Raw genomic sequence first — 62,217 nt, 5'->3', positions numbered from 1 at the left:
TTTTTTTTTACTACCAGTTCTGTGAGTGTGGCTGCTTGGTGGGCGTGGCAGGGGAAGGATACTGTAAAATCTCCATTCCCCCCCCACTCCAGGGGAAGGTTACTGCAAAATCCCCATTTCCTCCAGATCAGCTGGGACTCGGGAGGCAAAGAATAGATGGGGGCAGGGCCACTCAGAGGTGGTATTTACCAGTTCTCCGAACTACTCAAAATTTCCACTACCGGCTCTCCAGAACTGATCAGAACCTGTTGAATACCACCTCTGATCCTGTCATTAAATGGTTTAATTTCCACTGAAATCTTATCCAGTCTTTAAAAAAAGACTTTCAAAGTCTTAAACTAAACTTCTAAAGATTGTGCTAATGTTGTACCCAAGAGATCAAATAATCATATCCTTATGGGACAGTGGAAGCTGCTGCTCATCTCTAAACCTTGATCTTGATACCCCTTTGTGGAGACATGGTCTATATCGTACACTGCTGGCAAAATATTTATTAACAGACTTTAATTCAAAGGAGGCTGTCCTTGTTCATAAATCCAGCCAAATGATAGGAAGAACAAGCAGAGGAATTTGATGCTCCAAGCTGAAAAACATAGATTCATCAAATAATACTCTTTCAAAAATAAAAAAAAATCAACTTAATTCTGTTTAGATGCTCTGAGTCTCTTTCGTTTCCAAGTTTTGGCAACTCAGACAAATATAAGAAAAAATTATTAACACTTCAGTATAAATATAGCTCCAGAAACAAAGTCTCTAAACAGAAGTATTCATTTGTTCCAAAGAAAGTTTCTCTTTAACTACAAAGATGAATCCATCAAAAAAGTGTTTTAGAAATGAATTAGGTCAGTTCTAGGGTTCATTAAGTTGGCTACATCGCAGCTGTGAATTTTATGGAAACCCTTGCACTTGGGGAGGGAGGGAGGGAGGGAGGGAGGGAGAGAGAGAGGGAGGGAGGGAGGGAGGGAGAGAGAGAGAGAGAGAGAGAGAGAGAGAGAGAGAGAGAGAGAGAGAGAGAGAGAGAGAGAGAGAGAGAGAGCGCCCTGACACTCATCTCAAAATTTTGTTTATACAATCTACTTGCAAGGAATGACAGTCAAGGCTTCAAATGTGTCAATTCCATTTTTTTCTTTAAATCCAAAGGAAGAGACGGGGCACCCTTGCTGTGCAGGGAGCAAAACAAGCTGTCTCATCATCTCCAAGATTAGAACACTGGAGAGATCTAAGCTGCCATTTTCATCACCGGAAGCTGTTTGTTTAGACATTTTCCCCTAGACAACGGAACCAACTAACATCCCATTCATTAGCATCAATGGGTCTGCCATAAGAAGACTCTTTCCAGCCATAGTGTGAGTCGGAACCTCAAAAATAAGGTGTCACAAGAACTGGAACCCTTTGCATAAGGCACCCATGAAATACACATTTTTCTCCACCACAAGACTGAAACACTATGCTATTGTCGCATTCCCTATTATCTACAATGTGGTGGCACACATCCCTGATACAAGGAAGCAAGTGTGGGCGGAATCTATCCCTTTCTACCACCAAGGTATATCCTCACTTCCCCTAAATAACTTCCCTTTTGTTATCCATTTTATGACAGTCATAACACTCATAGAGTAGTACATAAACCATCTAACAGAAAATGATAGATAGTTTTTAAAGCATAACACATATGGGGCTCGAGTAAAAATAGGTAATATTGAAAGCTACTTTGTACAGGGTCAAAGCTATTTGCAACTCAGAGACAGCCAGATTATCTCGATGGCTTGCTGTTAAACTAAAGCAGATATTTTGGAGGTGATCTGGCTGAATATTGTGACGAACATTCCAAAAAGCAACACTTTGCCACTCACCAATATCTAAACTTCATTCTTGGAAGTCACCAGTAATTTTACTTTAGCTGGAATGTCAAAATTGGAGGGCTTCTTTTATACTAGACAAAATGTGGGAAGACACTCAGCACCTGCAATCATTAACGTAACTCAAAGTGTGAATTCTAATTTATTCCTTGCAATGGACAGACTTGACCCACTCTACTGGAGAAACAAGCATGGCAAGTCCTACCATAGGGAAGAGCAGAAGCAACCTCCAAAACTCAGCTGCTCAGCAGAGTGAGATGGCAGAGAACTTGACTTTGAAGCGAGAAATTGGCTTAACCAGCGCCATCTCACTCGTAGCTGGAACTATGATCGGATCAGGTATTTTTATGTCACCAGAATGGGTACTGCATAACATTGGGAGCCCTGGTGGTAGCCTCATTATCTGGGCAGCCTGTGGTGTGGTGGTCATCTTTGGAGCTCTGTCCTATGCTGAGTTGGGAATTTTAATCAAAGAATCTGGGGGTGACTACATTTACATCCTGAGGACTTTTGGGTCCCTTCCAGCTTTCCTTTTTGCATTCACCTCAATCATTGTGGTAAGGCCTGCTGGCGTGGCAGCAGTCTCACTGAGCTTTGCAGAGTACGTTCTGGTGCCATTTTATTCTGGCTGCCCACCTCCGCAGGTCATAATCAAATGCACTGCTATAAGCTGCATCCTCTTCCTGACATTGGTCAACTGCCTCAGTGTCAGGCTAGCGACGTCCATGATGAACATATTTACGGCTGCCAAGTTCTTGGCACTATTGGTCATCGCAGTGGGAGGACTAGTGCTGCTTGCCCAGGGACAAACCCACAGTTTCCAAGATGCCTTTCAAAACACCAATATGGAGGCTGGAGCTATTGGAATTGCATTTTATCAAGGTCTCTGGTCTTTTGATGGATGGAACGTCTTGAACTCGGTGACTGAAGAAATTAAAAAACCTGACGTGAGTGATGACTGCTTTTAATTTTTTTAAATAGATTAATACATTAACTTATGGATGATACCCGAATTGTGATTTTATTTTGACATTTTATAGATAGTTGGTTTAGATCTGCAGATTTGACACTCAGGGTGAACATATGATCCCAATTTTCTGGAAATTGTATGTACAGGTCATTTCTGCCTGTTTGGCTTAGGTTCCCAGCTTTCATTAAAGAAACTAAAAAGTAGAAGTTACTGACTAGTAGAACTAGTGGCATGATATTGTTCTGATAAGGCTTGACAGACATGTACTGTATAGGTAGGAAAACAAGAGACTTAACAATGTCACTATCTTAAATCAGAATTCCTAGGCTTCTTTCTGTTAAGAGATTTGTGTCCAGCAGGAATGCTTGTTAGAAAATATGCTCCTGAGCATACCATATTTCCCTGAAAATAAGACAGGATCTTATTTTCTTTTGACTCTCAAAATAATCACTTGAGCTTATTTTTGGGGCAGTCTTATTATTTTTTAGGTACAGGAAGCGGCGAGCGTGGTCACCTCATGGCTGCTGTTATGTTGCAATATTTTCAGGAAGGGCTTATTTTAGCACATGCGCTCAAAAGCTCGATTGGGCTTATTATCCAGGTAGGTCTTATTTTCAGGGAAACAGGGGGGGATATAGAATGGTAAAAGAATGCTAAGTAATTAGGTGGTATCAGGTTTCATTTAAAAGGAAATACTTTTAATATAGTTGTCTTGGATGCAAAGAGTAGTCTTTATCTAGATCAGTGTTTCTCAACCTTGGCAACTTGAAGATGTCCAGACTTCAACTCCCAGAATTCCCCAGCCAGCGAATGCTGGCTGGGGAATTCTGGGAGTTGAAGTCCGGACATCTTCAAGTTGCTAAGGTTGAGAAACACTGATCTAGATATTACTGTAGCTCTATAAATCAACATTTCTAAATTAATGGAAGTTCCATGGGTAACCCTGTTCTCTGCATCCAATAAATGTTGCCTTGATGAATTGATCAAAGTATCACATTTGCATCATATTAGAACACATGGAATACAATGCATGTAACATTAGGTCACCCAGCCTTATGGAACTGACATGTGGTAATCCTGTTTCCTCTTCTACGTTAGCACAATGAAATGCTGGAAAATGCTGCAATTTCAAAAGAGGCTTTCCTAGGCTAATAACTAGAATTGGGGGGGGGGGCGATGTATCTCTGTTTTTAGGGCGCAGCAAAAATTCAAGCATGGCGTTCTTTCAAAAGCTCATCCATTTTTAGGCTTGCTTGAGATTTAAAAAAAAAGACAGGACTGCTTTATAGCAATAGCAATAGCAGTAGACTTATATACCGCTTCATAGGGCTTTCAGCCCTCTCTAAGCGGTTTACAGAGTCAGCATATTGCCCCCAACAACAATCCGGGTCCTCATTTTACCCACCTCGGAAGGATGGAAGGCTGAGTCAACCCTGAGCCGGTGAGATTTGAACCGCTGAACTGCTGATCTAGCAGTAGCCTGCAGTGCTGCATTTAACCACTGCGCCACCTCGGCTCTTTAATGAATTAAATGCCACTTGTTAAAGTTGAAGCCACCAAACGGCCGACAGCTTAAACTTTGTGATACATAGAAAAATGGCTGCAGTTATGTTGCACACAGTTGCCTTTTAATTTTCTTTTGCAGTTATATAAATGTAATTAGTGTAAAGTTCTGTTCAGATTAATAAGACATCCAACAGCATCCATGGGGAGATTAAAAAAAAGCCTCAAGTTGGCAGTTACAGCATGTAATTATAAAAGAGCAGTTGGAACTGGGGACAGAGTTAAACATGTCATAAGCTTAGAGTACATATGTTGCCACAAGCGATCGAAGTCCAAGTCCCCTTGAATTTCTTTGACCATTTTCTAATGCCAATTTAATGCTGGCCATTAATTGACTAGATACTTGTGTATAAGCTTGAAGAAATTTCCTGTGCTTCAGCTTAACATATTTTTGGAAACCTTTGTATCTGACAGCAATTGAAGCCTATTTGTAAATATGTGACACTGCTGTAAATCGGATAACTTTTTCACAGCCTTTAGACATGAAAGACGTCGACTCTACAATTTTGCATATACAATTGTCAATTATATGATTTTCCTTGCAAGAAGGAGTGATGTCAGCCTTTTGGCTAAACCAAACCTAGAAACACACTCTAATGAAGTATAATGAATGAGACTTCATTAAGATAAGCTTTAATGAGGAAATCTTGCAAGGCTGATTGTGAGTTACTTTCTTATCTCTTATATCCTGTCTAAGTGGTGGCCCTTGCAGGGCCTCTGCAGGTACCTGATTATAATTTGAGTACTTGGCAACCAGCCCACATTTAAAACTGCATGGATGCTTCGACTCTCATCCCCCCATACACAACTGCCTTCCCTCCTTCCTCCCAATCTCTGCCCTTTTAGCTACTCTGCATTCCACTGTTGCTCTGCTGCACTTGCTGTCCTGCTCCCCCCCCCCCCCGCTATCATACCACTCCTGCTACACCCAACCTGTCATCCAAGGGTGGGTTGCTAATCCCGTTCCAACCGGTTCGGTTGGAATGGGGCCGGCGGCATCCTCATGCACGTGCGCAGTTAACGCATGTGTCTTAGCGCCTGCGTGATGCTCCAGCTGCTTGCGGAGACTCGCATAGGCGCTGTATGTGCCATCCAGCTGCTCGCGGAGAATCGCGCAGGCGCTGTACGTGCCATGCGCCTGCGTGGAAGCGCAGAAGCCTTCAAAGACCGGTAAGGAGCACGGGCGGACGGGTGGGCCCTTCGCCGTTCCCAGAAGTTACTTACTTCCGGGTTCGCCAACCAACCGGTTCGCAGGGACCGCTGCGAACCGGTTGAAACCCACCCCTGCTGTCATCCCTCATCAGTAGCAGGAGAAAGAAGATGGCAAAAATCATCTGGGGCAGCATGCTATAGCCGATTGACAAAGTACAGGAAGGTGAGGAGGCAGGGCAGAGTGAGGCCAGTGGGGATAATAGGGGTGATGGAAGGCACAAGAGCAGTGAATTGCAGGAGAGACAAAACAGCAGAGATAGGAGAGACAGGTTTGACACCCCTGTTCTATAGTAGGAAGTATTGTCTTGGCAACTCACTGCAACAGAAAGCAAGATTGTCCCAGAGTTTTCTTTAACAGAATTTATTGAAAGGCAATGGAAAATTTTATAATTGGTTTTAGTTTGGTTTATCTCAGAGATTGCTAAGATACAGATAGTCCTTCGGTTCCGACGATTCATTAAATGACTGCTCAGTTAAGCAATTTAGGACTGGTCTGAGAAGCAGCCATTGCAGCATTCCCATGTTCATGTTATCATGATTCAGCCACTTGGACACCAGCTCACAATTATGACAGTTGCACTATTCCCATAGTTGATATCTGTGACTTTCTCTGATGGCTTCCCACAAGAAAAGTCAATGGGAAAGTTAGTAGGAAGTTGCAAGTCACTCCTGCTGCTTTATTGCCTGTCCATCCCTGTGCTCTTTAGTGTCTGGCCCTAGCACCCATCCACCTGCCCATGTGCCATAGTGCCTATCTATGACACCCATCCATAGCTCTGCCTATTTCTCTGGGACTCTACCACAGTGGCGCAGTGGTTAGAGTGCAGTACTACAGGCTACTTGTGTTGACTGCCGGCTGCCTGCAATTTGGAAGTTCAAATCTCACCAGGCTCAAGGTTGACTCAGCTTTCCATCCATTCGAGGTTGGTAAAATGAGGATTCAGATTTGGGGGGGAAATATGCTATCTCTGTAAACCGCTTAGAGAGGGCTGTAAAGCACTGTGAAGCATTATATAAGTCTAAGTGCTATTGCTATTGCTACCTCATCCCATATTACTCCTCACTTAACAACCCACAAAGTTGTCCAAGTCTGGAATGCTCTACCTGATTCATTGTCTCAGCTACAAATTTTCACTGTTTTGGTCATAAATTAACTTCCGTGGACCTCACTTCATAGTTAAGAGGTGGGTAAAGGGGGCGTGCACAAGTGCACTCACGGGCCTCTCACCCCTGCCATTGTATTATTATATTATGTCTATTTTCATTTCTGTTTGTCAAATTACAATAAATAAAAAAATAATATATATCCCACCGGTTGCCCACCCCTGGACAGGTGGTCCTAAAACCTACAACTGTTCCTTTAGTAACCTTTCAAAGTTACAACATCACTGAAAAAAGTGACTCATGACCATTTTTCACACTTACAATTCTTTTTTTTATATTTTTTTATTTTTATTACATAGACAACACATACACACAACAATAAACAAAACAAAACACCCCCCCCCCAAAAAAAACATCATCACATACAGCATGTCGTTTGGTTACAGGTGTTTTAACATCCATATTCTCGAATAATATTTACCATCTCAGATTTTTCATCTAGTATAACTAAATACCTCACTTTCATTGTACAGTATATGTTCAGTTACAATTAGTATTATTTTTTCCAGGAAATCATGATTCCCTTACATTCTTGTTTATCTATTTGATAACAGTATACCTTTATATAATCCCAAATAATAGAAAAGAAGTTTTTTTTTTTACCAACCATTTATATTTGTATATCACTGTTTTCAATTATGCATAATTCCACCAATCGACTATCTGGTATGCTTATGTTCATTATTATCCTTGTACATCATACATTCAAACAAAAATCTTATTCCTTCATTTTTCAACAAAATGTTCTAAATAGTCGCTACATATATATACCAATTTTCAATTATTCCCTTATTAAAATTATTTATCAACAACAAGCTATCATTGTAGTACGTTCTTAACGTTATACATTATATCACCAGTCCTCTATCAAGTATACATAAAATCATTATTATCCTTATCCTTTTTAAAGCAAAAAGTTCTAAAGTATTCAATTCATAGATATATTAGTTTTTCATTGTATCATTGTTAATTTATTTCAGAGCATGAACTTACAATTCTTGTAGCCATCCCCATGGTCACGTGATTTACATTTGGATGCTTAACAACTGACTCACATATATGACAGTTGCAGTCCCAAGGAGTCACGTGATCACCTTTCACAAGCTTCTGACAAGCCGTCAATGGGGAAATCAGATTCACTTAACAAGCCATGTTATTAATTTAACAACTGCAGTGATTCACTTAACAAATGTAGCAAGAAAAGTCATAAAATGGGGCAAAACTCACTTAACAAATTTCTTATTTAGCAATATAAATTTTGGGTTCAGTTGTGATCATAAGTTGAGGACTACCTGTAGTAACCTAGCAAGGAGAAATGGCTTTAGTATGGATCATCCCAAAGAGTTCCAAATACCTCCAAGTTGTTACTTTGTGAGTTCAAAATGCTAATCAACAAATAACTTCCTGTGTTTTCCCGAAAATAAGTCAGGGTCTTATATTAAGTTTTGCTCCAAAAGATGCATTAAGGCTTGTTTTCTGGTTAGGTCTAATTTTCAGGGAAATATGGTGTCCATCTGGCTGACGATCTTAACTGGGGCTTATTGGGGGGTAGGGCTTATATTACGGTATTCAAGATTAAGAAAAAATGTTTTTGAAAGAAAGTTAATAATCAATTTAAATACTATGTCTACTGAAAATAGCAAAAAGGTCTGAGAATTAAATAATTGCCACACGGATGCAAAAATGAGTGGTTTGTTGTTTCTTAATTGTTTTTCCCTGGGATTATTTGAGTTATAAATATTTTTTCTTTGCTTTATTGCTATAAGATAACTGTTCTGACCACCCTCGTCCCACACCAACACACTCCAAGCCAAAGATAAGTTACGGCATTTAATTAACAGACAGACAGGTCCTTGGCAGCAAACCGGCACAGACAATCTTGGGCAGCAATCCAGCACAGATAAGCCATGGCAGCAATCCAGCCTGCCAGGCTCACATTAATGTTCTCCAACATTAGTTCCTGCGTTGACTTCTGCAAGAGGGGCGTGTGCACAAGCAGTCCTTTTATAGTCTGGAGAGGAGCCTAATGACCACCAGCTGAGTGCAATTACCTCCTGTAACTGCGCAACTGTTCCTGATGCCTATTAGCTCTTCGGGGCCGGGCATCCAGGAACAACTCACTGCTGGCGTCCGGATCACTCTCCCTTGTCTCCTCCCCACTGGTCCAAGGCTCAGGTGCCTCCTGGTGGCCAACCAGCCTCTCTGCGCCCTGCTCGGAGTCGGAACCCTGTCCAGGGTCCTCCACATCCTCCAGAGCCGACTCAGAGGGCCCCTCGCTGTCGGAGTCTGGTGGCAGCTCCAACGGCTCCTGCTGGGCCACAACAGATAACTAAATAATTGAGGGTCCTTAGTGCTGTCTGAACTTGGTTGTTTTCTTGCAGACCTAGGTAATATCATCAGTTGTAGTCCTAGATAATTGGGTAATGAAATGTCTGCAAGAAAACAACCAAGCTGAGAGACAACCACGGACCCCACATTTCAACCCTGAGCTATTTAAATTCCCCTTTATTTGGTACTAAATAATTCCACATGGAAACAAATTCGAAAAGAGCTAATCAATCTGTGCTGAAAGATTTAATCAAATGCAGAGTAGGAGCAATGTTCCAAGTTCTAATCTGATAACTTCCCTTAACGTGAGGCTTTCTGATGGTACATTTAAAAAAATAATTCTATATTGATATTCAAAGAAAATGAAAAAGTGCCGTACTTGTGGCTCATATAATGTTCCATATATCTATATTATTTTAATGCTACTAATTACTACCACCTAGCTCAAATATGGAATAAATCATGATCTCTAAGTAGTAATATGTAAAATCTTGGATTTCTAAATGCATTAGCTTGTTAAGAGGAAGCACATATTTTTAAAGAAATAAACCAGTTCCCATGTCTAATGAATTATTCCATTTACAATTGTTTGACGACTTCAGAAACTCTTGACTTCATTCTGAGATTGAGGTTTGTTATTCAGTGGACTTTCTCCCCATTTTTTGTCTGCATTCTTTAGCTACTGTTTCATTAGATATTAACAAATTGTTGCATAATTTACTGTTTAGAAACAGCAAGAGTAGGTCCATGCCAAAAACAGAAGTATGTTTGCTGCAGGTCATGGAAGCAGAATATATAATAGAGTTCATACATTGATCTGCTTTCTACATAATCGTCATAAATGTTACTGTCAGTTCTGGCACTGGTTTCCTTGTGGCTAATTCTTAGAGCAATCATCCATTTTAAATAGGACAACCTAACAGCAAGGCTGTTATCATTGTGCAGTCTTCAGGCACCCATTTATAATATATTAATGATGTTCTTTCTTTCTTTCTTTCTTTCTTTCTTTCTTTCTTTCTTTTTTTTCTTGGTTGAATTACAAAGGTCTCTGGAGAGAAGGCTGGAATGGCAGGGGAGCTGCTCCCCTCCCTCCTCCTCTTGCTCTCCAGAGAACTGTCAAGATAGAAGTTGACTCCACACCTTCAGGCACAGCTGTGTTGCCTTTTGCCTCTTGCTTTCCCTGGCCAGCTCCCCCCCCACCCCAGTGCCTCTCCCTTACCAGTGCCACCCCTTCCTTCGCTCCCAAGATCTGTCAAGACAGATGTTGGACTCAGAGGAAACTGCTTCCTGCAACCTTTTTCCTCCATGCTTCTATGCGCAGCAGTGTTGCCTTCCACTTCCTGCTTTGCTGGGGGGAGAGCGGGCACCGGATAGTGAAACACCAACACTTGGATGTCTAGAATTGGGAGAAGAACATCTATTTTGATGTGCTGCATTTACACACTTACACACACCATTCCAAGTTTGGAGACTTTAATCCACATCTGGGCTGCTAAGATGCCAATCATGCCTGGGCTTGGGGAGAAGAAACTCTCCTTCCTCTGTGGATAAAGGTCCCCAAATTCAGAATGATGTGTGTGTGTGTTTGTGTGCGCGTACGCACTTGGCTGCAGGCAGTTTGGGGAGGCAAGAAGCTTGTGGGGCACCAAATTGTCCCCATGTCAACTTAGACAATGCGACTTGCTCCATGCCGAGCCGGCTGCACCAGTGGTGGGATGCCACCGGTTTAACAACCGGTTCAGTGAGTGCATGCTTCATGTGCACATGCATGCTTTGCATGCACACAGGCCTAATGTGCACTTTGTGTGTGCACACAGTGTTTAAAAGCTACCCATTTTAAGCTTAAAACTTACTTCTATGTCAGCACTGGTAAAACAGCTGACGTAATCCGCTGTGCTGCGTGAATTAGAGCTGAGCTAAAAATCAGGGAAATATAGGACAGGCAAGAGTGGGTGGGCTGGGCCAACTGCTCACGGGCACTACCAGTTCCAGCCGAGGTGGTGCAGTGGTTAGGGTGCAGTACTGCAGGCCACTTCAGCTGACTGTTATCTGCAGTTCAGCAGTTCAGCGGTTCAAATCTCACTGGCTCAAGGTTGACTCAGCCTTCCATCCTTCCGAGGTGGGTGAAATGAGGACCCAGACTGTGGGGGCGATATGCTGACTCTGTAAACCGCTTAGAGAGGGCTGAAAGCCCTATGAAGCGGTATATAAGTCTAACTGCTATTGCTATTGCTAGAACTAGTGCGAACCGGTAGAATACCACCACTGGGCTGCATGCCACCTAATCACCCCTACCCAGGCACACCCATCTGGCCACTGTGAGTCGCGATAGATCTCTCTGAAGCCATGTTGAGAGATCGACTTTATTTGCTGAACTACTAGAAAAGGGCCAATAAAATTTGAGACCAAGTTGCAGCAAAGTTAGGCAGAAGGCAACATTTTTGTTGAAAGCCACATCAAATCCTCTTTGGCAATTTTGGCTCCCTCTTGTCTGTGGGTGTCTGCAGCTTGTGTGAGGGTTTTGCCAGATCTAGTTCATGCCGGTTCCTGTCAAAAACAGCGGGCAGCTTGCCTGTCTTGCAGGAAGTCCGAGATATGAGGAACTGCAGATTCAAGAGCTCTGGAGGGCAATGTACAGGCATAGAAGCCATAATTCGCATGAAAAGGAGACATGCCAATGTAGGAATGTATTGAGTTTTGTGGGCAAATTCTACAAGTGACGTAATCTAAATTTATTTGTGTTGCTGATAAGAGACACAGCATCTCGCTCTTAGAATATAATATTTGGTTCAATCTCTCAGCTTCTCTACATGATTCCAGATGGTGAGAAGATGACAAATGGCTGTTAATGTCTAATAAAAGACTTGGAGGTAAACTGAGACCTGCAGTTTGAGATTACATACTTGTGTAGGAAAATTTGGTCTAAAAAAGCGGCACCATTTCCTGAGCTGAGGCCCTTGCAGGCAATGAAATGAATCATCTTTGTAAACAAATTGTAAATAAATCTACCATTGCAAGAATGACATTAGCACTTAGTCTTATATTCTTCATACACCAAAGCACGCCGAGACAAAGATACTTTAAGGATTTATTAACACACAGACTAGACCTTGGCAGCAATCCAGCCTGCCAAGATAGCCACGATAGCTTCTCCAGCTCTAGTAAATACGTTGATTCCTACGACGAATTTGTGGAAAGCCATTCCTTTTATAGTCTTGAGAGGAGCCTAAATACCACCAGCTTGTGGAAAGCCATTCCTTTTATAGTCTTGAGAGGAACCTAATTACCACCAGCTGAGTTCAATTATCTCCTGTAACTGCGTAACTGTTCTTTATGCCTATTACCCCTCCGTTGCCGGGCATCCAGGACCAACTCCCTTGTCTCCTCCCCACTGCTCCAATGCATGAAGTCAGGATCACACTCCCTTGTCTCCTCCCCACTGCTCCAAGGCTTGACTTCTGAAGCATGTTCCCTTGGCTCTAAACGCTGCTCCACACCTCAGGCACTTCCTGGTGGCCAACCAGCCTCTCTGCGCCCTGCTCGGAGTCGGAACCCTGTCCAGGGTCCTCCACATCTTCCAGAGCCAACTCATAGGGCCCCTCGCTGTCGGAGTCTGGTGGCAGCTCCAACGGCTCCTGCTGGGCCACAACATATATTACGCTGTACAGTGCTTTACAGCCCTCTCTAAGTGGTTTACAGAATCAGCATGTTGCCCCCAACAATTTTGGGTCCTCATTTTACCCACCTGGGAAGGATGGGAGGCTGAGTCAACCTTGAGCCTGGTGAGATTTGAACTGCCAAATTGCAGGCAGCCGGCATTCAGCAGAAGTAGCCTGCAGTACTGCATTCTAACCACTGCACCACCGTGGCTCAGAATTCATTTATTTCCTTAAATTTATATAGCTACCCAAAGTGCTTGCAAGATTTTGAGTGGCTTTCAAGTTAAAACCGCGAAAAAATATTGTGTAAATAAAAGCTACAACAATTAAAACACTACATCAAAAACATGCTGCTGACCCATGGAGATCAGTAATACAATCTATTGATAATGTGTCACAAAGGTGAATTTGGTTTGCTGCAATCCGCTGGCTTTCGATTGACAGATTTTACCTGTCATCCCATGACCGGAGGAAACATGATCTCCAATATCTGCCCTTATTCTTAAGCACCCAAAGTCTCTAAGCGCCTAACGCTGGATTTTAAACAGTCTCCCAGCCGTTTATTGTCCTGACACAGTCATAACAATTATTCCCTTTAAGGAAGGGGAAAATATAAACAACCATTGTGAAACAGTTACCCTTCTTCAGACATGAAAGTTGATAGCTCATCCTGTGGGGCTTCCTGTAGGTCATTCATATGAGTCCCAGAATAAACAGTGTATTGTTCCTGCTCTTTAATTTGAGCTAGCAAATTAGCAGTTTTGTGTCCCTGCCCTCAGCCTTTGTAACTGGCCTAACCTTGATGGAGAGATGAAGTTACTTAACTGCAGAATTGTGACATTGGGAGCAGTATAAAGAAGCCATGGGCAGGGCATCTGGAAACTTGTTCTGGGAGCTTGATATGCCATATTTTCCAGAGTATAAGATGCTCCAGAGTATAAGATGCACCTTAGTTTTTTTGGGGGGAGGGGGGACAAGAAAAAAAATTCTGCCTCTGCCTGCCAGCATCCATTGGTATTCATCTGGCTAGTGTCACCAATCGCCATCAATTGCTGTCAGGTTGCATTAATGTGCTTCAACACATTAATGCAACCTGATTCAGCATGAGCAGCTGATTGGCGGGTGGATCAGCCTCCCGGAATACCTCTAATCAGCTGTTCCAGATTGCAGGGATTGCCACAGACCATCGCCACCTCCGTGCCTCGTGTTTTTGGCCTCTGTGCCTCGCATTTTCAGCCTCCAAACACTTTGTTTCAGATCTGTTCAAGGCTGTGGGAATCGCCACAATACATCGATGCCGATTGCTGTCTCTGCGCATCGCATTTTCAGCCTCTGCATGCCCCATATTTAGCCTCTCATGTCGCATTTTCGGGCAGTTCCAGGCGGCAGGGATCACTTCTGCCATGGATTCCCGCTGCCTGGAACCACCCAAAAATGTGACACACAGGGCTGAAAATGCGACATTCGGAGGCGGCAATTGATGGCGATTGGCAGCAATGGAGCGTTCAGAGGTTGAAAACATGATACATGGAGCAGAGATGGGTTCCTACCAGTTCGGACTGGTTTGGCCGAGTAGATAGTAACTTGGCATGGCACAACCCTAAACTGGTTCTCTGCAGTGTCACCATCTTGTTTTTTGCTTCTGTGCATGCACAGAAACAATTTTTTGTACTGTGTATGCGCACATAGCATGCATTAAGTGTGTACACACAAAGTGTGCATGCGGGGTGCATCCCTGAGCGAACCAGCAGTAGCAGCAGCCAGAACCTACCCCTAGTGTGGAGGCTATAAACGCGACACACAGAGACCAAAAATATGGTCTGTGGCAATCCCTGCAGTCTGGAACAAGTCTAAAATGTGACATGCCAAAAATGGCAAAATGATGGGAGCTGGCTAGATTAAGTAGCAATAGCAATAGCAATAGCAGTTAGACTTATATACCACTTCATAGGGCTTTCAGCCCTCTCTAAGCGGTTTACAGAGTCAGCATATTGCCCCCAACAACAATCCGAGTCCTCATTTTACCCACCTCGGAAGGATGGAAGGCTGAGTCAACCTTGAGCCGGAGAGATTTGAACTGCCGAACTGCAGATAGCAATCAGCTGAAGTGGCCTGCAGTACTGCACTCTAACCACTGCACCACCTTGGCTCTTATAAGTGTATAAGATGTACCCAAATTTTCACCCTCTTTTTTTTAGGGGGGGTGTGAGTGCATCTTATACTCCGAAAAATATAGTCTATAGGAGAAATATAAAAGTTAAAATGGGTGAAAAACTTCTCATCTGACCTGCCAAGGCAAGAGAGTCTGTGCTTTCTGCCGAGTTTCTGTGAGCAATTTGGTCCTGGAACAGCTGGGATGTCTCTCCTAAAGGGTGTCTTGTTGTGTAGGAAGCCCCACCCCATCCTAGAAAAATGAAATGTTTTGGGAAATATTAAAAGGCAGGATAGAGTGTTTCCCCTAAATGAGAAATGGGAAAAATCTTAAGGGAGGCAGAAACCAGCCCCTGTTTCCCTGCCCCAAGCAGAAACTGAGGAGGCCAGCTTTTAGAAATGCAGATTTGGTAATCCATTCAGAAAGACTGGGTCAAAACAGAAACTCAGATAAGCAAAGAACAAAAGGTTCACAAAATTAGCTCAGACATACACCTAGGATTTGCATTTCCCCTTTTGCCTATAGAGCCAGCCATGACCCCTACATTTCATTCATTCATTTTCATTTCATTTATTTCATTTGTATGCTGCCCTTTTCCCCGAGGGGGACTCAGGGCGGCTCACAAGTTGAGCAAGGGAAAGGGGATACAGACAGTTTGACACCAACACAAAACAATACATAATTTAAAAGCGCAACAATCATACCATTCGAGATAGGGGCAACGGTTGTTTAGCCCCAGGCCTGTCGGAACAGCCAGGTTTTAAGGGCTTTGCAGAAGGCCTGGAGGGTGGTGAGGGTGCGAATCTCCATGGGGAGTTCGTTCCAGAGGGTCGGAGCAGCCACAGAGAAGGCCCTCCTCCGGGTAGTCGCCAGTCGACACTGGCCGGCGGATGGAATTCGGAGGAGGCCTACTCTGTGGGATCTAATCGGTCTGGTGGAGGTAATTGGCACATATCCCCATAGGAATCCAGAAGGTATAAAAACACACCCACTCTAAACTCCATTTTGTCAACTGCCCCAGAATCACATGTGGTTTTGCTTCATCAATCATCTTTCCAACCAGTCTCTAGCCTCCATTTAATTTCTAGCTCCTTATCCCAGCTTGGAACTGGACCTGGAATTTTTCTTCCAACAGTTAGAAAGCCAACTTTACTATAAATAACTCTATGAAAATGCCATAATTTCCTTTGGCTGGATCAAGCAACCTAGAATAAAATACATAAGGAGAGAAATCCATATACCCCACCGACAGCCTGGCAGCCATATGATCCAACCACCACATTGGATGCATTGGTTAGTACCACCAATCGGTGGGCAGTCTAAGGTCCTTGAGAAGTGCCTGGGAAGAGAAACAATGTTTAAACTCCTAAAATGCTGCTTGTGGTTGAGCAGTGAATTTTCATCCTTTGTGAATTTTTATCCTTTCTTTAAAAGTTCAGTTAGTGGCTATATGTAGTCTTCCAAATTAGGGATGAACTTCTGCTAGAAATTAGTAAATTCCCAGAAAACTCTTGTACTCTGGTCTCATCTATGAAATTGTTTGTCATCCCCAAGTCTGCAAGAGAAGAGAGTTGTATTTTCTGGCTTGAGTCAAAACAAAGAGTAAGAGGAATCAACAGGAAAATGTCCTTGCCTGCCTTTGGCAATCTGAATGTTCCTTTATGGTCTGAGGGTCTGCAAAGTCTCCCAAAACCAAGACCTTGGAGCAATTCAGGCAGATGTTTATTACATGGTCAAGTTTATTTTCAAAATATTATTTTAATTTTGTTTTATAGCCTTCCTCTATTGCTTCTAGTAACAGCATTTCATTTAACCCTTCATCTGAAAGATTGAATGATCTTTCAGATGAATGATTGAATGATTGAATGATTGAATGATTGAATGATTGAATGATTGAATGATTGAATGATTGAATGATTGAATGATTGAATGATTGAATGATTGAATGATTGAATGATTGAATGATTGAATGATTGAATGATTGAATGATTGAATGATTGAATGATTGAATGATTGAATGATTGAATGATTGAATGATTGAATGATTGAATGATTGAATGATTGATTGAATGATTGATTGAATGATTGAATGATTGATTGAATGAAGATTTAAAAACCTTTAAAAACCAAACACATTGGATTATGATCTGAAAAGGGTTTTGGTAGTCAAATTAGTAGGCAGATTCTTCGAAATCCAGATCATGAGTATTTTCAAAAAAAGGTTTATGTTTTCCAGAGAAATAAGTATATTCTCTTGAATTGTCATTTTATATCTCCATGCACAGGGGTGGGTTGCAGCGGGTTTTACTACCGGTACGCAACCCATCTGCGCCTGACGCACGCTGCATGCGCGTGCACTGTTCAATGTAAATTGTTCTCCACGCATGCGCAGAACAATTTACAGCAAACTGTGCACACGCAGTCACTGAAATCTAAAATGGTGGCGGTCCAGTGGCGGTGAGGGAACTGGTTCGGGGGCGTGGCAAGCCTGGGTTGCTGCCAATTCTGCGACCCAGGCCTGACTTCCACTACTGGTTCAGCTGAACCAGGCCAAACTGGCAGCAACCCACTTCTGTCCATACATCAACAAGCTGTAATTTGTACATCAAATTTTAAAAAAAAAACGTTTCGCAATTTATCTGTTTTACTTTTAATATTTTTTTCAGAAATTGTCTCTAGTTGAAGGGAGATCATTCCATTTCTATCTCCAATTAGGCACTAATTTTCACAAGAGAAGCTCATTGGTCTGTCCATAAGTTCTTTCTAGGACATTGCTTTATCTTCATTTGGGATATAAATTCCCAATTTTGAAGTCTTAACGCCATGTGAGTTAACTTCCATCCCAACATAGTTACCATGCTCATTAGTTAATATGAGTTACAAGTTTAGCTGAGGGTTTATATACAAAGCAACTCCTTTTTTTATTTGTTCCTGCTGTGATAAATTCTCACCTTTGTAAGTAAATTATATCTTATTTTGTTTTTTCCAAATAATGATTTACTTTTTCTCCACTGAGGTGCACGTACTCCATTTATATTCCAGTGATGCAATTATAATTCATACTCAGGCCAAATATTTAGAATAATCAATGCCTGCAATACCTAATTATTTTTGGATAGTATCTATCTATCTATCTATCTATCTATCTATCTATCTATCTATCTATCTATCTATCTATCTATCTATCTATCATCTATCTATCTATCAATCATCTATCATCTATCATCTATCATCTATCATCTATCATCTATCATCTATCATCTATCATCTATCTATCTATCTATCTATCTATCTATCTATCTATCTATCTATCTATCTATCTATCTATCACCTATCTATCATCTATCATCTATCATCTATCATCTATCATCTATCATCTATCATCTATCAATCTATCTATCTATCTATCTATCTATCTATCTATCTATCTATCTATCTATCTATCTATCTATCATCTATCATCTATCATCTATCATCTATCATCTATCATCTATCATCCATCATCTATCTATCTATCTATCTATCTATCTATCTATCTATCTATCTATCTATCATCTATCTATCATCTATCTATCATCTATCTATCATCTATCTATCATCTATCATCTATCTATCTATCATCTATCTATCTATCTATCTATCTATCTATCTATCTATCTATCTATCTATCTATCTATCTATCTATCTATCTATCTATCTATCTATCTTATATATCTATCCATCTATCTTGTGTCCAGTTCTTTGATTTTTTTCTAGAAATTTCAGCACAGAACACAATCAAAATCTCTACGATTTGAAAATAAAAATTATTCCTACCAGCTTGTCCTATTGAAATGGAATCCTTTTTTGTTTAAGTCATTTAGAAAGTACATTTTTCTCTTATACAATATTCTGATTGGAGTTACTTTGAGCACCATTACATTTGTATTATCAATCTTTAATCTTGTGTTAAAATGCTGCAGAACTTGATCTCCTGTTTTCTTCCTGACAAAGTTTCCTAGGATTAATTTATTTATTCAATTTTTATGTGATCTATCTGCAACTCGGGCGGGGGTGGGATGTCCTTGGAACTTTTGCAAATCTTGTATTTATTCTATAAACTTCGTCAATTTCTGCACCTGTATGTTCTTCATTCTATTCTAAAAAAATTGATAAAAGCTTTATTTTTTTCTCTAACGTCTTCACTAGAATCCCCTGAATCTCAGAGGATTTGCTCTAAATCTCAAAATTCATTTTCTCTCAGGATTATGTTATCAGGCATCTCACCTGACAACGTACTACCACTTTGTCCTGAGATCTTCAATGAGTTCAGTATGTTTAGAACTGCAAGAGGGGTGGGTTTAAAAAAAATTTAGAACCTATTTTGTAGGTGTGGCCTGTTGTGTGGGAGTGGCTTGGCGATCATGTGACCAGGGTGGGAGTGGCTCGATGATCATGTGACTGGGTGAGAGTGGCCAACTTGATGTCACTCACCAGGGGATGTCATGGATTGAGTAAAATGTGGTGAAGCTCACTTAACAACACTCTTGCTTAGCAACCAAAATTTTGGGTTCAATTGTAGTCATAAGTCAAGGACTATCTCTGCTTTCCTCTGCATGGCAGCCTTGTCCTAGTAAACTCCTTCTCCTTTCTGTCAATTTTCCTCTCTGTTAGAGGGACCAAAATAATCCATACAGTGTAAGGTTTCCTGCTGCAGCAGGGGGTTGGAGTAGATGACCTCTGAGTAGCCTTCTAGCTTGCTGTGCTGTTTTTCTTTCTTTCTGCTAACAAAGAAACCTCACTGAGGCTCATTCCACATTCCTGCCAGATAGAGATAATGAGATAATGACCCTAAATAAAGTTTGGCTCCATTCACAAGCAGGGAATCATCCAAATCCTTTTAGAAACACAAAGCCCATATTGCCCAAATCCCAAAACTTCAAAAACATAAAACCATATAACATATAACCATATAACCAATTTGTTGTTCCCAACACCTTTTCAATTTAAAACTTCAATTTAAAGTTATAAGCATTAAGACTTGTGGACTTCAACTCCCACAATTCCACAGCCAGCCATGCTCAGTTCCGATTTAAAGCGGCAGCATTTGTTTTTCTCCTTTGTGAAAGAAGTTTCCTTCTTTCTTTTTCTTTTTCTTTCTCTCTTCCCCTCCTTCCTCCCTCTCTCCCTCCCTCCCCCTCTCTCACTCTCTCAAACACACACATACAGAAGTTGAATTGGATATCTATCTCCTACCCCCTTCCCTCCCTCCTTCCCTCCCTCCCCACCCCCTCCCTCTCTCTCTCTCTCTCTAACACATGCACACACACACAGAAGTTGAATTGGATATCTCTCCCAATGGCTTGAAAGCAGATCCTCTACCACCCCATCCCTCATTTCCCCTGCTGCCTTCCCCAAACACTTCCATCATTGCAAATGCAGTATGCTGTCCGGGTGGGAAATGCCTGGAATGCAATAAAGCCACCGACTCACCTCCTGCTGGCAGGCTGGGTTGAGAGGAGAGGCAGAGAAGCCGGAGGGGAGCCAATCAGACCCTTCTGAAAGAACAGGGCTGGGGGAAAGTGTGTGAGCTACAGTATGCCCCTTTGCCTGGCTTCCCTCCTCCCGTGGTCTCCTCAGTGAGCTTCTCAGTATAAATTGTATTTATATATTTAGAACTCAGTTATCAAAAAGTTATTCAGTGCCACACCTGTTGTGACTCAGCAGATGTCTTCTGTGAGTCTTTTCGGGATCCAAGTTTCCCAATGCAGCTGGGGCTCGTTAGTGGGTATTCCGGTGATAAAAGGACAGATGGTGCCACGCCCTGGTTGCAGGAGTCAACGTTCATTCATGCATTCAGTCATTCATCGGTCATGGTTTGTTTGTGATTTGCTTTCTGTAACCCTGATTCAAGGAGACACTTGGAGAAGTGCATTGCGTTGTAAGAGTTTTGTTTTGTATTCTGTTATCTGGTCAGAGACGTTATTTATGTTTATTTTGGGCTCGCAGCCAGTTTGAGCCGAGGACTGATAAAGAGAGTTCCCTTTCAGTTTGTTTGCCTGTCATCTGTTAACAAGCGAAGGAGGGGGGAACAGAACACACACCTATATGTCTACATAGCTCATCACTGTGCATCTTATTTTCTTCTCTCTCCAGGTGACTCTGCCAAGGGCGTTGATGATTGCTATTCCTCTGGTGACCTGCTTTTATTTGCTAGTAAACGTCAGCTATTTTGCAGCCATGACTTCTGTTGACTTCCTGACTTCGGGTGCTGTTGGTATTACCTGGGGGTGAGCAATGCTAAACACTAAAGCCTTACCAGCTTATTCAACATAGGTGGCTACATTTTCTCTAGCATTCATGCACCTGCCCTATAAAACACTTTCCATCTCCAACATGTGTCAAAAGCTTCAGCCTTGCAAAACATTTAAAACCAATAGCATTTATGTACAACCCTTTGGCGAGAGGGAAAGGAAAGGAATTACTGAAGCATTGAAGTAACAATGGTTGCTTCAGTCATATTGTCTGAACGAGACAAGGAGAAAAATCTTTAGTATTATCATTTCCTCCTCTCCCTTTATGACCTAATCTCATTCTAAGTGGCACTGTTTTGCAATTATGTTAGTTTGCTGTCCTGGTTTAGTGATTGATTTATCTTATGGTCCTCTGTGTGCATTGTGTTCCACTAATGCAGAGTGGGGAACAATGGTCCCTTTATGACTTGTGGACTTCAACTCCCAGAATTTCTAAGCCAGTATAGTTCCCCACCCAGCACTAATGCATCAATGATGGTATTCAGCAGGTTCTGACCAGTTCTGAAGAACCGGTACCAGAAATTATGAGTAGGTCGGAGAACCAGTAAATACCACCATTAACTGCCTCTGCCCCCACCTATTCTCTGCCTCTTGAGCCCCAGCTGATCGGGAGGGAAGGGGATTTTGCAGTAACCTTTCCCTGGAGTGGGGTGGGAATAGAGCAGTGGTGGGTTTCAATGTATTTTACTACTGGTTCGCTTATGTGCCCGCACGCGACGCTTCTGCGCATGCACAAAAGTGTTCAGGTGGGTGGGTGGAGCCTCCCGCCACCGCCACTACTGGTTCGCCCGATTCAGGGTGAACCAACAGAAGCCCACCTCTGGAATGGAGATTTCACAGTATCCTTCCCCTGGAGTGGGGTGGGAATGGAGATTTTTATAGTATCCTTCCCCTGCCACGCCCACCAAGCCATGCCATACCCACCAAGCCACACCCACAGAACTGGTACTAAAACAATTTGAATCCCACCACTCATTAATCCCTTATTACTTTACTTCCATTGTCAGCAATCAAGTCCCTGTGTTTGGAAAGGCACATCATTATTCCTTATGAACAGTCTGCTCTGTTTACACAACACTGTGCCCACCTATCTTTCTGAAATTAGCAACCCGTGTTTACATTTGTATCTGACCTTGCCAGATTTCAGAAATTTATGCTCCAAAAATATTTGAACACTTCATTAATAAGAAATATTTCTTCTTCAAAATACATTGAGGAAAAAAACTGGCATTTTTTAATGAAATTAATTGAAGTCCCGCTAACTTTAAAGGCATACAGGAGCCGAGGTGGCGCAGTGGTTAGGGTGCAGTACTGCAGGCCACTTTAGCTGACTGTTATCTGCAGTTCAGCGGTTCAAATCTCACCGGCTCAAGGTTGACTCAGCCTTCCATCCTTCCGAGGTGGGTAAAATGAGGACCCGGATTGTTGTTGGGGGCAATATGCTGACTCTGTAAACCGCTTAGAGAGGGCTGAAAGCCCTATGAAGCGGTATAAAAGTCTAACTGCTATTGCTATTGCTATTTGTCATGGTACAATATTATGCTATGTCTAAGAGAAACGTAAGAGGACTCAGCTTAATGTAAAAGGTAACGCCTGCTTTATTACAAACTTATATTAGAAACCTAATTGACAGATATGGTAAATCTGGGAAAATTCTACTTTGAACAAGTACAATATATGAAGCAAAATTTGGAGAGAAAGCTAAAAAGTTAGTTGCCCGTCAGATGAAACAACAAAAAAATTGAATATTTTCTCTGAAATTAAGGCCAGAGGTAGCCAGTTATTTAGTACAGGTAGTCCCCGACTTACAACAGCTCATTTAGTGACTGTTCAAAGTTACGGGACTGAAAAAAGTAACTTATGACCGTTTTCACACTTGTGGCCGCAGCAGCCCCATGGTCACGTGATCAAAAGATTGATGCTTGTTAATTGGTTCATGTTTATGATGGTTGCCGTGTCCTGGGGTCAAATGATCCCATTTTGTGACCTTCTAACCAACAAAGTCAATGAAGAAACCAGATTCACTTAACAACCACGTGTCTAATTTAACAACTACAGTGACTCACTTATTAACTGTGGCAAGAAAGGTTGTAAAATGGGACAAAATTCACTTAACCAATGTCTCACTTAGCAACCTAAATTCTGGGCTCAACTGTGCTTGTAAGTTGAGGACCACTTGTAATATGAAGCGTGACCCGACAAATCCGCACATGACAAAAGCGCACCGACGAAACCACGGTGAGAAAACCACGACATCATAAACGCGCCCACAACAACGCGCTGACAAAACCGCGTCGACAAAAGCACGATTTAAGTTAAGGTGAGGGTTAGGGTTAGGGTTAGGGTTAGGGCTAGGGTTAGGATTCTTAGGTTGTTATTAATTGTTTTTTGAAGGCACGCTTTTGTCAGCGCGCTGTTGTCGGCGCACTTCTGCGCGGATTCGTCGGTGCAATTTTGACCTCGCAGTTTTCTCGCTGCGGTTTTGTCGGCGCGCTTTTGTCGAGCGGGCATTAGTCGGTGAACCAATACGAAGTACCGGTATATTAACTATCAGGGTTTTTATTTTTACTATTATGGTCTGTGATACAAATTAGAAGATTTTACAATCAAACAACAACAGATTAATATGGGTAAACCTACTGAAATGGAAGAGCTTTCCCCATAGCATATAAATAATTTGATGCTATCACTGATGCTACAAGAAATTATGAAGGCAGTTAAATCTATGGCTGTGTTCTCTATGGAGACAGCCTTAGGCTCAGATGGATTTTCAGTTGGACGGTATAGAACTTTCATAGCTCAATTGGCACTTTTAATTTATTTATCAGATTTATACCCTGGCAAAATCACAAAAGACTCTCAGCAGTTCCCAACGCTAACAGAGCACAATAATACTAGACACAGTTATCTTAAAATACATTTCAAACAATCACAACACAATACATGGTTGCGGACCCCCCAAAGCTCCCACCCATTACACTTTTTTTCTAGAAGGTCAAACAGCTGGATACAAACAACTGTCCATTCCAGAGGGCCAATCCCATCATTGAGCTAATCTGACTGCAACAAAGAACAAATGATAACATTGCTCACATCCAGACAGCACAACTCCTTGGAGGTGAACACCAAGTTTAATGGGTGCTGTAGTTTTATTCCCCTCGACCCAACTCTTAACCCCAACCTGACCTAAATCTGACCTACTCGGGGGCCAATATCCCATCCCTCTCCTTCTCCCATCCTTCCTCACTCCACTCAGCTGTACTACAAGGGTCAGCAATCTGTTCAAGACCATTCACAACAACCCTGCCAGGCAAAGGTGGAGAGAAGCTTCCTCCACCATCTATAAATCAGAACCCACAAAACCCAAAGCAGACAATATATAACAATGCAAATCACAGCAGAATATACCATCCATGCAGACACAATGCTCAGAGATATTCCCTTTACCTTGAACATTGCAACCTCTTCTTGGCCAGTACTCTACCTATTGGCCAGGCGATCCTAAACCCCTCATCCAGTCTTTCACCTATCCCAACACAGGTCAACCAAATCAATTAATTCTTCCCCTACAACCTCAATAAAGCCGCCAAGAAGAATGAGACAACATATAGAGGAGTTCTGCAATTCCACATCAGGCGCTAATGTTTCAGGAGTTCTCTCCAGGGGAAAAATATGATTAGCCATAGCCCTGGTTAATATTATTAGAGAACTCTAAAGAGTCATTCAATCTCACTACATTCCACTCTTCATTTGATGAGACTTATTACCATATTATTAAAATCAGGGAAAGACTCTGCCAGATGTGCAAGTAATGAGCTGGTATCATTGCCCAACTTAGATGCAAAGATATTACATTGGAAAAGAGATTATTGTACAAACACAGTGTCATCTCTAATTCATCCAACTCACTTTATCCAATTCAGCCAGGATTAATAAAAACAAACAGACAGACTGGCATCTATAATACTCATTAGTGATGTACATTTTGGAAATAGCCTCAGACAATTGGACTCATCTGTTTTAATTTTGCTGGATATTGAGAAGGCTCTTGGTATGCTTCATATTAAATTTCTGGGTTATGAATTTTAAAAAGATTTAGATTTGATTTTCTAATGATGGGGGACTAGGAGATCAAGAACTAATCAGGGTGTGCAATATTATTACAAATAGGGATTCTTGCTTATCTGAGGACAAGCACAGTAGACTTTTTAAAGTCACTTTTTTCCTTATTCAAGGAAAAATTTTAATTTTACACACAAGGTGAGAAGTTGCTTGACAATCAGATCTTTTGGTGTTAGGTCTCAGTTTTGATGGTTTCACACACACACACATGCATGCGCACACACACACACACCAGAGGTGGGTTCCTACCAGTTCGCACCTATTCTGTAGAACTGGTTCGTCAAATCCACCGAACCAATTAGAAGAGATTCCACCAGTGGACCTAGAAAGCAGGCCACACCTACAGAAGAGGTTCCAAACTTTTTTGAAACCCACCACTGGTCCTTGGATATGATTATTCTACACTATCATGCTCATATTTATAAAACTCAGTGCCTCTGTGAAAGGTAAGGATGACTACTGCGTTTGTGGTGCAATCAGAACATTGCGTGTGTTGAAGTTGTTTTAACGCAAACCAAACATGCCTTGTAAAAAACAAGTTTACATCATATTCTTATGCATGCCAGTGCTGTGTGTGAGGTAATTTAAGATGGTTCTGACAAGTGTCGTTGGCATCTTCATATCCGGTCACGTGGGTGGCAAGCCACTCCCATCCGGTCACATGGGTGGCAAGCCACTCCCACAAAGGAGGCCACACCCACAGAGTAGGTTCAAACAATTTTTGAAACCCACCACTGATACACACACACACACACACACACACACACACACCATTTGGCAACAGCACTCTTGCATGCTGTCTATCCTGAAGATTGAAAAAAACTAAGCAATTATAGATTCAACTAAGAGTTAGAACTTATACAGGTAATGGTCCTTGTCTTACATCAGTTTCTATAGTGACCATTCAAAATTATAACATCACTGGAAAAAGTGACTTGTGGCCATTTTTCACACTTATGACCACTTCAACATCCCCATGGTCACATGATTTACATTCAGAGGTTTGCCAACTGTTCATATTTATGGCAGTTGCAGTGTCCCAGGGTCATGTGATCACCTTTTACAAACTTCTGACAAGCAAAGTCAATGGGGAAGCATGATTCACTTAACAAGCCATGTTATTAATTTAACACGTGCAGTGATTCACTTAACAAATGTGGCAAGAAAAGTCATAAAATGGGGCAAAACGCACTCAGCAAATTTCTCACTTGGCAACATAAATTCTGGGCTCAGTTGTGGCCGTAAGTCAAGGACTACCTGTATGCACTACGTCTAATGAATTAATGTAGAGCTTTCAAACCTGGGCTGCGAAAATCCCTGTGATTTACTAAATGTCATCAAAGACAGCCAGATAAATTGTCTTGGCTACTAGTGGTCTTTTGTGTTTATGCAGTCGAGATTTGATAGTCCTTCTTAAACCCTCTTATTCTGAGACAAGGATCTCCTTTTTCAAATCTTCCCTTCCAAATCTTGATTGGACTGGTGGGAATTATACTTCAAAATAATCGACAGGGCATGGATTTCTCTCTTGGACTTCAAGCAGTCTTTCAATTATGCTCTGAAGCTTTTATGCCAGGGATGGCTAACCTTCTCATTGCTGCGTGTTGAAAGTGTGTGTGAGACAGGTTGCGATAGGGCGCGACAGTGCGCACACGCACCCATAATGCAATGCACACATGACTTCCCGTGTGCTCTGCCTCCCCTGCGCATGCACACATGAACCCCCTGCACTCCCCCACCCCTCGCATGCATGGAAGAGACCCCCAAAACCAGCTGGCCAGTGGGAGGCGTGCACGCATGCACTGTGGAGCTGAGCGGGAGTGACAGCTCGCATGCCCGCAGAGAGGGCTCTGCGTGCCAACGGTGGCATGCATGCCATAGGTTCACCATCACGGTTCTATACCGTTAAATATATTTCTTCCAAAAGTGACATAATCACCAATTCTGGTTAACTGTCAAACCAATGTTTTACCATACTTTAACATTTTTAATGAGTGTTTATTGAAAGTGATAGCTACTATTGATTTAAACCTCGGAGACTTTCAGTATGGAAAAGCCATACAATTTGACTAAAAATTGTATGGTGAATAACAGAGGTACCTGGCCAGGGGTGGATTCCTGCCAGTTCTAACCTCTTCTATAGAAGAGGTTCCACAAATCTACAGTGCCATTTAGAGCCGGTTCAAGCTCCCTCCCCTCGCCCGTCCGCACATTATCAAGATGAAGAGCGAGAGGAGGAATTCTGGGAGTTGAAGTCCACAAGTCTTAAAGCTGTCAAGTTTGAACACCCCTGGGGTTTTTGTTTCTAAAGGGTTAGGGGTGCAAGGGTCTTGTAACTTGACAGCTTTAAGACTTGCACACTTCAATGCCAGAGTTTCTGAGTCAACATTTGGTTGCTAAGCAAGAGCGTTGTTAAGTGAGTTTCACCACATTTTACAAGTTGGCCATGCCCACCCAGTCACATGACTGGCAAGCCACTCCCACCCAGTCACATGGCTGGCAAGCCATTCCCACCCGGTCACATGGCCAGCAAGCCATTCCCACCCGGTCACATGGCCGGCAAGCCACTCCCACCCAGTCACATGGCTAGCAAGCCACTCCCACCCAGTCACATGGCTGGCAAGCCACTCCCACAAAGCAGGCTACACCTACAGAAGAGGTTCTAAAAAAATTTGAAACCCACCATGCAGATTTCTTTCAACCAACGTATTATGAAAATCAAGTCAAAATGTAAACTGGCAGGATGTAATCTGAGTTTGAATCTGAGGTCTTCTTGGTCCTTAACCAACACTCCAGCCATTCCACTATGTCTCCTTTTTGGTAATATTTTATTTTATTTCCCTCTAAAGAAATAAAGTGCTGGGCAACTGGGTGTGGCTGATGTCCCTGGCAGTTGCCCTTTCTTGCTTTGGATCGGTTAATGGAACGTTCTTCTGCGGAAGCCGAGTGTGCTACATTGCAGCAAGAGAAGGCCATATGGTAAGGACTGTGAACATACTGCTTTTTCCATTATATTCATGGAGGTATTATTATTTAATCAATCATTTTCATGTTAGAATCTTTTATAGTTACTGTATGCCCTCCCCCCGGGTCCTTTGTGGATTTGTAGGATTAAGAGCCAAGGTGGCGCAGTTGTTAAATGCAGCACTGCAGGCTACTGCTAGATCAGCAGGTCAGCGGTTCAAATCTCACCGGCTCAGGGTTGACTCAGCCTTCCATCCTTCCGAGGTGGGTAAAATGAGGACCCAGATTGTTGGGGGCAATATGCTGACTCTCTGTAAACCGCTTAGAGAGGCCTGAAAGGCCTATGAAGCGGTATATAAGTCTACTGCTATTGCTATTGTAAAGCTGTCTTCTAGTCAGCGGTTGCATCTTGTTAGGGGGGTTCAACAATAGCAATAGCAATAGCAATAGCAGTAGACTTATATACCGCTTCATAGGCCTTTCAGGCCTCTCTAAGCGGTTTACAGAGAGTCAGCATATTGCCCCCAACAATCTGGGTCCTCATTTTACCCACCTCGGAAGGATGGAAGGCTGAGTCAACCCTGAGCCGGTGAGATTTGAACCGCTGACCTGCTGATCTAGCAGTAGCCTGCAGTGCTGCATTTAACCACTGCACCACCTTGGCTCAACAGGGGTGGGCTTCAAAAATTTCAGCAACGGGTTCTCTGCTCGGTTGCTAGGTGAGTGTGGCCATGTTGGGCATTGCCTAGTCAGCCTCCTGCACCACAGTGGGGGATCTTTTTACTTTCCCAAGGTTCCAGAAGCTTTCCTCGAGCCTCCGGGAGAGCGAAAACTGCCTCCCCTAGGCTCCACAGGCCTTCTTAGAGGCCCGTTTCTCCCCCTCTCTGAGCCTCCACATAGGCCCATGATGGCAAACCTATGGCACATGTGCAAGAGGTGGCACACAGAGCCCTCTCTGTGGCCATGCAAGCTGTCACCAGCAGCTCTTCTGAAAACTGCCCCCAAATGGCCTGAAAACGGCCCCCCAAACAGTCAAAAATCACCTCCAAAACAATCAAAATGGCCAAAAAGTCCCCCAAAACAGGCACGTGCGTGCCGGCCAGCCATTCTTCTGGTTTCCAGCGTGCACATGTGCTTTGGCCAGCTGGTTTTCATGGGTTCCAGAGTGCTGGAAAATGGCCTGAAAATGACCCCAAAAGCGGCCTGAAAATGGCCAGGAAAATGACACAAAACAGCACAAAACCAAGGTATGTGCATGCCAGCCAGCCGGTCTTCGGGTTTCTGGTGCTCTGGCGTGCAAGAAGACCAGCTGGTTGGTGCAAATACGCATGCTGGAAACTCAAAGACCAGCTGGCCGTCATGGTTTTTTGGTTTCTGGGGCTCCGGCATAGCAATAGCAGTTAGATTTATATACCGCTTCATAGGGCTTTCAGCCCTCTCTAAGCGGTTTACAGAGTCAGCATATCGCCCCCACAGTCTGGGTCCTCATTTCACCCACCTCGGAAGGATGGAAGCCTGAGTTAACCTTGAGCCGGTGAGATTTGAACCGCTGAACTGCAGATAACAGTCAGCTGAAGTGGCCTGCAGTACTGCACTCTACCCACTGCGCCACCTCGGCTCTTGGATGCATGTTCCAATTTGGGCACTTGGTGCCAAAAAGGTTTGCCATCACTGGCATAGGCCCTGTACTTACCTCACATCCAAAATGGGCCCTATGGAGACTCCTGGGAGGGGCGTAGTGGGATAGCAAGAGTGGGGTGGGCAGGGCCAGCCAGGGGTGGGGTTTGGAGGTTCTCCGAACCGGCCATAACATTAGCTACGGGTTCTCCTGAACCCAGGCAAATCCATAGCAGCCCACCCCTGGTGTACAACCCATAGAACAATATATAAATAAAATAAAATGCACTGGCAGGATGGGAGAATGAAAGACACAGAGCTTCACATGCCATAAATTCCTTGTATAACTTACGTTCTCTATTAAGGTTTAACACTTTTAATTACCTGTAACTCACTTGAGCTAATTTGACAATTTAAATTCTGTCATTTAAACCAACTAATGGTCCTGAACTCATTTAAAACTAAGACTGTTTACTTAGCTGTCAGCTATATTAGGCTACTGGATTTTGGGAAATACATAAAATTGAATCCAGATTTAGGATGTAAAACTATACTTATGCACCCAGAAGTAAATCCAATTAAATTATTTTTGAGCAGGCATGTGCATCAGTGTATAAATTAATTGTATATAAAACTTATTGGAATTAATAGGACAAGGTCGTTACTACAGTAGTTATCTTTTATCTTAATGGGAATTGAGAACAATATATTTACTTTGGCTCCAATGTCTTGAGTTTTAATGTATTTGTATATAGATAAAACTAACGAATCAATGAAAAACAAGTGAGGCTTCTGGGAATTGGTTGTAACTTTCTGATCACAATCCTGCACGCCTCTCTTGTTCAATGAAAAATGGATATTAATTTTTATCAGCCGAAACCACACGCTCAATTCTTCTGTATGTTAATAGCATGCTTTACCCTCCTACACAAGGTTGTAGCAGAAATGCAATTACAATTATTACTATATTCAATCGTGAATAAATGTTACAGTACTGCGCTATAAATCAATTATTTTGTGATAGATACCCATGTTTTATCAATCTGACGATTATTCTCCTCCTCCCTTCTCTACTCTAGGGTAGCTTATAAAATTCTAATTCTGGAGTCCAACAGCTGGCTGGGAACACTGTATAGAGCTATAGTGTGGAAGTGTCAGCTTGGGCCTGATTGGTTTATATTCTGCCAGAAGAGCTGTAAATTTTGAATTTCCGAACACTACAGGAACTTAGTGTGCAAGTCAGTGGTGGGATTCAGCCAGTTTGCACTTATTCGGGAGAACCGGTTGGTAACTTTCTAAGTAGTTCAGAGAACCGGTTGTTGGAAGAAATCTCCTTTTGTTTTTTCCCACTTTACAGGGCTAATCCTGTAAGGAAGGCAGGAAGGAAACATTCTGGTGTTGTTTCTAGCCTAATCTTTATTGCCCTGCTTACAGAAACTGCCTCTCTGGTTAACCCTTATTACATTGTAACAGCTAAGGCGAAGCGCCCATCGACCTGAGTGACCTTGAGTTGGCCAAGCCCACCCAGTCACATGACCACCGAGCCCCACCTACCCAGATAGTCATTAGGGCAGAGAACCGGTTGTTAAATTATTTGAATCCCACCACTGGTGCAAGTACTCAACAAGAGGAAAGCAGAAGGGTATTCTGTCCTGAATACAACTGTAGAAAGGCATCCTACCCTGATATCCCCCTGAAAACCAGTAGCCTCTAATTCAAGCGGGTTTAGTTCAAAGATACAATGTTCCAGAACTGTGATGGTGAACCTTTTTGGCACACACTCTCCTCTGGGCCGCAACCCAAAAGAACAGCTGCCCAGGGCGCGTGCATGTGCTTGAAAATGAACTTCCGGTTTCAGCTAGTCTTCCGGTTTCTGCTGTGCATGCGCGCATGATGATCAGGAAGGCCAGGTCTTCCAGTTTCCAGTACCGCCACGTACATGAAGGCAAGCTGATCATTGTGCATACATGCGTGCCAGAAACCCCGAAGAGGAACAGATGATGCTGCGCATGCCAGGTGACATGGCTCCTTGTGCCACTTTGGGCACATGTGCTATAGGTCCGCCATCACGGTTCTAGAGAAATTAACATGCCAGAAATAAGTTTGGTAGGCTGCTGGCAGAGAGACCATTACAGCTGTGTAATTCCAAATGACATGTGTGCTGGGCAATGGAACTTACTGTGGCTCCTGAGATTTCAAATTATTTCTCACAGCATAACCTCCTGTTCATTCATTTACTCATTAAAACTTTGGAGAGTTGGAATAGAGGGTGAAGGAGAAAGCAAACCTCTCAACATAGTTAGTTATGGTCTTTTGTTTTCGTGTCTTCCTTTTCAGCCCGACTTTCTATCTATGGTTCATATACGTTATTTTACACCTTTTCCCGCTCTCATATTTACTTGTGTGGTGTCGATAATAATGGTCATACCTGCGAGTTTCAACAAGATAGTGAACCTTTTCAGGTGGGTATTTCTAGCTACTCACAATTTACTCAATGAAATTGATCTCTCAGCCTCTTTTTGATTTTTTTTAATATATGAAAGTGATATTGCCTGTCAGTGTTCCAAGTATCATGTAGAATTAAATCAGAGTCCAAGGCAAAAGAATCCTTAAAGTTCCAATTTAATAGATCAGACATCTTGGAATTATGCTATGAAATTCCAATTCTGGAAGTTACATCAGAATCCCACCCAGTTAAAAGTTCATGATCTTGTCCCCACACCCACAATCCATCACATGGTCCAATCGTCTTCTTCCACGCTAGCACCTATGCCCAGCTGCTTCCAGTCAGATGCAAAGGTGCCAGAGGAGGGGTTCCTACCAGTTCGCACCTATTCGGTAGAACCAGTGCGTCAAATCTACCAAACCGGTTAGAAGAGGTTCCACCAGTGGACCCGGAAAGGAGGTCACACCTACAGAAGAGGTTCCATATTTTTTTGAAACCCACCACTGGTCCTTGGATATGATTACTCTACACTATCATGCTCCTATTTATAAAACTCAGTGCCTCTGTGAAATGTAAGGATGACTACTGCGTTTGTGGTGCAATCAGAACATTGCGTGCATTGAAGTTGTTTTAACGCAAACCAAAGATGCCTTTTAAAAAACAACTTTACATCATATTCTTATGCATGCCAGGGCTGTGCGTGAAGTAATTTAAGGTGGTTCTGACAAGTGTCGTCGGCATCTTCATATCCGGTCACATGGGCAGCAAGCCACTCCCATCCGGTCACATGGGCAGCAAGCCACTCCCACAAAGGAGGCCACCCCCACAGAGTAGGTTCAAACAATTTTTGAAACCCACCACTGAAAGGTGTGGAGACAAAAGATGGCCTTGAGCTTCTAGAAAGGAATTTTTTATTTTGAAAACAACACATTCTACCCCTTGCTATCCCCCCCCCCCTTAATGAGAGTTTGGCAGGCCAAAGATTCTTAAAAGAACCGCTGCAGGCCTGACATTGCCTAGACTTCAGAGAGAGGAAGGAAGCATGGCATTATTTAATTCTTTGTGTTACTTAATTGTTTCTTTCATCCAAACCTTTTCATCCTGCTTGTCATACAATACATCTCTAGGCTGGGCACAGAATTTCAAATAAAGGCAATACAAGTATAGAGGTGTACAAAAGATTTTGAAAGACCATTAAAAAACACCACTATTTTATTTGTATAACAAGGTAAAAATTGAAGTAAAATTAATTTTCAGCATCTTCATGGGTGGCCATGAATTCTGGGAGTTGAAGTCCGGACATCTTCAAGTTGCCAAGGTTGAGAAACACTGCCTTACGGTTACATTATTTGTATCATTTGCACGATTCTATTTGCCCCTCCTCTATGGGTGCCCATAAGTTAGTCTCCTAGATGAAAATAGAGATAATAATGTACTTCAACATCTATGGTTAATTGTAGATGTCTTGTCGAACTGTGGAAAGTGAACGAGATCTTTAGTACTATATTATGTATATTCTTCTGATATTTAAGTAGTATGTGTATATGTGTGGGGGGGAGGTATCTGGGTGTGTATTTTTAATAGCAGTAGAAATTGCATGATTGCACATGGAACGCTGCTACTCAATGTTACTTTATATAGCTTTACAGCTTGGATTTTCAACGGGATCAGTGTTGCAAGTCTCCTGTATTTAAAGATTAAGAAACCAGAACTCCCAAGATCTTACAAGGTTAGTATTGTATAAAAACATGGAAATCCTTTTTTCTCTTCTTTTTCCTTTTTTTTCTTTAGTTGCACAAGACAATGGTCATAACCCAAATTTGCTTCCCCCACCCCCAAACTGGCATTCTTTAGATAGGTAGGATTACAAATGTTCGATTAACTTTCTACAAACATGTAGGAGTTGTAGTTCTACAGATTTGAATGCCAAAACAGGAGAAGACCACTATATTTTCTGGGCGTCCATAATTTCCTGGTTACTTCTTGTCCTGTTCTGTATTCAGGGTTGACCCTTAGGAACCCCACAGGTAACAGATACAGTAGAACCTCTGGACACAAACGCTTCTGACTATGACCAAATTGGGTTCCAACCAAAAAATGCACAATTCCACCCCCCACCCCTGCAGCTGATTTCTCCTTCCACACCATTTTTTTTTGTAAGTGCCATATTTCCAAAATTAGGTTCGGGTCATGACCAAATTGGGTTGCAACCAAAGTTATGGAATGAATGATGGTTGTGACCAGAGGTTCTACTGAACCTCTTTCAGTCTTCCTTGTCACATGAACCAATTGTTCCAAATACTTCAGTCTGAGAACGTTGAGAAACTATTGGAAGAGCGATGGCCTTTCATCTGTTTGCTTGATCTTTGTCCCATGGAATTCTAGCAGAAGAGACTGGTCATCTGACCTGATAGCCAGGATATATCAATCATTAGATGCGATTAGGCAGGTTTTGTGAACAGGAATGCCTTTCCCGGGAAAGGATGGTGCTTGCTTAGGGAAATTTAGATCAAGACCAAAGCGGGGGGGGGGGGGGGGGAGAGGAATTTAACCCGCTTCTCATATTGTATTCTGGATTAAATTGTGAACTATCTCACAGGGTGAAATGCATACTGAAAGTCTGATATGGATTAATCCAGAGGTGGTATTCAGCAGGTTCTGAAGAACCGGTAGTGGAAATTTTGAGTAGTTCAGTGAAGTGGTAAATACCACCTCTGACTGGCCCTGCCCCAGAGGTGGGTTCCTGCCAGTTCGCACCAGTTCGGTAGAACCGGTTCGTCAAATCTACCAAACCGGTTAGAAGAGGTTCCACCAGTGGACCCGGGAAGCAGGCCACACCTACAGAAGAGGTTCCAAAAATTTTTGAAACCCACCACTGACACACACACACACACACACACAGAGAGAGAGAGAGAGAGAGAGAGAGAGAGAGACTCACACAGAGAGAGAAAGAGAAAGAGAAAGGAAGAAAAAAATAAAGAAAAAAAGAAAAAAGAAAGAAAAAGTGAGAGATGAAAGAAAAAAAGTAAAAAGGGACAGAGAGACAAAAGGAAGGAGAGAGATAGAGATAGATAGATGGAGAGAGAGAGAGAGAGAGAGAGAGAGAGAGAGAGAGGCCGGCAAGCCACTCCCACCAGGTCACATGGCTGGCAATCCACTCCCACAAAGGAGGCCACATCCACAGAGTAGGTTCGAAATTTTTTTGAAACCCACCACTGCCCTGCCCCCATCTATTCTCTGCCTCCCGAGTCCCAGCTAATCGGGAGGAAAGAGGGATTTTGCAGTATCCTTCCCCTGCCACGCCCACCAAGCCACGCCCACAGAACCAGTAGTAAAAAAAATTGAATCCCACCACTGGATTAATGATAGTGAGAGTCATCACTATGAATATATATAGCAATAGCAATAGCAGTTAGACTTATATACCGCTTCATAGGGCTTTCAGCCCTCTCTAAGCGGTTTACAGAGTCAGCATATTGCCCCCAACAACAATCTGGGTCCTCATTTTACCCACCTCGGAAGGATGGAAGGCTGAGTCAACCCTGAGCCGGTGAGATTTGAACAGCCGAACTGCAGAACTGCAGTCAGCTGAAGTAGCCTGCAGTGCTGCATTTAACCACTGTGCCACCTCGGCTCTTTATAGGTAGTCCTCATTTAGAACCCACATTTGGGAGTAGCAACTTAATTTTTAAGTGTCCCTAAGTGAAACTATGACCGTGCTTATGATCTTACTTCAGCTTTCCTTTGCTTTACTGACTTGTAAAGGTTCTAAATGTGAGAATTGGTCATGAAGTTACTATTTTATCATTGTTGTAAGTGTGAATGGTTGCTAAACAAGGCAGTCACTAAACAAGGGCTAGCTCGCTAATTCTTTAAAATCATCATTAATTGTTAGTTTCCTTGCAATCATGTGACCCAATGCTGATATTCTTATTCAAAATTTATCGGAAGGCGCTTCCTGTTTCATATCATCAAAACACTGCTCTAGTTAGGCTAATTTGGATAGTAGGAGGACAGTTTTTAAGAACCTAGGGATACCATCCAGGCAATGTGATGCTTGTTATTTTTGTTCATCTTAGCATCCCAATATATCTCAGAAAAAATGGTTTAAAATATCTAATGGTAATTCCCTTCACTTGTCTGTAGGATCATTGAAAAATAAAACGGGGAATACATGCTGTTCTATACTTCATAAATCCAAACATCCCATAAAATACAAGAAATTGAAATGTAAGAAATGTTAGCGTTGTAATAAAGTATACCAAACTTCATACTGGTAAATAACAACTGGGAGTATAAAAGATGGCAATTTATAACAGACAAGCTGGTGCCATCCAATGTTTCATTTATTCTCAGCTTCAGTCACTGGCAGAAAACTATAGGATTTACAGTCAGTACTATTTGGAAAACTGTACTTTCACCTTCTGGGGAAAACCATTAGTATAAGAACCTTTCTACCTTCTTTTAGCTGTTACTCTTGGCAAAAATCAATGCTCTGGCTTGTGACTTTTTGACTTATTTTTTTGACTTATTTTTAATTGTTTCTGCCTGTTCTTAAAGCTTGAGGAGGAGATTGGAGTGGGTTTTTTTTGTTTTAAATCTTCTCGGTTTAAAACTTTAGTGAACTTTACTGGTTAACCGACAAATGCGCACTCAACAAAAGTGCGCCGACGAAACTGGGATGAGAAAACCGCAAGGTCGAAATCGTGATGACAAATGCACGCAGAAGCGCGCCGACAACAGCGCACCAACAAAAGTGTGCCTTCAACAAACAACTAATAACAACCTAATAACCCTAAACCTAACCCTGAACCTAACTCTAACCCTAACCCTAACCCTAACCCTAACCCTAACCCTAACCCTAACCCTAACCCTAACCCTAACCCTAACCCTAACCCTAACCCTAACCCTAACCCTAACCTTAACTTAAATCACGCTTTTGTGGGCGCGGTTTTGTGACGCGCATTGTTGTGGGTATGTTTATGACATTGCGGTGTTCTCACCAAGGTTTCGTCGGCGTGCTTTTGTCGTGAGCGCATTTGTCGGGTCACGAACTTTACTTCACTCAAACTGTGTGGTTGTGCTTTTTCTATTTCTATCTCCATTGTTGAATATCATGTAGCTGAAATAGCATCATTCATATCTGAGAGGGAGACATTAGCAAAGGACTTTGGGACATCCCAAAGTTTACAGGAGTGCCAGAAAATTGAAAAGAGAAGAATAAGAATGGTGGGAGGGGCAAAACATCCAACCTTAGTTCAACGGAAACTGAGTTTGTTCAGTGGCTATGCCGTGTGGGCTGATTATTGGAGGACACCTGGAAAATTTAAGGAGCATCCTTCAAACAACCATGGCTAGTTGGTTGATGAGATATCTGGATAATATGACTTTTGACATGAGGTACTTCTTATTTCATCTACTGTGAACAATGAAACTGTACTGCTTTTCTCACTGAGAAAATGCCACCATTGTCTTTCTGAAAAACTTGCCCAAAATTATACAGTGACCATAAACATGTATCTTTTTATTCCAGGTACCAATCATCATACCAATCATTTTTCTGATGATATCGATCTATCTGGTACTGACACCCATCATTGACCAGCCACAGGTCGAGTTCTTCTATGTTATACTCTTCATCCTCAGTGGTATCATATTTTACTTCCCCCTGGTTCATTACAAGTATTGCCCTGCATGCCTACGGAAATTAACTATTTATATGCAGCTTTTAATGGAAGTTGCAGCAACTGAAAAGGACACAAAGTGAATGAATATTCATAAAGCCGCTTTGACAAATGTTCTAATTATCCGTACAGTTCTGATCTGTAGAGAAATGAGGGTACAGCTTTTCCTGATCATATTTCAGAAACGTTTTGAAACCGGATCACAATTGTTCCTACCCCTATCTAGGTAGTAATTGGGGGGGAGGGGGAGAAAGAGAGGAAGCTACCAGAATGCCCTTTTTTATATTTATTGTCTGTTTTGCTTTTTAAATTTCTCTTTCTCCATTTTTTTATACATACATACACAGTTTTTCTTTTTTCTTTTGTGGCTTGAATATCTTACTTTAACCAATAAAAAAGAAAAGAGGTTTAAAAAACGGTTCCACCACAAAATCGCGGAGGACAAAATCGTGCTCGACGAAAGCGCGCATTTGACGTCATCACAGCGCGACGAAAACATCGCGCTGTGATCGAAAAATGTAAAAATAAAGCTAAAACCTTACCCTAACCCCCCCAAACCTAACCCTAAACCTAACCCTAAACCTAACCCCTAACCTAACCCTAAATCTAACCCTAAACGTAACCGTTAACGTAACGCTAAACCTAACGCTAACCCTTAACCTAACGCTAAACATAACCCTAACGCTCTAAACCTAACCCTAACCCTTAACCTAACCCTAACCCTAAAACTAACCCTTACCTTTATGTGAATCGGCTTGCTTTAATTTTAATTTTATTTCAATTTTTAATTTTTTTCGTCACGCTGTGATGACGTCACATGCGCGCTTTCGTCGAGCGCAATTTTGTCTTCCGCGGTTTTGACGGGTCACGTAAAAAACCCGATAGATTTTTAGCTTGCTTTCTTTTCTACAAGAAATAATATTGCATTTATGTTGCTGGAGATGCAGTGAAACTATCGCTTTATTTAAACATTCTGTTTTGTTCCATTTTGGTAAGAACCAATTACATGGATTAACTCTGCTTGAGGTTTATCTCAATCACAAGGAAATTGTCTTTGGGCAGACAAAATGAACACAAAATCCAATGGCATATTGTTCAGCATTGGAACGCAAATATATGAGTCCATCTATTTAGCAGTTTGCAACTTTAATTAATACAGATAGCACATGGGTGATTACAATGAATCATGGTTTCAATTTATTAATATATGTATGTCTACAAATATGTATTTTGTATGTTTTGCTTCCTTTTTAAACATATTTTTCTTCTTTTATAACTTTGTGTATTTTTTGTCTTTTTTGTCTTAGCTAATAATAGTAAATTAAAAAAAAATTCAAACCACTGTTTTTCTTGCCTTCATCTTCCTCCAAACAGAGAATTATGGATGAATTAGCCAGTGATTCTGCCAAACAGACAACAGGGAGAACTAAAGTAATCCTTGCCCCTTTTCATTCATCTTTTGGTTCCTTTTGCACTGGTTTCCTTAGCAACTTCAAAACAATGAGATGGGTACCTGTGGGGAGAAACTTTAAAAACACCCCTCTACTAATTTAAAAAAATAGAACAAAATAGCTGCATAGTCCTTTGGTCTTGACAAGGAGTTCATTTTTACTGGAAAGCTATAGTAACAGAATCTTGCAAGTCTGAATGTGCTTCCTCTCTCCCTCCCTTTATCTTTGTCTGAACTGGGGAAGGGATGGTCTGAGATGTTTACTCACATTACTTTTCTGGCCCTGGCTCAGACCCCCTTTTATCTGAAGCAAGGGTGGCACAGTGGTTAGAATGTAGTATTGCAGGCTAATTCAGCTCACTGCCAGGAGTTCGATCCTCATCGGCTCAAGATTGACTAAGCCTTCCATCCTTCCGAGGTGGGTAAATGAGGACCCAGATTATTGGGGGCAATAGGCTGACTCTGTAAACTGCTTAGAGAGGGCTGTGAAGCACTGTGAAGTGGGATATAAGTCTAAGTGCTATTGCTATTGCCATCCTGGGGTTGATGAGTTCCCCTCCCCTCTCGGCTTGTATGGCTGTATGACTCTTGTGTATTTTAATTACGTGTATTGTGTTTGTATCCCCTTTCCCCTTTTGAGTTGTTTGCCGCCCTGAGTCCCTCCCGGAGAAGGGCGGCATACAAATAAATTAAATCTGAATCTGAATCTGAATCCAATTGTTGTCTTGGCAGAAGCTTTTCTTCCTGTTCTTCAAGGCCCTTCTCTCTTCCCTGTACAAGAACAAGGCCAAGAGTTTTTGCCATTGGAAAAATTCACCTCAAAGCATCCTGCAAATCTTTCTTCAGTAGTTTTAAGCATAGCATAGTAATTGAAACAATAGCGGGTAATTATAAAATTGTGGAGCCATTCCTAATGTAGTTTAAATGCTGCCTGTTACACAAACTTAATACAAAGAAACCCCAGAGATTTAATTCTTCTGGTAACTGAGCATTTTGAAAGTACTTTTTTCAAACACCTAGAGTGAATGTTATCTATAAATTACTACAAATATGACCACTGGCATTCAATAAAGCTCTAACCCAGGAAGATGTTTATATAGTGCTAGCTGAAATCCAGGATCAGGGAGAGATTTGTAATAAAATATAATTGTGCTGTATTTTTCTATTAAGGAAGATTAATTATTGCCATAGAAATGGGATTTTTTTCAATCTCTTCAAGAGCTTGGAGCATTTCATACAAAAATAATGAAATATATATATTCAGAACTTTTAAAATATTTATATAAGAAAGAGTACATAAGAGTCAATTAAAAATAATGTTTTAAGTGGATATTAGCAGTAGAGGATTTTGAATGAATTTATGACAGCTTATATGCTGGTTTTTTAGATGGGAGATAGGAAATTTTGAACTGGAAACCAGATAGGTTCTAGTTACACTATATCCTATTTATATTCCCCTTCAGTACCAAATATAACAATCCCAAACAGATTGCAATGGCACAATTCATTTTTTTAAAAATGGGCTGCTTGTGGATAATATGCTAAAATATTATTTAGCCAAAACTCTCAAATTCTCCAAAATTTTATCAAGAATCTTTTTTTCCATTCAATAAAGTTTTGCCACCCCTTCACAACATATTGATTCATGATGTAGTTGTAGCTGACCAAAGCCATTGCTGATGTTTGTTACTCTCTGGCACACAAAAACCACAAGTCTGATAGTACCAGTTTTGGGATTCACTTACCTTCCCTACCCGTTCGCAAATGTGAGCACACCAGTGGTGGGTTTCAAAAATTGTTCGAACCTACTCTGTGGCTGTGGCCTCCTTTGTGGGAGTAGCTTGCCGCCCATGTGACTGGATGAGAGTGGCTTGCCACCCATGTGACCGGATATGAAGATGCCGACGACACTTGTCAGAACCACCTTAAATTACCTCACACACAGCACTGGCATGCATAAGAATATGGTGTAAACTTGTTTTTTAAAAGGCATCTTTGGTTTGCGTTAAAACAACTTCAATACACGCAATGTTCTGATTGCACCACAAACGCAGTAGTCATCCTTACCTTTCACAGAGGCACTGAGTTTTATAAATATGAGCATGATAGTGTAGAATAATGATATCCAAGGACCAGTGGTGGGTTTCAAAAAATTTTGGAACCTCTTCTGTAGGTGTGGCCTGCTTTCCGGGTCCACTGGTGGAACCTCTTCTAACCGGTTCGGTAGATTTGATGAACCGGTTCTACCGAATAGGTGTGAACTGGTAGGAACCCACCTCTGGAGCACACCCACCTTCTGCGCATGTGCACAAGATTGCGCATTACATCGGGGTGGGTGGGCAGAGCCTCCTGCAGCCACCGCTACTGGTTCACCCGAATCGGAGAGAACCAGCTGAATTCCATCTCTGGATAGTACCTTTTCAGACTAACAAATTTTAATGAAAGGCATAAGTTCCCATGAACGACAACTCGCATCATGCAATGGAGCAACCAGCCTGATGTAGAATTTAAACTGAAATGTGACCGGCAAGGAGAGGAAGACAAGGTGTTATGCATGAGAGACAGATTATAAGTAGTTTACCTGTTAAAAGAACTTGCACTAATGGATTAAATAGCTATTGTCTTTGTTCAGACTTCTGGAGATTACTTTGATGCACATATGTTCCGCCATCTCTTGCTCAACGGTGCTAGCAAAATTTGTGAAAATAAACTTCACATGGGTCTACATGTAAATATACTATAGGCCTGCCACTCAAGAGTATGAGAAAATACAATGTCATTGCCAAATATGGGTTATAGTTAATGGTGTGCTAGAGCTGGCTTTTACTGGCTTGCAAAAGCTAATTGTTAAACGTTTGGAAATTTTGTGAGCTGGTTGTGAGTAGATGTAAGCTCTAACATCTAGTGGTGTGGCAGTGCCAATGGAGCCAGCAGAACCAACTGTGAAACATTTATCAGCACACTACTGGTTGTAGCTTATTAATATAAAGTGGCTTGAACTACAGATGGTAGCCAGTGGTATTATATTTTCCGCTTCTTCTTATAACATGTCATGCAGTGGTGGGATTCAAATAATTTAACAACCAGTTCTCTGCCCTAATGACCAGCTGGGTAGGCATGGCTGGCTGGTCATGTGATTGGGTGGGCGTAACCAAGTTGACATCACTCACATCGACGGGCGCTTCGCCCTGCCCGGCCTCTTGTGACCATGGGGATCCTGCAATGGTCATAAGTGTGAAAAACAGTCATGCCAATGAAGTTGGGATGGTCCTGATTAAGACAGTTAAAGCCCACTGGCCTAGGACTCTGATTAATCTGGATTAATCCAGTTAAGAAATTAATAAATCTAAAATCCCTGGAGATGTTTGGATAAAGTGGAAGGATAGAGAGAAGCAAAAACAGATGGCCTCACCTCTCCTACTCCTAACATGTAACTATTGCCTTTTGTCCTCTTCGGAAATGTAGGTCACAATTTCTAAAATCCTGGAGCACTGTATCTTATACCATGGGGAAGTGGGATGAAGGGGAAGTGTTCCAGCTAACCTGAGACTGCCAGCCCTTTTGAAGAGATTTTACAGTATCTGTCCCTTGGAGTGGGGAGGGAATGGAGATTTTACAGTATCCTTCCCCTGGAGTAGGGAGGGAATGGAGATTTCACAGTATCTGTTCCCTGGAGTGGAGAGGGAATGGAGATTTTACAGTATCCTTCCCCTGGAGTGGGGAGGGAATGGAGATTTTGCAGTATTCTTTCCCTGGAGTGGAGTGGGAATGGAGATTTTACAGTATCCTTCCCCTGGAGTGGAGATGAAAAGGATATTTTACAGTATCCTTCCCCTGGAGTGGGGAGGGAATGGAGATTTTGCAGTATTCTTTCCCTGGAGTGGGGTGGGAATGGAGATTTTACAGTATCCTTCCCCTGGAGTGGAGATGAAAAGGATATTTTACAGTATCCTTCCCCTGGAGTGGGGAGGGAATGGAGATTTTGCAGTATCCTTCCCCTGGAGTGGGGAGGGAATGGAGATTTTACAGTATCCTTCCCCTGCCATGCCCACCAAGACATGCCACACCCATCAAACCACGCCCACAGAACTGGTAGTAAAAAATTGAATCCCACCACTGATTAAATATCAGTGTAGACATCTTCACAAAGGCCCTCATCAGTTCCTTTTCCTACTTGGAGGCAAATCATTCCTGTTTGTTATACTGCCATAATATAACTTTATAAAAAAAGCATGACAGCACTTCAGAGGATGATACATAATTTGGCTTCAGCCACTGCCTACTCACAAGCACCTGTTAGTAAAAAAAATCATCATCATGTGAATTTTTTTCTTTGTAAATTATCATGACATGAGCATATGCGAGCAGCTCAGGCTTATGCATGTATGGTAATAGAAGGTTTTATTTTCTAGGGGAAACATATGGTCCTCTTAAACCATGAGAAAGAAAGGAGAGCCGAGAAAGGGGATAGGTGTGTAGGTGGGCAAAGTTGGAGTGTGTTTTGAAAACATTCTAGGACTTTGACCGACCATGAATGACAAGCAAACATGGGCTGAGAATCTAACGATGGAGAACGTGGGCTGCTGCCAAAGAAACTATCATAGCATATGATTAATTTCTGCAACGTATTTTGAAATATCAGACAGTTAAGAGGAATACATGGACACACAGAGGAGGTGGCTAAAAAAAGCCACCATGCAGACAGATAAATATGGCATATGACAGGGGTGTCAAACTCGATTTCATTGAGGGTTGCATCAGGGTTGTGTTTGACCTCGGGGGACCAGGTGGGCGTGGCCAGGTAGGCGCGGCCAGCTCAATGTCACTCGTGTCAGGGGCACCTTTGGTGGCCTGAGTGCTCTGCCAGAGAAAACAGAGCTCAGGAGGGCTGTGCAAGGCCGTTTTCACTGGCAGAGGGGTTGCAGGAGGCCATCGCAGCCAGAAAATGGGAGGGAAGCTTCATTTTTTCTAGCAGATGCACCATGGGTCAGTCCTTTGCCAGATCTAAGCGCCCCGTAGGCCGGATTCAGCCACAGGCCTTGAGTTTGACACCCCTGGCATATGGAATTTGGCGGGCACAACTTGAGTCCCTAGTCAATTAAATCCCATTAATATTTAGAAAAAGACTTGCTAATAATAGTGGCAGGATAACAGACAGGGACGTGCAGTCACTAGAGGCAAGGGAGGCGGAGCCTCCCCAGTCTCCTGAGAGAAAGGAAAGAGTTTTAAATATTTTTTTTAATGAATTAAAGCCAGGATAGTTGCTACCAGATTTCAAGTCACAGTGGCTTGGTGTTAACTAGGAGGAGGCCAGAGAACTTGGGGCCTCTTTTGCTTAAGGAATTTTTCGCCTTTTAAAAGTTAAGGCGGAGTTAAAAAGCAAAAGATTTAATATGCAAAAGAGGCACTGATTCTCCCGCCTCCTGATCTGGGAGCAGCGAATCATGTCTTGCACTTGAGCGACTGCACAAGTGCAAGGGTGATTCTGGAGAGGTTTTTCTTTCACCAGCCGCCATTTCTTCTGCAGCCAGCCCAGCACCAAGCGGGGAGGACGAGGAGGAGGAGGAGAGCGGTGAGCCCTTGTGGCTGGCTGGGGAGGGACTCACTGCTCTTCTCCCAGCCAGCCAGCCACTCACGCCCACCCGACCTGCTCCCTGCTTGGCCGGCCGGCCGGCCAGCACAAAGACTCACCGCTCTTCTCCTCCCAGCCAGCCAGCCACCCACCCCCACCCGACCTGCTCCCTGCCTGGCCCGCCAGCCGGCACAAAGACTCACCGCTCTTCTCCTCTGAGCCAGCCAGCCACCCGACCTGCTCCCAAAAATGTCAGCGGGGACGGAGGAGGCAGGGGGCGAGGTGGCAGAGCGCGGCAGCGGCGAGAAGCAACACCCCCCCCCCCGCTGTGTCCGACAGGCATCTCGCGTTTATGTCCATCATAAACGAGAGACGCCTGTCGGACACAGCGGCGGGGACGTTGCTTCTCGCCGCTGCCGCGCTCTTGCCTCACCAACGGTATCCCTCACCGCACATCACTGATAACAGATATCCTGGAAACAGGATAACTGTTGCAGCAGGGGCAGTATATTTTACCTCAGGATGCTGCCCAAGCCATAATTAATTTTCAGCTGTGATTTATTTAAAAATCTGCCCAAAATATCAATGTCATTATATATTCATGAATAAATGTATTTTAGATATTTATTCCAAATACGCATTCCTAAATTACATCAAAATATGTACGGTACATTCTGGGGTTTAACATGCATCTAATTTGGGGGAAAGTGGAGCCCCACACTGCTCTGGAATATATGGGAAGGGTATTCTGATGCGACTGATTATCATGTCTCACTTCATGTATTGGAATGCATGGATGACCTTGGCGAAGGCGGAGAAGAAATGCTGCCTAGGAAACGAAGGGACAAGAGAGGCGGGATGATGGTTTCCTAGGCAGCCTCTCTACCCCTCATTCCCAAAGGTCACCCGCACATTGCATTAGAGATAAGCATATTTATGGCTTGGTGCATCCCAGAATTTGCACATCTATGTGTACTTCAACCTGTTTAGGAATTGCTTTTCTGCTGGGATTTGTTTATATTGATGTATGATTGTAATAAACCATACTTGCATAAATGTGCTTCTGATATTTTTTTTAAACAAATACACCATTTGATGAGAGTGTTTCTCATTTATCTTGATAATCCATGTCCTGTTGTTAAAATATTAAAATGCAAAGAAAATAAAAGCAAGATAAAACAACACTACTATACCTCTTTAAAAAGCATAGCTAAACAAAGAAAAAATGCTTTTAGTGATACATTTTCCTCTTCCATTTGACTCAATTATTAGTCAGAATTTAAATATTTAAATTTTGCATCTACCATTATAGTTGCTAGTTTCTATCCAAGTTCTAAAAACCACATTCCAGCTATTTAAATTTGCCTTGCTGTATGATGTATTGTATATACTGTAAGGGAGTCATTCTTGCTTCAATTTGGTTAAACTTCTACGTGGATATATACTGCCATCAATTTTATCCACTACAACAGAGTTTCCAATCTTAGTCTCTCAGATTGTTACAAAAGGCAAGGTATCGCTTTTCTAACTTTGTGCTAAATTGAAAGCAAAAACACTCATCTTGATTTTATAGAAGCGACAATTTATCATGCTACATTTCCTCTTTAAAATACACATTTCAAGAGTTTAGAGCTATTTAGCAACTAGAGGTCTGTGAAGAATGGAGGGTTTTTCCCTTTTGTTGATTAGAAGTATTTGCTAAGTCGAACAGAATAAAGAAGACACTAAAATTTAGGATGCGTGGATTCAATATTCTCCTTTAGAAAATGTTCCCAGCTAATCTTTAGCAAATATTAGATGGATGAACAAAGCATGGCTAACAATTAAGAGTGGAGAGCTGAAGGCTGTGGATTCTTTACTTGCTTACAGAATACTCTAAAACCAAGAATATTTTTTCTTCCACTTTTCCACTGTTTCTCTATCTTTGTTTCTCTCCCAATGATTTAAAGACAGAGATATGTAGGCCAAGCTTTCATATAGAATCCCACATTTCATACATTTTATTTTCTGAACCTGATGCTGTCAGATAGGCAGGAAGACAAGCTTATATCCTGCACTTATTATGAATTTTGCCAGATTGTGATGCCAATATTAACATTATAATGCCATGCACATATTTGGGAGTAACCTTCCTGGAATCCAGTGGGTCTTATTTTGGAATAAACATGGACAACTTTGTGATAGGGACAATTTATGATGTGGATCTTCTGGATTAGTGTCAGTAGGAGGATAAAGAAAGTTAAAGTGTCCCTGAAAGTAATGTTGAAGTTTGAACATGCTCACACAAAGGTAAAATAGCATTGCCCTTGATTTGCTGAGAATGTAATAAAAGAGGTATATACGTTTTTGGCATAGGGGATGGGGGGGTTGGTCCAATTTTCCTTTATTACTAGTGAGTGGGATCATCTTAAATGAAGAGACTTACATTTTTGGATAAATAGAGTAAAAGCCAATAACCAAGATACTGAAACTTATTCACACACCAGATTAACAGAGTTGGAAGGGACCTCGTAGGTCATCTAGTCCAACTTCTGTTCCATTGGTTGATTGTTCTCACTGTCAGCAAATTTCTCCTTATTTCCAGGTTAAATCTCCATCCATTATTCCTTGTCTGGCCTTCAGGTGCTTTGGAAAATAGCTTGATCCCCTCCTCTCTGTGGCAGTCCGTCAAATATTGGAAGACTGCTATCATGTCTCCTCTGGTCCTTCTCTTCACTAGACTAGCCGTGCTTATTTCCTGTAACCATTCTTCATATGTTTTTTTAGACTTTAAACTACAATTGTATGAGTGGACTGTGTGTGGGGGTGGTGGTCATATTTTTAAAGATATCCCAAGAAAAATACTGTGGGTAACTCCAAGTCTTTCTCGCTGATGTGCTTGCCTGCCATTCAGAGCAAATTCTTCCAGAACCATGGCAGTCTGACCTGAAGATGCTGAAATATCACCATCCAGAAGCTTTTCACCATACGCTCTGAATTATGTGTGGGCAAAGTTGAGATTTTTATTTTTTTTAAAAATGTATCTGGACCAGATTTTTCTCTTGCATTTCAAGAAATGACCCAGCGGGAGGGAAAACAGAGCAGAAAGATCAATATAAATCTTCACATTCTTATCTGCATAATGAATGCCTTCCATGGAAATGAAGCCAAAGGCTCAGAATGCTGTAGAACAAGTTGGAGAGTTGGGGAAAAAATGAAGTCATTAGACCTTACCAGACAAAAGGCTACCCGCTAGAAAGGGGTGGGGAAACCTGGGCTTAACTAGATAGTTTTAGCTAGAGAGAAAGAATGTGACAAAGAAGACTTAATCAGATTTTATGGTTGAGGATGGCGCGCACATTTGGAGTGAGCAAAGAACCTCACCGCTGTTATAATCTTCTGCAGAAAAGCTGGGGGCTGGGAGTGCAACATCTGGAATGCCATGAGCTGTTTATCCTGCTCTACCTCCCCTAAAAAAAATCTCATACAAAGAAACATGTTGGCTAGTCATGTCTTTATTTGTGTAGCTTTGGGTCTTAGGGAAAGAATCCTCCTTAAGGCCTGCTAGGAAACAGGGTGGCTAGAAGAGATGCATTGTATTTATCTGATTTATATCCATCCTTTCTTCCTGGATTTAAGATCATTTTTCCCACATTAATAATTTGGTAAGGTAGTTAGGGTTAAGACAGAGATTCTCAATCTTTTTTTTTCTTTGCTCACGGCCTCCTTCTCAGCTGGCAAAGTACCTTTTCTTCCAGCTCACACAGAGGTGGGTTCCTACCAGTTTGCACCTATTCAGTAGAACCGGTTCGTCAAATCTACCGGACCGGTTAGAAGAGGTTCCACCAGTGGACCCGGAAAGCAGGCCACACCTACAGAAGAGGTTCCAAAAAATTTTGAAACCCACCACTGCTAAAGGGTTAGGGGTGCAAGGATCTTGTAACTTGACAGCTTTAAGACTTGCATGCTTCAGTGCCAGAGTTCCTGAGCCAACATGACTGGAGGAGGAATTATGGGAGTTGAAGTCCACAAGTCTTAAAGCTGTCAGGTTTGAAGACCTCTAGTTTTTTTTTCCTAAAGGGTTAGGGGTGCAAGGATCTTGTAACTTGACAGCTTTAAGACTTGCATGCTTCAATGCCAGAGTTTCTGAATAGCTACTTGGACCGACCTAAGTACTAATTCATAATTTCATATCCGGTCACATAGGCGGCAAGCCACTCCCATCTGGTCACATGGGTGGCAAGCCACTCCCACAAAGGAGGCCACACCCACAGAGTAGGTTCGAACAATTTTTGAAACCCACCACTGAGTTCACAGTAACTATGAGGGATGTCACAAAGATACTTTATCATCTGTTCTTCTTTATTAACCTAAGCTGTCTCATATACTGTATTTTTCAGAGTATAAGATGCACTCCCCCCCCAAGAGGCTGAAAATCTGGGTGCGTCTTATACTCTGAATGTAGCCTTTTCAAAGCTTTTTTCAGCCCTAATGAGGCCCTAACGAGTGAAGCAATCTTCTGTGCTTTGCTTTTCTCATTGCTTCTCTCTCTGATGATCAGCTGTGCTTTAGAAGCTGGTTTTTATCCCCAACCAGGGGATAATAGGTGTTTGTGCATGCCCTCAAAACTAGCAAACTTATGTGCTGAAGCTGATCAGACTAAGGATGCTAGTCAGATAAATACTTGGTAGGCAGAATTCCACCCCCTAATTTTCCTCCCCAAAAACGAAGGTGCGTCTTATACTCCGGTGCGTCTTGTACTCTGAAAAATACAGTAACTGCCCTTATATTATAAAAATCAAGTATTTGGAGTGGCATTGTCCCCGGGACACATATGGCTGTATTGAAAGCCATTGAGTTAAGAGATGGTGAAATATCTAAAGTCCCAATAAAGGAGAATATTTGTAGCTCAGGGTTGAAATGAGAGGTTCTTGGGTGTTCTATGAGCTTGGTTTCATTAGCCAAATTAGGATAATGTTTCATTAGCCAAATTAGGTATCATTTTCACTGCTGGCCCTGGTGCACTATCTCTGATGATGTTAACTAGTTTGGGTAATGAAATGTCTGCAAGAAAACAATCAAGCTCAGAGAGCACCAAGGACCCCTTAGATCTAAAGTAATCTAGTGAGTTTCCAAGGATAGGGTTAGACTCAACTCTGTGTCTTCTAAATCTGAATTCAGTAGTCTACGTGTGATGCATTGAATTAACTACAATAGAAAGGGCAAAGAGGGAGGAAGGCCACGGTGGCTGTTGTCAAGCCGAGTCACAATATTTCAAAAGTTGTTTCGCTGACATGGGGGCAAAAAAGAGTTTAACACAACTGTTGCTAGGCAACCCTTTTTGCTTTTGCGGCCTTGGCATAGGAAGTATTGCTAACTGGCACGCTACCGTAGGCGTTACTAGATTAACTTTTGGTATATATAACCCAGGGGAATGATTGAAACATTCGTTCAGTGCCAGCCTAAACATAAAATCAAGGTGAAAATAAAATGTCTGTTAAAAGACACGATTAGCTGAAGGATCATTTGTAGGGATAGATAGATATTCTACTGGTGAGGCCGAAGAGAGCGTTCCATATCATATAGGCCTTTTGCACATACAAGGAGGATACCATGATCATACCTTCATGAATATTCAAATAAAAGATCCATTATCAAGCTAATATTAACTGAGGTTTGCTCCCCTTTTATGAAACACGGTTGTGCAAGATTGACAATCAAATGAATATTATTTATAAGTCTCCATATCTAGATTGCTGTCAAAAAGTTGCCATCAACATTTAATGAGCTAGTGCAAACCGTTGTCCATTCAGAAGAATCTTTACTTCAAAATTATATAAGCTTTATTAAAATAAATAGGAAAAACTATTGCAAAAACCATCATTCTAAACGCCCAATAATTGATAGAGAAAACAATCAGTATACCTCTTATGTTATTCAGAGTAGTTATCCAAGGCAAGAGCTATATCTTCATAGACTTAATGAAAGCTAATATTTCCTGAAAAGATAAAGATGCAGCTAAATAAACAGTTCAGTTAAACAATCTTCAGAAAAGCTTTATTATTATTATACAATTGTATCACAGCGGCCAGTTGTTTCGCCGGATTTGGCATTGGTTACTAGTCGGGCCCCACCCAGGGGCCTAGGACGTCGTAACGTATTTTCGTAATATGCGTGCAGATCCAAGCAGTGCGGCTTTTTGCATTTGACTGATGGTGATTTTGTCAATTTTTAACTGTTTTAAATGTAATTCCAGTGCTTTGGGAATAGCACCTAGTGTGCCAATTACTACTGGAATTACCACTGCTGGTTTGTGCCATAGTCGTTGAATTTCATTTATTATTATTATTGTTGTTGTTGTTGTTGTTGTTGTTATTGTTGTTGTGTTGTTGTATGGTTGGTTCATGCCATTAACAAGTGCTTTGGCATTTGGATTTGGCATTTTTATTCACCTGTTGAGTCCTTCCCAAGGACTTGGATAGACAGATGTTGTTGTTTGACAGCAGAGGTGGTATTCTGCAAATTCGCCCCGGTTCGGGCGAACCGGTAGCAGCAGTGGCGGGAAGCTACCCCAATCCCAGACATCATCACTGACGCTCTGCGCATGTGTAGAAGTGCTGCGCACAGGCGTGCTCCCGGTTCCAAACCAGAAGTGAAGATAAGAGGAAACCATTACTGTTTGACAGTGTTAAATAAATTGTCACAGGATGATGTTGAAAGACAACAATGTGCAATAAAACAGCTACCAGTTCTTTAGCTGGTGTTGGCCTTCAAACACACTGAATACTTCTCAAGAACCTGGGGTGTTGTAGTGTTGCAGAAAATGACAGGCTTTAGACTTCTCAGGATACAGGAAAAGTTTATTTGGCAGCCAGGTTCAGAAAGCTAGCTCATGGTTTAGCCTTGCAAGTTCTGAACAACCTTCATTATCGAAGCACGCGTTCTTATACATTCTCAAAAGCATTGCAACACGGAAATTCTTAACACATTTCTCAGTGGTTACCTTGAGGAGAAAGCCTTATAAGGAGATGGGGTCTTACTTCTCCTTTTGTTTATGGAGTAGGTGCCATTAACGAACTTTAATTGAACCTTGGACTTTTGACATAGGCTTTTGACATAGGCTTTTGACATAGGGACATCTTGTGGTTAGGCACTTGCTTTTGCAAGCTGCAAGCTGCAACTCTGCCTATGTGGCTTTAATATAGAAGTAAAGGGGCTCTAAGAGGCTGTCCAGCCTGACCCAGTAGGTTTCACACTTAATGTCCAAATCTCACTTTACGTCCTGCTTTAGTAGTGTATTGGTGTAGCAGAGTTTTTGTATTTGTATTTGTTATATTATATATAACATGTATAATGTATGGATAGTCTACAATTAGATTTACAGTCTAAAACTGGTGGAATGATTAAGCTAGCATCTAAGACTATAGGTCAGTGTTTCTCAACCTTGGCAACTTGAAGATGTCTGGACTTCAACTCCCAGAATTCCCCAGCCAGCATTCGCTAACCATTGACAAAGTGTATGATCTCAAGAATAAACAATATACTTTTAAAAACATGATCTTTTTTTTCAAATTCAACAGAAAATATTTCAGACTTTTAATAACATTAAAAAGTCCCTTTACACAAAGACCTGAGCTTCAAATCTCCACAAAACAGGTAATGGTGTCATGTGGTAATGTTCTAAGAACTTTTTTTTTTTACAATTTATTGCCCTCTTTTTTTCTTCATATGCTGGCTAATAAGCATTTTATTGATGCTTTCCATTTAAAGGTCTTGGGAAAAAAGGAACATTTCCACTCAGGATAACATGTTGAATAAGATTTCTACAGGATCCAATATCTGATAATCCTGTGAAGGATAATTCCTGTGGCCAAAAATACATAAACTAACATAGGTATTTGTGAATTAAGATCTCCAAGTGCCATCCTTCAAAAGGGAGGGGGGGATTTGGTTGCAATTCTCTAAAAATAATTATTATTCACAAATCAGTCCAACAACTAAAAAAACACGAGACACAGAAAAGAAAGGAATAAAATAAGTGTCAGCTTTCCAACAAAAAGAGGAATGCTGGCTGGGGAATTCTGGGGGTTGAAGTCCGGACATCTTCAAGTTGCCAAGGTTGAGAAACACTGAACTAGATTGTAAAAATACACCTGGGCCTTGCCTTTACTACATGAAGTAATTGACTACAATCGGGACCTGAATTTTGGTCGTTGTGTAAAGTTGTTCAGTGAGAAGTCTGGTGACTGCCCACATAATGGCTTCACTCCGCCACCACAATCTTGGCTCACCCAACGGTGGTTGATAACATCTGTGAAGGCCATTAGCAGAGTGCCTTGGAGAAAGTGGAGGCCAGGAGAGGCCCTGGAGGGCTGGTGGCTACTGACACATGGATATCTGCTGTAGGCCGGGAAGCATTGGCTGGATCTAGGACTTACCAGCGCATATGAAGGTGCAGGGCTCTGATGTTCTTCCCAGCCAGCCAGCCAGCAATGCCTGGGAATCTTCAACCAGCTCCAGGGCCTAATGGTACACATGAAACTGCTTAGGCCTCGGGGTGGCCTTTGGCCTTCTCCCCATCTGCACCCAGCAGTTTGCAGAAATCCTCGGCCAGCTCCAGGGCTTACACAACTTACTTTTCAATTTTTCTGCAGCTTCTTATATAGACACAACTTACTTTTCCATTTTTCTGCAGCTTCTTATATAGACGCAACACTTTATGCCTGCCAACTCAGGGCTCAACCTCCAGCCACCTGGCTTGCAACCTTCCCTGCTGGCTTCCCCATTAACTTTCTGGGGAAGCCGGCAGAGAAGATTTCAAATGATGATTATATGACCGCAAGATGCTTTGCAATCACTACTCAGTGCAAGTGGGTTGCTGAGCACCCAAGATGTGATCCTGTGAGGGTGGAGTAGAAACAGTGGGATGTTTTACAATGGCCAGGAGTACTTTACGGGCCACAAAGCACCCCTTCCAAGACCTTCCTAATGACAAATGGTTGTCTGTCTGTCTGTCTTTCTATCTATCATCCATCTATCTATCTATCTATCTATCTATCTATCTATCTATCTATCTATCTATCTATCTATCTATCTATCTATCTATCTATCTATCTATCTATCTATCTATCTATCACAGGTTTACAATTTTTTTTTAGCAAATTGAGTCAGCAACTTGCCCCCACAGTCTGGGTCCTCATTTCACCCACCTCGGAAGGATGGAAGGCTGAGTCGACCTTGAGCCCGTGAGATTTGAACCGCTGAACTGCAGATCACAGTCAGCTGAAGTGACCTGCAGTACTGCACCCTAACCACTGCGCCACCTCGGCTCATGTTAAATGCCTAGTTGTAAGTCAAGGGTTACCTGAGGGTGCAAATCTTCATCAGGCTAAGTTATTTCTTTTAAAAGGGATAGTCGAAGAAACAGGCAAGTTAAAACATGTGACCAAGTGTTGTGGCTACAGGGAAAATGGATGGAGACTGCATGCTGAATGAGTCACAATTTGGTGTTCCACGCATCAGATGATACTCATTTTCTTGGACAAAGAAGCAGTGAATGGCACATGAGCTGCATCTATCTGGCATCTTAAGACAAATCCAAAGACAAAAACCACAGTTATGCCTGCAGCGTGATTGCATAATACAAGCCAGCTGCTTAGATCCGCAGAATCTAATGGGATTGAGAGCATATAAACAAAGTAAGTAAAAACAAGAATCTGACTTACTTAGCAAACCGTGCTAGAAATAACCCTGGCTTAGCGCCCTATGCAAATAGTTCCTGCACACACGTTTTTTTGAAAGTGCATTTTAGAATTTAGATGGCTTCTCTTGAGAGCAAGCCAGTTCCTGAGTATGCAAGAAAAAAAGAAAAAAAAGTACCGTTGTATTCGTTCAACAACATTTAAGTGAGTTTAGCTTCAGGAAAGCTATTATTTCAGATCCATAAAGTACTGTAATTACCTGCTCATTTTTCACCAAAAAAACCCCTCTCCTCCTGCCCCCCCACCCCCAAAACCCTCAGCACCACACCTTGCATCACATCATACAAACGACCACCAGAGGGCAGTAAAGCCCAACTCAATTCTTCTGTTTTAGTTTGTTTTTCACAGCTCTATTGTTTCTCTCCCTTTCAGCCAGTGGGCAGACCTTGCCTAGGTTCAGAATTGGAGCAGGACGAGTTCTAGCATTTAATACTTGCCAGCACAGAATTACCAAGGTTATACCTTGCATTGTTGGAAGTGAAAAAAAAAACATTTCCCCGGAAAATGGTCAAGGTGAACAGCACAAACCAGCAGAGACATGTTCAAAAAAAAATCACAGGAGTAAATCCAGTCTTGAAAGAGAATTATTTAGCCTGTGGCATGAAGTAATCATTGAGTAATGGCCTTGCTGTATTATGTAAAGGAGAATAGGGAGTGTATTCCTGTAAACCGAACGCAGCAACAGATTTTTTTCCCCTCTGAAAATGAAACACGGTTTTGTGCTTGCCATAATAATCTATGGCAATAAAGCATGCAAATATCCTACAGATGGATTGGCAGATTTCTTGAGCAGTAAAACATATTTATGGGTATGTTCATCAAATTTTAATACCAGCCCTCCCCAGATGTTCCTTTATTTGCATCATAATACATCAATATTAAGCAGGCTTAGCTTTTCTTAACCCTGATATGAAGGATATTGTTTACTGCGTGTTTTCAGGGTTGTGTTAGGCTTAATACAGGGTATAGCATAATATAGGCTTAGTGTATTGTGCAATTCTGCAGGTCAAATTGTGATGAAGTTAAGGCAAAACATTTGTCCGCAGATAATTCCAGATTCGTTTACTTCAACCTTGGCAACGTTACGTATCATCTGAACCTAGACAGGGTGGAGTGGGAGGCATGTTCACTCCCTATTTTGTCCTCCAAACAATAGAGATGGGAGAAAGGTGTGGCTCATCTTAGCGCTGATTCAGTCTCTCTGTTTTTCCCAGCTCTTCTTTCTCCCCATGCAAATCTGAAGTTTGTGACTATGGAAAGCGGGCACCAATGTGGTAAGAAGAGGCTTTTCCTTATCACAGGCGTTGATGAGGGCATCGATTCCAATCAGGATATTATAGGGTTTTTTAAAAAAGAAAAGAAAAACATTAAAAAGGAGAAAAAAAAACCTTAGAATGTTATTCTAAGATAGGGCTGTCCAACTTTGGCAACTTTATGACTTGGGGACTTCAAATGGCTGGCTGGAGAATTAAAGCTGCCATGGTTGAACACTCTCGCACTAAAACCGTGTGGACGAACCTATGACACGTGTGCCAGAGATGGCACGCAGAGCCCTCTTGGTGGGCACGCACGCTAGCCAGCTGGTCTTCGCATGCGCCAGAGTGCCAGATGGGCACCAGGGTTTAAGGGGTTTAAGGGTTTATTAAACTTGTATGCCGCCCTATTCCCAGAGGGACTCAGGGCGGCTAACAAACCAAGGGGAAGGGAACAATGCAAGAACAAACAAAACGAGAAACAAATTACAAAGAACAGTTTTAAAAAAACCTCACAACAGTCACAACAATTCGAGAGGGGCTGGGAACTCATCAGCCCCAGGCCTGCCGGAACAGCCAGGTCTTGACGGCTTTGCGGAAAGCCTGAAGGGTGGTGAAGGTCCGAATCTCTACGGGGAGGTCGTTCCAGAGGGCCGGAGCAGCCACAGAGAAGGCTCTCTACCAGCCACCTGGTCTCTGGGTTTTCGGCACTGCGGCATGCACGAAGACCAACTGGCAGTGCTCGGGTGCTGTGGCACCGGCCCAATTCAGTTTGGGCATTCGGTGCCGAAAAGGTTAACCAGGGCTGCTCTAAAACAACTCCAATTTTCCTTTTTGGACACATGGATTCTGGCCTCAGCTTGCATCAAGACCATGGTCTGAAACCTTTTGATTGATATTGTCTTCCCCCCCCAAAAAAAATGTTTACCTTCTTCATCTGACATCCCCCTTCATCACAGCTTCAAGATATATAAAATCAATGTTTCCACCAACTATTATTTCACACGGTCAAGTTGTTTGTTTTGGTGTGACCTAGCCATACTGGGTTGGTTTAGGCAAGCACCTCTTTTCCAGTTATGACCCAATATCTTCCATTGACATGTATCTTCTATCTTTGTCTCTCCAAGGCAGTGGTGGGATTCAGCCGGTTCGCACTCATTTGGGAGAACCGGTTGTTAACTTTCTAAGCAGTCCGGCGAACCAGTTGTTGGAAGAAATCTCCTTTTGTTCTTCTCCACTTTACAGGGCTAATCCTGTAAGGAAGGCAGGGAGGAAACATTCTGGTGTTGTTTCTAGCCTCATCTTTATTGCCCTGCTTACAGAAACTGCCTCTAGAGTTAACCCTTATGACATTGTAACAGCTAAGGCGAAGTGCCCATTGATGTGAGTGATGCTGAGTTGACTACATCCACCCAGTCACATGACCACCAAGCCATGCCTACCCAGCTGGTCATTAGGGCAGAGAACGGTTGTTAAATTATTTGAATCCCACCACTGCTCCAAGGGTATATTCTTGATATAATTTGGAATGTTCTATCACAGGAAAAAGAAAGCTTTGCCAAGCGCTCCTAGCAAGGTATTCTCCTCCTAGCTTTGCACCTGATCCCCAGTGCATGATCTCCCCTCCTCCTAAGCCCAACTATCGCTTGTAATAGTGAGTTTTCCAGCTGTTATTTTCAGCAGGTATGTCAACAACCAGCTGCAAGCTTTTTCCTTATCAGTAATAAGATCTTGACAGTTCATAAAAGAAGACTATTAGAAAGAAAATCTCTACCTTAATGTAATAAGAGATTATTTATCTGATGTGGATGTGTTTAATACTCCCTCCTTTTTGCCACAATAAGTATCCTACTGGTTAGTGTGGACTAAGAGTGACTGTGTAGTCCCCAAGCTTCTGTAGCTGAGTGTGGATATGAACCCGAGTCTCCCTATTCCTAGTCCAACACTTAATTACTCTCGTCCCAATAAATCTTGCTAAAGAAGAGTCTATGAAACCTCGCTTGGAGAAAAAAAACTATCTCCAGTTAAGACAACTTCCAAGTGACTCTTAATTATGAAATCAAGTATACAGCAGTCAAAAGTCACCAAGAGCAACTGCGTAATTCTGCAACATCTTCACCAGTTGATGCCATCACCCATATAAGATATATCAGGAAAAAAAAGAGGAACACTATTTTAGCATCAGATTACTCACAACATTAGTCACCCTTAAAGAAAGTTTAGTATGGCACTTTCAAGCTGCCGGAGAGCTATGAATAAGGCCATTGCAAAAATGAAGGAGCAAGGAAGAGAAAGGGAAGCAAGGGATTAAGAAGACCAAACATGGAAGGCATTTTGTAAGATAACTCAATTTTAATTTTAAGTCAGGATCTTCTAAATGTTGTCAACCAGGTTCTGGTAACTCCTGTGACGCAGCTGGAACCAATCGTATCGGCTCTGCCGTTCCATTGGAGTATTTCAGTCACGTGGAGAGGGGGGGATCTTGGGTAACAGTCTATCCGCCATATTAATCTACCCAGGTCTCATGCTCTGGAGAGGGACACTCCAGCTTTACCTCTTTCCAGAGCACGATACCATCGTCTTTTGAGAGTGAAGGATGTCAATGCAATGTAGAACGACAATTCCCAGCAGATTTCGCACCTGTCCACACTGGTTAGAATTGCTGATTGGTGATTCAGCAGCAACTGGCAGACTTTCATCTGTTTGTTTGCTTATAAGTTAGATTTTTTTTTTCAGGTTGCCCAATTGATCAAAGATTCCACACAATGTAAGAAAAAGCAAAAATAAAGTAATAAAAAATAAAAGACGGGTCTCATAATGCATCACTGAGGGAACATGCAAGATCAGTCCGAGTTAGTACACGCAGACAGATACACTCAAATAATGGTATGTATCAGGATCCAGAAAGCATGCCTTATTTTTTGTGGGGTCTGCCCCCTGGAATTACCTCCCACCCTGGCTCTACGGCGGTCTCACCCTGATGATGTTCCTGGATCTTTAAAAACATGGCTGTTCTAATTAAAGTCATTTTGGCTCAGGAATTCTGGGAGTTGAAGTCCACAAGTCATTAAGAGTCCCACCTCTGCTATAGCGTGACAGTTAACACTCTCCCTACAATTAGTGCCCTGTTCCAATACTGCCAGACCCCTGCCAGAGCTGCCCCGTGACCCATCAAAACCGCGGTCCACAAAAGCGCGCTCGACGAAAGCGCGCATTTGACGTCATCACAGCGCGACGAAAAAAATTAAAAATTGAAATAAAAATTAAATTAAAGCAAGCCGATTCACATAAAGGTAAGGGTTAGGTTTAGGGTTAGGTTAAGGGTTAGGGTTAGGTTTAGAGCGTTAGGTTACGTTTAGCGTTAGGTTAAGGGTTAGCGTTAGGTTTAGCGTTAGGTTAAGGGTTAGGTTTAGGGTTAGGGTAAGGTTTTCGCTTTATTTTTACATTTATCGATCACAGCGCGATGTTTTCGTCGCGCTGTGATGACGTCACGTACGCGCTTTCGTCGAGCGCGATTTTGTCATCCGCGGTTTTGTGGTGGAACCGAGCTGCCCAGTAAGATCCCTCCAAATTGCAACCATCAACCCAGCTCTGTATTTCCAATCCAAAACCCTCTAATTAAATATCTCTCATAAGTCCATCTCCAAAAATCATTATCCCCAGATGCCATCTTGTTATATTGTTTTGTTCTGAGCAATCTTGAATAGGATTTCAGCTAGAAAGGTGGGATAACAGTATTAATGCTTATGCCCACCTGCGTCACATGAGTCCCCTTCGGGGAAAAGGGTGGCATATAAATGTAATAAATCCAATACATTGACTCAATGGACTAAGGAGAGAGTAGCAATAGCAATAGCAGTTAGACTTATATACCGCTTCATAGGGCTTTCAGCCCTCTCTAAGCGGTTTACAGAGTCAGCATATCGCCCCCAACAATCCGGGTCCTCATTTTACCTACCTCGGAAGGATGGAAGGCTGAGTCAACCTTCAGCCGGTGAGATTAGAACGGCTGAACTGCAGATAACAGTCAGCTGAAGTGGCCTGCAGCACTGCACCCTAACCACTGCACCACCTCGGCTCAGAACATGGGGTTTGGGAACAGAAGGAGCTATGACTGATGGAAAAAACAATGGGTCAGTAGAGAATCTGGTGAGACTAGTATATTGAGACAAATCAAACCTTATTTATTTAGCATGATTTTAAAATATTACTTGCTGTGTCCATGTGTGATCACAAGGAAGGCTGGATGAATATCATACCTAGTGTGGCCCAGCAGGTGCCATTGGAGCTGCCACCAGACTCCGACAGTGAGGGGCCCTCTGAGTCGGCTCTGGAGGATGTGGAGGACCCTGGACAGGGTTCCGACTCTGAGCAGGGGGCAGAGAAGCTGGTTGGCCACTAGGAGGCACCTGAGCCTTGGACCAGTGGGAAGGAGACAAGGGAGAGTGAGCCGGAGGCCAGTAGTGAGTTGTTCCTGGGTGCCCGGCACTGAAGAGCTACTAGGTGTCAGGAATAATTATGCAATTACAGAGGTAATTGCGCTCAACTGGTGGTCATTAGGCTCCTCTCCAGACTATAAAAAGTCTTACTTGTGCACACGCCCCTCTTTGCAGAAGTCAACACAGGATTGAATGTCGGAGAACTTTGTGTGAGCTTGGCAGGCTGGATTGCTGCCAAGCCTTATCTGTGTTTATTGCTGCCAAGCTTGTCTCTGCTGGGTTGCTGCCAAGGACCTGTTTGTCTGTTAATTAAATGTTGTAATTTATCTCTGGCTCGGAGTGTGCTTTGGTATGGAACGAGGGGGGTCATGACGATGACATTAATTCAGTAGTATTAATAAGTTCTTTGTCTCTCTCTCAATTCTAAGGCATTCACAATTAGCGTAATAGAGGGCTAAAACCCATCTTGTTGCTGGTCGCTTGGAAAAAAAACAAAAAAAGAAAGAAAGAGGAAAGAAGAACTTGGATGGGAAGAGGAAATGGGACCACTGTGATTCAGTGGAAGATAGCCTATCCTTGGGGAAGTAGAAATGGGATGAGCCAGAGGGTGGAAAGTTACGAAAGGTTAAGGAGAACTATGGGGAAGAATTCAGCGTGGGCTGATGCGGGAGTGAGGCTGGAGGTTGATTAACCTCTCCTTAAAGAGAAAATAATTACGGGAAAGAATACAAACAGTTTCTGCTAGACCTTTAATCAGTAGAAAAGTGTAAATCAGTGTTTCTCAACCTTGGCAACTTGAAGATGTCCGGACTTCAACTCCCAGAATTCCCCAGCCAGCATTCACTGGCTGGGGAATTCTGGGAGTTGAAGTCCGGACATCTTCAAGTTGCCAAGGTTGGGAAACACTGGTGTAAATGGATCATTGCCCACTGCCAAGCTCTGTTCAACAGAGTAATAAGACAAAAAAAAATGGTGCTACCTTACTTACGAGTGTGGGTCACATTTAGGAAAGAGATTAATAGATTTCTCCAGCTTTGTTCTCTTTTTATTAAGCTTCACCTGCCACTGGAGGGGGGGGGTGCGAATTCAACCACTCTCCCTAATATGGAGCGGGATAGGGCAATGTTTAGACAGTTGCTTAGATTAGTGGGTTTAGCCACCTGTCCAATTGCCTGGCTAGTGACATGAGAGGGAATGCTCCCTCAGCTTCTATTCAGCAACCCCCCCTCTCTTCCATGCCTATTATTAGTCAGTTTGGCAAAAATTAGTCTGATAACAGGGGCATAGACTGAAGTAGGAGGGAGTGGTTTATATCTAGAAAGAAAGAAAGATGACTTTGATGGATTATGCAAGATGCAATGTCAGGGTGATGAGGAGTAAAACATATTTTCAGTTTATAACCTACTGTGTGTGTGTGTGTGTGTGTGTGTGTGCGCGCGCGCACGTGTGTGTGTGTGTGTGTGTATTTTTCAACCAAACTTGGTACACAGATTATTTAATCTCTGGAAACAAATATTGTGTGTGTGGGGGGGGAACACACCCCTGAAACCCTTCGGAGTGTGTGTTCTGTTAAGTTACAGCCTATTGTGCCTTAAAATGGCTTCTACTGTACTGCTGTAAAAGGCTTCTACTTACAGCGCAGGGGAGCTGCCATGGTAACGACTTCACAGTACTCCATAAGGGGGCTCCCTCTGGTAAGGGGGAAAATCCAACATTATAAATTACGTTTG

General features: G+C 42.3%; 1 protein-coding gene across 1 annotated transcript; it reads left to right on the top strand.

Moving 5' to 3' along the window:
* The first annotated feature begins 2,025 nt into the window (after positions 1-2,025).
* LOC106557394 (b(0,+)-type amino acid transporter 1-like) lies at positions 2,026-38,638 on the top strand. The gene is made up of 6 exons (XM_087715170.1): positions 2,026-2,806; positions 21,043-21,176; positions 28,172-28,301; positions 32,241-32,365; positions 33,991-34,078; positions 37,883-38,638. The coding sequence occupies exons 1-6, from the start codon at positions 2,051-2,053 to the stop codon at positions 38,114-38,116; spliced, it is 1,467 nt and encodes a 488-aa protein (XP_087571296.1). The 5' UTR covers positions 2,026-2,050; the 3' UTR covers positions 38,117-38,638.
* Positions 38,639-62,217: the final 23,579 nt, after the last annotated feature.

The sequence above is a fragment of the Thamnophis sirtalis genome, unplaced genomic scaffold, assembly GCF_051295495.1.
Source record: "Thamnophis sirtalis isolate CommonGarterSnake01/CBP01778 unplaced genomic scaffold, rThaSir2_p1.2 scaffold_5, whole genome shotgun sequence".
In the NCBI taxonomy this organism is placed as follows: Eukaryota; Metazoa; Chordata; class Lepidosauria; order Squamata; family Natricidae; genus Thamnophis; species Thamnophis sirtalis.
The sequence above is the reverse complement of the archived record's forward strand: the minus strand, read 5'-3'. Positions and strand labels throughout refer to the sequence as shown.

Bases quoted from the DNA above. Each gene is read 5' to 3' on its own strand.
- LOC106557394 (XM_087715170.1), top strand. From the start codon at position 2,051: ATGGCAAGTCCTACCATAGGGAAGAGCAGAAGCAACCTCCAAAACTCA. The intron at 28,302-32,240 runs GTAAGGACTGTG...CTTCCTTTTCAG, and splicing joins CAGCAAGAGAAGGCCATATG to CCCGACTTTCTATCTATGGT. The intron at 34,079-37,882 runs GTTAGTATTGTA...TTTTTATTCCAG, and splicing joins AACTCCCAAGATCTTACAAG to GTACCAATCATCATACCAAT.